Consider the following 70,046-nt stretch of genomic DNA (forward strand, 5'->3'; position numbering starts at 1 on the left):
TGACTGCCAGACCCTCCCATTCCTCCACAGAAATGGGGACCATGCTCCCACCCACCAATGAGGGCGAGGCAATCAAAGGGACATTCCCGTGGGCGTGCCTGGCCCAGGGCTGGGCCCTGTGGACCTTGAGCCAGATGGAATCTGATACGAAGGGGAGAAGGGTCCTGGGGGTCCATGGGGACGTCCTTGGCAGGTGTGGTGCGGGGATCGGGGAGCCCTGGAGCCTGGGTTTTGCTCTCCGTAGCTAGGAAGGGGTAGACGGGGGCAGGAGACGCCCCCCAGCAAAACCAAAGCTGAAGAGTGCACATCCTGGGCTGCCAGCCTCTGCTCGCCCGCCGGGCGGGCGCTGCAGGCACCCGAGGCTGCGGGGGCCTCGCCAGAGCCTCCTTAGTAGCCGCTTTCGGTGGAGAAGGGCGCGTGGGCCAGCAGGGTGCCGTCGGCCTCCCCGGGCGGCCCCGCCAGCTCCCCGTACTCGCTGTTATAGAACACCTGGCCTCCCTGTGCCGCCCGGTCAGGCCGCCGCCGCCGCCCCTGGGGGTCCGGGTGCGCCCTCGTCACGTCTGCGTCCCAGCCGGGTCCTTTACAGCTGCCGAGACAGGGAAGACGGTGTCAGCAGGAAATGAGGGGAGGAGGGACTGAACCAGGGCTGGTCAGACTGGGATCACCGAAGACTCACCTCAGGTTAAGTGAGTGAAAGCCCACGGAAAGACACATACGTGTCACTTAAATAGCCACCCAGACCGGTGTGACTGTTGGCAAACACCGGCCTTCTCTCCGTCCGGGCCAGGGGCGGGACAATGGGGACGGCCCCCTCAGCCCCCAACGCCTGCTTCTCACCTGTCCCGCCGTCTCCGTAAACAGCACCAGCACTGGCTCTGGGGCGCAGGCACCCCCGGCTGTCCTTGCCCCCCCGACCCCCACCCCCACCCCCACCCCCGCCATCTGCTCCAGCCGCACAGTGTGTCCCCGCCCCTCTCTCCACACCTGGCTGCTGCTCTGGAGCAGGCAGCTGTCACTGTGAGGTTGGTGCCACCCCCACCTGGCCCACCCTCTTCTCTCGCTCCTCCTGGCCTCCAGCCCACTCCTCGGGGGTCCTCGCAGCTAGATGTCCTTCTCCTCACCAGAGGCCCCCCGATAGCTCCCTGTCCCCTCCCCGCAGAGTGAAACCCAAGCTTCTCACACTGGCCTGGGGGCCCTGCCCGGGGCGGCCTCCCCGCCTTGCAGACGTTCCCTCCTGAGCTCTGGCTTTCTTCAAATTCTTGGAAAGTGTTGCTCTGCTGCTTTTGCTTTTGTTTTTGCTGTGCATGGTACTAGTGAAAGCTTGATGCCAACCTGACTCTTCTTCGTGAGTCGGTCGTTTTGCCCGAATTCCCAGAATGTTTAAAGTCCACTAGTTCGACTGGGATATGCCCAAGTTCGCTGTCTGGGCCCGCTTTCCAGACCCAGATTCAGGCCTTCCTTTATTTCGAAGAGTTATCTTGAATTACAGGTTTAAAATATTTAATTCTATTCTACTATTAGCATTTCCTTCTTCAGAAATTCCAATTTTGCACATACTGGATCTTTTTCTACTCAACTTTGATATCACTTTCTTTTGTGTTCTTTTTACCTCTTCATTCAGTATTTGCATTTTGTTTCCCTGACCCTCCACGGCCGTCCTGTGTCCTGCATGGGAAGCCGCACCGTCTGCAGCTCCCGGGGGCCTGGCTTCCGCGGGCGGCCTCTCCCCGTGGCGCTGCCCCTGCCATGGGCGCACTTCTGAGTTCCCAATTCCTGGCGCAGGCCTAGTTACAAGTTTAAGCCGCATTGGAGTATTTATCAGTTTTTCTCCACTTCGTTTTTTTTTGAGGGTTTACATCTACTGAAAAGTTTTTATTCTCTTTTCAGTATTTACACGAAGTCTGTATGATAATGCTTATTTTTCTGCTTGTGATTTTCTGCACTGGGGTTTCCTGCGCCCGAGTAGCTTGTGACCCCGTGGGAAGAGCTGGGCGCGTGGGCGGCTTCCTGGGTTCCTTCAGCCAGGAGGGCTGGGTCAGACCACAGCATCAGTGTCACCCTGAATTCCTTCAACTGTGTCCCCGTCTCCAAAGGCTCGATTCATGTCCTGCATTCTGTCACATTGCCCCCAGGGACGAGGTTGCTTAGCTGGGAGCGTGGGGCCCCTCCTGGCTGCTGCCGCCTACAGACTGGGATGAAATGCCACACTGTGGCCACGGTGGCTGCACGCTGAGGGGCCATCAACATCTGGGAGTGGGATGTGCTTTCTCCTGGGGGGAGCGCTGACCGGTGGAGGCAGAAAACGGGAAAGGACAGGAAGATGAAAGCCCTCCTCTCCCCCGCCCCGGGCCCCTCTGGGGCTCAGTCGACACCGGCCTGTTTGCACCTTCCATACGCCCAGTGCGTGTCCCTGGCAAGGGGCCTGCTGCCCCTCTGTGGCCCCTCACAATGTTTCCAAAGGCAGCCATGTGCAGTGTGTCACTGCGGCCGTGAGAAGAAGCTTCCGCCATGAATGGCTCCCTAGGGCGTGTGTCTGTTTTCTGGACTCTTGGTGTGCTTTTGCTGCCACAGGACTCTCATCATCTGTGATTTTCCTCTTCCTCTACCACCGGGCACCGGAGGCCACGCTCCTCAGGACGCCGCCACCCTGAAAGCAGTACCTGCCCCAGAGCCGCCCTTCCCGCGAGGCCCAGCCCCTCCCCGCCGCTGGCCCGGGGCTGGGCCGGCCTCTCCCTCGCGGCGGCCGGCGGGCTCTGCAGGCTCTGGGGCGGGCGCCCTCCTTGCTCGTGGACCAGAGCCTCCCCACTGGTGCAGCCACAGGCTCTGAGGGGCCTTATTCCACGTGTGAGCATTTGAATCGAAGGAGCTACCATCCCCTTACTCGCCCTTTCCCTGGATTACTCTTCTTGAGAGACAAAATACAGTTTGGCAAAGAACCATGAGCTGGAAACTATTTCTGTCAACGCAATTGGCGATAATTTCCCAAAACCAGGTTACTAATAGAGGTCACCCGATGGAACCAATAGAAACAAACACAGAGGCCGACGTGCCCCGCCCAGCTGCACTGTCCCTGGGCACAGGGCCCCACAAATGCCGATGTCTGCAGCCCTGCGAACTCTCTACAGGCTGCTGGGAAAACAACCAAGAGTTGGCCCTGACCCTCAAAATGAATGCACGTGTTGAAAAGGGCTCCTGGCAGCCAACGGGACTCAAATTTATGGCTGTTGCTACACAGGAGCCTCTCACATGAGCCGCGCCTCAGGGAGAAGCCTGCACTGAACTGCCCGCCTGCACGGTGTCCCTGTCCTGGGCATCAGCCCTTCTTATACAGGAGCTCCTGGGATTGTCATTCAACCAATGGGGCTGAGACTTTCCTTGTCCAATCAGAGCTGTGCAGAGCTAACCTCATTAGCATTTTCATGGACACTGATCAGAGAAGTTCCATTCCAACCAAACAGGATGCTGTTTTGGGGGCCAATTAAACGGTGAGGATTTAAAAACCTTCATCTGCAGGAGAACAAACCCACTGAGGACCAGGCAGGACTCCTCTCCGTACAAGTCCGCTCCCCTCTGGCTCAGGTGCACGGTGCCTGTCCCCAAAGACCGCGGACGGCCGCTCCCCTGCGGGAGCTCGATCGCCGAGGCTGGCTCTCGGGACCAGAGCCGTCCCGCCAGCCAGGGCCTTGTGCCCGGGCGCCCACAGCCCTGCTGCTCCACAGCCATGCTGCTTAGCGATCGAGCTGTTGGCACTGAGTAAAGGCTTCTTATTCACTGCGCCCCAAACTGGGGCCTCCTGTGGGCATTGAGTGGGTGCCAAGGGCCATCGGTGGACCTTGGTTAGGTTGTGGAGGTCATACACACACCTACCAGAAAGGCGAACAAGGACATCGACAACACCAATGACACAAATAAGTACTTGTGGTTTCGGGTGCAGCACAGGCAGAAGCCAAGAACGGCTCTGGGCAGCGGCGTTGGGCGCCAGAGCGGGGCTGCTGGCGGCGCAGGGCCGGAGGCGGGCGGGGGAGGGGGAGGCACGCCGGGCGGGCGGCGGGAACTGCGTCGCAGGCCGGCCTCTGGAGCAGCCGCGGGCACGCCCACCATCACAGCGAGCCAGCAGATGGCCTCGCTATTTTATCTATAGCCTTAAAAGTTTAAATATTCAGTATTTTGGGGGCTAGCTTGTTGGGCAAATGGTGATGGCTTTCTCTGCAGGTCTCCTTCTGTGCAGGATTTCTCCGTGACTGCATTCTTATCAAAATAGGACACCCGCACGTCCAGGTTCCACGACCTGTCCGGCTGCAGCGACCACTGGGCGAGGTCTGGGGCCCCGGGGCCGCGGTGGTCTGCCCTGGCTGTGGAGGGCCACGCACACGCACATGGGGCGGGGGGCACACTTGGCTTTACCAAGAGGTGGTGTCTGAGCACCTGCCAAACGGGAGGGAGGTGGCGGGGTGGGCCCGGGTGGGCTGGGCAGGACGGGGCGGGGGCTCCTGCGGGAGGGCTGGCGGTCAGAGGCCTGGAGTCCCGGAGTGCATTGTCTCAACCACACAAGAAGGCGATAGGGAGCCAGAAGTTTCAGGTAAGAGAGTGACAGGAACACGCTGGCCCGGCCGCCTCCCTGGACCCCTTGGGCGGAGGGGCTCAGGAAGTCCTACCTGAGCCTGGCTTCTGTGTGCCTGCTCTCCAGCCGCTCAAGCTCCTCGGAGGCCAGCACCATCCCGCTGTCTGTCTGGCTGTCCTGTGAGGAGAGAGCAAGCCAAGGCTCTGGGCCCGCCGAGGCCAGCGGCCGGCGCCCGCCCCTGCAGGACGGGACGGGTTCTCAGGCGCCCGCACTGCTGCCAACCTCACGTGTCCTGTGAGTAGGGAACTGGCATGTGTCCCCTGCCTGAAGCTCGCCAGGGAGGGTCGTCACCCGCCCTCACACAGGGAGAAACAGGTCTGAGGGCCCGCCGGGCCGCGCTCAGGAGGTAGCAAAAGCTGGGACGCCCCACGTGGGGGGACCTACAGGGCAGCTATACACGTGTCCGGTGTTAGACAGGACAGGTGTCTCCAGGTCCGAACAGTCCTTACTAAATGCCACTCTCGCTAAACGTTACAATGGAGCACAGTATTTGGAGGCCAGCTGTAAATGGGGTAAACTTGAGAGGAACTCACACCAGATAAATGCAGTCAACTGCCAAGAAGAAATCAAGGTATGATTGACCAAACAGTGTATCAAGGCAGGGCCTACGCCTCCCTTCAAGGAGACAGAGCTTTGGATTTGCCCACCATCGCCTTTACTTGGTGCAAGCAAGAAAAACCACCTGCGACCACCGCCCCTAGTTTCTTGAACAGAGCAGCCCAAGCAGCGAACCCTGCGAGATCGGGAGCAAACCTGGCGACTCAGATGGGGCCCCCGCAAGGTCGCCCTCCCGGCCCGCTGTGGGCGCTCGGGCGCGCAGCGGGCAGCGGGCAGCGGGCAGCAGCTGCGGGGGCGTCCGCCGCGTCTCCGTGGGACGAGGCCTGTTCTGGGGGCGGCTCCGGCTCAGTGCTGCCCCCGGAACGGCTGTCCGGCCACCTCGACGGCGACGCAGCGGGGCACCTGAAACCACTTCCCGCTTCGGAGGGGAGGTGGGTAGGACAGCAACTGGGCCCACTTTAATTAGACTGTCTACTCCTGTTTTGGGAACAGGGCTGTTGGTTCAGGCGCACGCTTGGTCCCCGGCTGGCCAGGCAGGAGCTGTGCCGGGGGCCGGCCCGCAGCAGCCGGGGCCGCCCTCGGCCTGAGCCCGGGAGGCGGAGGAACGCCCGCTGGGCAATGCACGGCGGCCCCGGCGGCCGTCTGGGGCGGCTGTCTGTCCTGCAGGAGTCGGACTGTGTTCTCGTGCCTGGTCTGCCTTACGTGGAAATGGGTCGGCTACGGGAAACTCATTCAATCCCCGAACACAGCCTCAGGTGCTTTCATTCTTCAGAATCGTGTTTAAAAAGCTCTGTTAATTTGACTTAAAGATATTAAGCACTTACATAAATTAAGAAATGTAATCAGCAGTCAATGGTGGGAAGGGCTCCAGGCGGAGCATCTGGGAGGCACCGCCCTCTAAGCGCGGCTTCTCGGCTTTCCCGGCAGCGGCCGCGGCAGCCCACACACCAGCCTCTGCCCTGCACCCCCGCCCCGCGTCCACCCCAGGAGGGCCCTGGCTGGAGCAGCCGTGCCAGGGCGACCCCGCGATGGGAAGTAGGGGTGGCGTCCCCGCAATTTCCTGCCCGCGGGAGGCTCCCGCCGGACCGGCCGCGCCGCTTTCATGGGGAGCCTTGTGGCTTCCGGGGAGGAGACCGGGGCCAGCGGGGCTGCGCGGCGAAGGGCTGGCCGTGGGGCTCAGGGGCCAGCCTGTGGCCGATGGGGTAAAGATACATGTTTGGGTTCCACGGGAAGAGTTACTGGTTTATCTATGAACTCTTCGAAAGAGACTCTCGCTGCTCCTCTTCCTCTGAAGGACAGGGAAGAAAATGACAAGCCGCGTCTCTCTGAAGAGTCCCCCTGGCATAAGGAGGTGTTCTGTGAGCAGGGCTGGTTCCAGAAATTCTACCACAGGTGCGGTGACTGAGGCCAAACATCCGAGCAGAAGGGAAAACGAAATGAAACAAAGATTGCCTGCCTGGATTGGTGCCCAAAAAAGAGAGAAAAGCCTGCTGCGGTTTGACAGTGCCGTCCGAGTCCGCTGTGCTGGACTTGCAGAGTGAGGCAGGTAGAGTCAACCACATGTATGTGTTTTCAGTAACAGAGGCCAAAAGGGTGGGCTTCCCAGCCACAAGGCGTGGGAGGGAGATGGAAAAACACAGCACATTAAATTGCGTTAGGTAGGACTTTAAAGTGGCCTTACCAAGGGACTTAGGGGCTCCCTGCCCACCCGCCTACGGCGTGGCTTCGGGGGCACTGACCCTGGGCGGGCACACAGCCACGCACTCCCTGGTGCCAGAGCCCAATCAAGCCCAGGCGACTGCGAGGCCTCTGCTTCTGCCCCAGCAGCAGCTCATTAGGCCCCCTCCTCCAAAGCTGGGGGGGCGGGGCAGGGGGCGGTGAGAGAGCTCGCTCTCTGCAGCCGCAGGCAGGACAAGGTGCTTCGAGGCGGTGCCCGTCCCCAGGGCGGCCCCCGCTCAGCCGGGGCACAGGCCCACTTTGGGGGGAGCCACCGACTGGTGGCAGAACGGCTGCCCGGGCACCGCCCTGCTGGGCAGCCCCGGGTTCGGTCCCGGCCGGGGGACAGCACGCTGCTCAGTGTGGGCTGGCACGGGGGTGGCGGGAGGGAGGCCACGCCGCCGAGCCTCCCTCTCAGCAGGTCGAGGCTGGCAGCCGGGCACTGGGCCTGTCCTCTGCCCCTCCCGGGCCCACCTGTCTGGGACGTGGGGGCCCAGCCTCGGCGAGGCCGTCTCAGCCCATCTTCTCTCGGAGCCCTGACGCCAGGGGCTGAGGGGCCGGACCGTCACTGCTGGGAGAGAGGGCTGCGGCCGTGCGGGGGCACCCAGGCCCCGGGCATCCCTGCCGCCTGCCTCCCTGCAGAGCAAGCCCTGAGTTGGGGTGCGCATCCCCCTCCACTTACTGCTGAGGCCTTGTAGGTTGTTGGGGTCATAGGAAATTCTTCGAACGTTTTCATCCTGGAGGGACCCTGGGTCTGAGTCCCTCTGGCCAGGCTCCCGGGAAAAGTCACACAATTGTAGTATCTGTGGGGAGCAAACAGAAATTGCTGAAGGGACACCCCAGCACCCCTCCCGGAAGCTCGGCGGCCTGTCCCACCCCAGGTCCCCCTGGGAGGCACCCAGGCCTGGGGCTGCAGCGCTGCCCTGGCTCCTCCTGGGCCCTCCCACTTCCCTGCAGGAGGACGAAACCGGAGGCCGCTGCCAGGCGGGCGGGGGGCAAGGCAGGCCGTGCCGGCGCTGCAAGCCACCGCCTGGTGTGTGTGTATGTGCGTGCATGGGCACGCGCGCGTGTAGACACTGGTGGAAGGAGCCTGGTAAGAACCAGCGGGCCTTTCCTGTGCCCAGGCCGGGCCCTGCTCCGCATGGGTACATGGGCGGGAGTCTCGGGACCCCCCTCAGCAAGGCCGGCGGGAACCGGAGTGCACACGGCCACCACGAGGGGCCTGTGGGACCGCAGGCTGCCTTCTCAGTCCTGGACTCCGGCCGGGGGGCCCGCCCTGCTCCCAGGGTCTCTGTCAGTGGCCCTGGGGCCTCAGCAGCCCCCTCTCTTCCCTTCCTGCGAAGTGGAGCTGGCCTGGCCACTGTGCCCCGGAAGGGCACTCGCTCTAAGCTGGAGAGTCGGGGAGAGGACAGGAGCCTGCGCAGGGAGGACAGAGGGCAGAGAGGAAGACCCAAGAGGCACAGCCAGGAGCGAAGCTGAGGCCACGTGGCCCTGCAGGGTCCCCGAGGCCAACCAGGGGCAGTGCCATCAGTCACTCTGCAGTTGGATGTGGCACATAGTGGCCTCTCACACCCTTGTAGTTTGCTTTTTCCTTGATGACCGATAAGGATAAAAGACACCACGGCCAAACCATTCTCGCTGCTGGGGGAGCCACTGGCCCCGGGGGCAGCTGACCTGGCGGCCACGCTGTGCCGGTACAGGCTCGGCCAGCTGCCCTCCTCAATGGCGTCGGCCTTCGCAACGTGCAGGGCCGTGGTGGACGCCTGCAGGAAGCCGCCTTCCTCAAGGCTCAGGCCGCCGGGCGCCACACCGTCCTCCGCTTCCTCCTCCTGGGGGCGGGAATGGGAGAGCGGCAGGGTCAGGGCCACCGCGGCCCCACAGCCGCTCAGGCGCTCGGGGCTGCGGGTGCCCCTGGCCTGAGAAGGGCTGGGCGCCGAGGGCTCCGAGGAGGCAGGGCAGGGTGCCCTGGGCACCCAGCTCTGCAGCCGCAGGGACCAGCGCCAGCGCCTCCCGCCCGCTTCCTGAGGCACGACTGGACGCCAAGGCCCACGGGGTGGCAGGCCGCCCTGCTCGCTGTCCTGGGTCCCAGAGCGCCATGGGGCCGAGCCAGCCCTGAGCGCCCCAGGGGAGGGACACACCAGGCAGGGCAGGCGCAGAGTGGCAGGAGGTGGAGGTGTTGGGGGGCGGAGGGGAAGGAGCACATCACTTCTGCTCAGAGCATGGAACTCCTCGAGGCCAGGCCGGGCTTGGACCATACTGCGTGGCGGCCGGAGACCGCTGCCGCAGCGAGGGGCCGAGCGGGCTCACCTGCGGGCCCCCGCCCAGCAGCAGGTCCCCCAGCATCTCCACCAGCTCCGAGAAGGCAGGCCTCTCTTTGGGGTCTCCAGACCAGCAGCTCAGCATGATGCGGCGTCTGTGGGAAGGCGCGGCCGGACTGGGTGTGAGGGACCGCGCCCTGCGCCGGCAGACCCAGCCCCCTCAGCCCTCCCACCCACTGCCCGACCCCTGGGCTCGGGCACCCGCTGTGCCCCTGCCTTGGGGGAGGACTGAGAGCCCGTGCCTGCAGGCCGCCCCGCCACGCCTGCCTGCACCTCCTCCCTACCCACACGCCCTCTTCCGCCCCCTCTCCGGGCGCCCAAAGCCTGCTTGGCCAGCAGAGACTCACATGGCCGGAGTGGCCAGTTCTGGGGCCCTCATCCGGGTGCCCTCTTTCAGCTGCTGGCAGAACTCCTCGTTGATCTGCACCCCAGGGTACGGGGAGGCTCCTGGCAGCAAGAGGGGGAGGGGGAGGTGGCTGGGGAGCAGGGGCTACTGCTCGGCCCGGCTTCCCAAGTGGCTCCGCCCTGGCCCCAGGGCGGCACTCGTCCTGCAGCTCCTGGCGGGGCCTGGGTGAGGCGCCCCCTCCTCCGGGCCAGTCCTCCTTGGGTTCCGGCAGGAGCGCGGCACTGCCCTGGCAGCGAGGCCTTGCACCGTATCCGCAAAGGCAGGGTTCCAGGAGCGTCAGGGCCCTGGGGCCTTGTGGCCCCCCGGCCGCCCCAGAGGGCCACCCAGCAGGACCACGCCCACCCTTGCACGAAGCCCCGCACGGCTTCCCTTGCACGGACACCCCAGGCCCTCACCGGCCCAGCATGGCCCCAAGGAGCTGCCAGGGCCGCCTCTCCTCCCTCTCGCTGCATCTGTTGATGCAGCGCTGCCCACCCTCCACTCACAGGGGCCCGGCCCTGGCTGCTGTCCTCCCAGGCCCGCCCGCCTCAGCGCACCCCTCACCAGCCTGGCCCCGGGCCCCGGCCCCCGGCCCCCGTCCTTCCTGGGCGCCCCACACTCTCACTTCAGTAACAGCACCCATCCTGCCTGCTCGCTGCCTCGCCCACCCCTCCTGCCCGCAGCACAGGGTCTCCCTCATCTCAGCCCCCGCAGGGCCTGGCCCCCACATGGGGCTCACAGCAGCAGGCGAGGCCCCAGGGCGGGCACCCAGACCCTTGCAGCCCCTCCCTAGCCCTGGAAGCAGAAGCAGCGCCCCACAGCCGGCGCAGAAGGGCTCCGCCGGGAGGGGGGCTGTGGCGGACCTGCTGTGCCTTGCCCGGCACCCTCCCGCGCGGCTGGGGTGGCCATGCTGGGGGGTCGCAGGCGGCTCCCAGAACGACCTGGGCTGTGTGCTCGGGCTGCCCAGCCCCCTGCCTGCACCACAGGCTGGTGGTGCCTGGAGCTGGAGGTCCCACCAGTCCCCACCCCTGCCCCCTGCCCTGCACGCACCCAAGGAGAAGATCTCCCAGAGCAGCACCCCGAAGGACCACACGTCGCTCTGCGTGGTGTACACCTTGTCGAAGATGCTCTCGGGCGCCATCCACTTCAGGGGCAGCCGGGCCTGCGGGGGGCGGAGGGGTTCCTGGTCCTCGGCGTCGTCCCCACTCCCTGCCTCAGACGCCCGGCAGGTCACTGGGGCCCCTGCCAGCCCTCAGGCTCTCCCTGTGGGCAGCAGGGAGTCCCCACACCGCTCCCAGTCAGGAGGCCAGCCGCCCGCACTCACGCTGCCCTTGCGCACGTAGTCAGGGTCCTTGTAGATGTCCCGGGCCAGGCCGAAGTCACAGATCTTTACCACATCGCTTTCTGACAGCAGGATGTTCCGAGCAGCCAGGTCTCTGTGGATGCACTAGGGGCGCAAGCCCGTGAAAAGGGCAGTCGGCGAAGGCCCCTGGGGCGGGGGCCCTGCTCCTCCCACCACAGATCTTTGGACACCCCAGGACGCGCCACGTGCAGGGCTCGTGGAGGTGTGGGGGCGGCAGAGGCGGCTGTGAGGCGGGACAGACTCTGATTGCACACCCAGTTCTGCCGCCGACCAGCTGGAAGTCCTGGGGAGCCATGTCCGCCAGGGCGGCTGTTTTCTCCGCCAAGCAGCCAAGCAGTAGAAACGCACCTTGACCTCAGGGTCACTGTGGGGTGAGCTGGGGCTGCTCACATCATGGTGCGCTGGTGGGTCCCCTTCTCCCCTCTGAAGGGCCTGCCAGGGCAGTCACCTTGCGGGAGGCCAGGAACTCCATGCCTCGGGCCACCTGGAAACTGTAGCAGACAAGGTCTTCCATGGTCAGCGGGCTCAGCCACAGGTCCTCGGCTGCACGAAGGAGCAAGGTGGGCTCAGGAGAGGTCCCCTCCAGGGTCCCCCAACTCCGCACCACCCCAAAGGCTGTCCGTTCACCCAACCCTCGCTGCCTCCCTCGCCGCCAGGGCTCTGAGGCCCCTGGCACCAGCCAAAAAGCACCCAGGCCTCTCCCCGCCCCTCAGTCTGCGCTCTCCGCTCTCTGCGACTCCACTGCTTGCAGGTCAGAGAGGGGGCCGCCCCGCGGGACCCCTGCACAGCTGCGGCCACTGTCTGCCCCACCGCCCTGTCTGCAGGGCAAACTCCCGCTCATCCAGGGATGCCCAAAACAAACATTAAAAGTGTCTATGAAAGCTGTCCCCGGGGTCCTTCCTAAGGTGAACCCACTACCCCCTCCCATGCAAGCCTCTCCAGGAGGGCCCCCGGCCAGCGCATGCCGCTGTCCCCTGCCCATGAGGTATCATGATGCCAGCCCCGTCGTGGGCAAGAGGAAGCCAGGCTCTTACCGTCGGGGGCCGGAGGGGGCCGCTCCGCCCTGCCCTTGCCCGGCAGCAGCCTCGCAAAGAGCGCCCTTTCACCGCTCCCGGGCAGCCTGCGGTCGGCCCGCGCGCCCTCCACCATGGCGCGGAAGCGCCTTCGCTGCTCGGAGGATTTCTCCTGCGGATACACAAAGCGGGTCGAAGCGGAGGCCCGCCACCACGGCAAAGGCAGCGCCCCAGCCCGCCTTGGCACTCCCCGGCTCACCGCAGGGCTCTGGCCCTGGTAGGCTGTCCACTTACCGCGTAGGGGCTAAAGGCCTCCCTCTTGGCCCGCAAAAAGTTGGAGAGGTTGCCGTATTTGCAGAACTCTACGATCACCATGAGGGGCCCTGGGGCGGGGCGGGGCGGGGGCGGGGTGTGTGGTGAGCAGGGCGCGCGGAGGGCTAGCACCGCAGCAACTTCCCTGCCCCAAGCCGGCCGACTCCTCACACCCGCAGACCCAGTGCTCCGCGGCCTCGCCTCCCACGCAGGGCGCGGGACCCCGTACCGTTAGGCTTGGTGCACGCCCCCAGGAGGTTGACCACGTTGAGGTGGTTACCGATGTGGATTAGGATCTTGAGCTCCGACATCAGGGCGCGGTGCTCGCTGGCTGTGGCGCCCTCTGGAGGGGACACAGGGGCTTCGCGTGGTGCCAGGTCCGCCCGCCTCGCCCCCGGGCCTGCGCTTAGCCCAGGCACCTTGGGCGCCCTTGCCCAGTGGGGCGCAGGGTCCCAGCACCGCCCGGCCGCCCCTCCGAGGCAGGAGGTTCAGGTGGGACTGGGAAAGATGACTCAGACCTGAGCCCCAGGCCCAGCTCTGCCGCCCACGGACTCCCCTGCAGAGCCCTGTGTGAGACCCTGGCTCCCAGCCCCAGTGCCTCTTCCTGCACCGCCTTGCTACCAGCCCACCCAGAGCTGCTGCTCCTCACCAGCTCGCCGACCCCTCCCTCTGCTGGCTGACCCCTCACCTTTCAGCATTTTCACGGCCACGGTGTCACAGCTGCTGCCCTTGTTGATTCCAAAAGCAGAGGCTTCCACCACCTTCCCGAAGGCCCCGTGGCCCAGGACCCTCCCTGTGGGGGCGGGGAGCAGGGTCCAGGTGAGCTGCATGGAGGGGAGGACGGAGAGGGATGGGCAGCAGGGGCAACCGTGTGGAGGGCCAGGAAGGAAGGCCCAGGACCAGGGAGGAAGGTCGGGGGCCCCTCTGCCAAACAGGAAGGGCCTGGGGAGCCGCGCAGGCAGAGGGAGAGGACAGGCCAGCAGGAAGCCCTGCATCCTCCCCGGCAGGTGTGGTGGGCCCACCCGGCGCGGAGCAGCAGGCCGTGACCCCGGGGCCTGGGAACTGGGAACCCTGGCTGTGGCTCTGGGGTGCGCACCCAGATGGATAGGTCAGGCCAGGCGGGGGCCAGGCGGGACTCTCTGGCGTGAGTTCTGAGAATGGACGGGCCGCAGGGCCCCAGCCTGCGGCCTCTGCCAGGTGGGACTGGGGGCGGGGGCACGCTGGGTGCTGGCCTCACCAAGGTGCAGCCGATCCCGGGGGAACTCCCACTGGCTGGCATCGTAGGGTAAGTATTCACACTGCTCCTCCAGGGGCACCTCCCCGGGGTCCATGATGATGGACAGGTAGCCGGTCTTGATATCTGCGTGGGCTGGCTGGGGGTCGGGGGTGGGGGCAGCTCACTGGTTAGGCTGTACCTCCGTGGCTCAGGGACAACTCAGTCCCGGGCAAGTGGGACTCTCCATCAGGGAGAGGACAGTGGTACAAACAACCTCTGTTCCCATAAGAGCCCAACACAGAGGGTCAGGGAGGTTTCCAGGGAGGTGAGGGTCCCAGGTTAGCCGGGACAGGGACCTTACTCCTTATCTCGTGGGCTGCGCAGGGGGAAGAAGCACTCACCCTCCTCATATTACAGAAAATGACAAGGAGGAGGACCCAGAAGAAGACGGCGATGACCCCGGTGCCCACAAGGATCACGATCTCCATGCTGCCTTTATCCTCGGAGCCTGAGTGAGCAGACATGGCCGCGTGTGCGTGTGTGTGTGTGTGTGTGTGTGTGTAGAGGGTGCAGCCCCCGCCTGAGTGCCCCTTCTGGTGGGAACGACTTTAGACTTTAGTGAGATGGCCACGAGAAGGCACCAAGTGCGGGTGGGATGTGGGTGAGGGGGCGCAAGAGCAGGCCGGACCTTCCACAGCCACGCTGGCAGAAGAGTTGACGCAACCCTTGGCGTTGCACACGCTGCACAGGTAGCGGCCCGCGTCCTCCTCGCGCACGCGCTGGATGCTCAGCCTCTGGTTCGAGTCCGCCAGGTCGATCCCTGCAGGAGGCCGGTGCACGTTCGAGCTGAGTTGGCCTGGGGCCCTGGCCTCCTGAGCCTCCGCACCCCGCTCTTCAGCCGGGTCCACCCCCTACCGGACTCTTCCTCCAGCAGCCTCTCGTCTTTGTACCACAAGATGCTGGGCACATGCGTCCCAGCCACCGGGCACCGCATCTCCAAGGAGTCGCTCACGTTCACCAGGAGGTCCGTCAAGTTCTGTGTAAGCCGCGGGGCTTCCAGGGCTGGAGGCGGGAGTCGAGAGGGAGCTAAGCCAGTGCGGAAAGCCGGAGGGCCTAGGGAGGGGCCCTCGGAAAGCGTAAGTTGAAAGGAGGGGCAGGGTTTGAGAGCGAGGGGGAGGCTGGGAGGCGATGCTGCCTGCCCCACAGAGGGCCACCTGGCGCCTGCCGGGCCGGGCCAGGAGGCTACGTGGGAAGCGATGCCCGCTCTCCCCCTCCGGCCCTGCCGCCTCACCCTGCACCGACAGGTACTTCTTGTGGCAGTGCTTGTCCTGGCTGTGGCGGTCCTGCACCTCGCACACGTAGTCGCCCTCGTGCTCAGGCGCCACGTGGGGGATGGTCAGACTGAGCGTGGCGTGGCGCGCCCCGGGCGCTGCCTGCTCCAGGCTGGCGGCCAGCGGCGTGGCGAACAGGTGCACGTTCTTGCAGTCGAGCATCAGTGGGTTCCCGTGTGCGTCATGCAGCGTGGACAGGTTGAGGCGGTACCAACGCAGGTGCTCATACGTGTAGTTGTCCGCCTGGCAGCTCAGGCGCACGGCCTGGCCCTCTATGGGCTCTTCCGACGGCTCCGATTCAATGCTGAAGCCGTCGGGGATGGCTGGGGGCGAAGGGGGAGCTGCTGGGGCACCGCACCGGCGATACTGTGACGCGTCTGCCAGGTGCTCGCTCATCCTTTCCCAGTGGCCTTGGGACTCACCCAGCTCTCCACCCAGGGGCAGCGCCCAGAGCCCGCTCCACTCCCTTCAGTGCCCCTCAGCGGCCACGGGGGCGACCTCCCCGCGCCCTCCTGCGCGTGCCCCGCCCGCCTGGCTGCTGTCCCACCCTCCCAGTGAGATCCTTGTCACCAGGCTCCGTGGGCCCCAGTCCCCATCCTGCCCCACCGTTGGCCGCGCCGCACCCCTGCCCCCTCCTGGAGACACGCCCTTGTCTGGCTGCCTGGGCAGCAGCCTTCGCACTCCAGTTTCCTCTGGCCGCTCCTCGTCAAGTCCCCGGGAGCTCCTCTCCCTCCTCCACCCAGAGTGTTCTCTCTGGCTCCACCTTTCCCCCGGGTCCCCTTGCACCCCTAGGCCTGGTGACTTCCCTTTCATCAAGTTCTTAGCTTCCCAGAGGTCACTAACATGTTAGAAAACCCGAGGAAACTATGGGCCTTCTCCCAGGGCAAAGCGCTCTGGTGAGCCGCCCCTTCCGATCCCAGGCCGGGGGAGGGGGGAGTGGGGCGGGCGGCGGGACAGCACCCCCGGGGGTGCAGAGGGCACAGCTCCGTCCTGTGGACCAGCCCCAGTGCATATGCCTTGCTCTCCAAGTCTATCCCTCCTGCCCAGACCTCTCTCCTGGGTGCTCCGCGGTCACCAGACCTAAGCGGCCCCACCTGGCCTCCTCCTCGCCCAGGCCTGTCTTCCTCCCACGCCCACCCGCTCTCTGACCCCCGCCAGGCCTGCCCAAGCCACTCACTGGTCACGTAGAAGTAGATGAGCCGCTCGTCCTGGCCCACCTTGTTGAAGACCACGCACTTGTACATGGCGGACACGTTGGCGTCCTGGATCACCAGCTTGCTCACCGTCTGCGCAAAGCACAGGCAGAGGGCCTGTTTCCTGCCCCAGTTCCCCCACCAACTCCCCTTTCCGCATGGAGGCTGCCGTCCCCACCGAGTCATGGGGAAACCGAGGCTCTGAACTGCAGTTGACAGAGCTCAGAGACAGGACAAGGGACGGAAGGTGTAGAAGAGGAAGCAAGGCTTTGGGCAGCCGAGGTGGGTGGGGGGTGCTCCTCGGAAAGGCCAGGGGACAGTGCTGTGGATGGCTGACATCAGCAGGGTAGGGTTAGGGGGTGGCGACAGGCGGGGCCAGAGGGACCCTGGCTGTGGATGGGCTTGGGCTGTGGCCTTCTCAGGAGGGCCAGGGGCCTGGGGGCTGGGGTGGTCCAAGCCAAGGTCAGGAGTCAGGAAGAGCAGCAGGTCACTGTGTGAGACCCGTGGGGTGTGCACACATTGGCTCCAGGGCTGCCCACGACACCTGTCCCCGTGCCACGGGAAGTCGGGGGTGGGGAGGCTGGGCCCTAGGCTTCCAGAAGGGCTCTGGCCTGGGGAGCAGGAAGCGTGAAAGCAGGGCAGGAGAGAGGGCCCTAAGCCCTGCCTACCATCCAAAGACGCCCCCCCCCAGCCCACTCTAAGCTGGGCACTTCCTGGCCAGGCCTGGAACAGGAAGAGGCTCTGGAGGTGTGTAGGAAAACAGGAAGTGACTGTAGGAAGTGGGTGCCTTTGTTCGGTCCCCTCCCCCGCCTGGCGTCTTCTAAGCATCGCCCCCAAGGCTGGCCAATGGCTCAGCAGCCTTTGGTAGGGACCAGGCCCACCCCCAGCCTGGAGCCTGTGGGAGGCTGGAGCCCTCGGCCTGGCAGGCAGCCTTGAACCTCACCTCCCTCGTCTAGGAAGCAGCCGGCCCTCCCCCACGCACAGGCCGGGAAGCTGTGGCCCAGAGATGCCCCAGAAGGGCCATACCCCAGCTGTCCCTGCAGAGCCCTGCAGGCGCGGTGGGAGCCACGAGGGCCAGGAGCGGCCCCCTCCCCAGCCCCCCGCCCCCGCCGGGCAGTGGCACAGCTGGCCCGCACCTTGTTCTTCCCCTCCACAAACTCGGTCCAGGTGTCTAGGCTCTCAATGGGGTTCACAGCGTCCTGCGTGGTCACCCCCGTCCAGTCCCGGCACTGTAGCATGTGGTCCCGCTGTCGCCGCCGGCTGCTGGGGACGAGGATGGACAGGGCCCGTCAGAGGTGTGGCGGGGAGGGGCCGTGTTGTCATGCTCAGGGTCCCCTCCTGCGCTGTGGTGGGGAAGGCGGCCTTTGGCTGGGTGAGCAAGGGTGCAGGGACACTGGCTTCCGGAACACTCTCGCTCGCTCTATGCACTCCGGGCCCGAGGCGGCTCTGTGGTCCCCTGCTCACCCCCACTTGTGTGTGCCCCTCCTGCAAGGTCTGCCCAGACCCCCGGGGCAGCAGTGGGCGCCCCTGCCCCAGGCAGCCCCCTGCCTCCCTCCCTCCCTCCCTCCCTCCTTTCCCAGAGCTGCAGCCCCTCGCTGGGCCAGGTGGGTCTGGGCCTCCCCCTAGGGGCTGGGCCTCTGAGGGCGGCTCTTCCCTGCCTGGGGCACTGCCGCTTGGTGCAGAGCATCAGACGGAAGCCAGTTTGGAGGTGCCGGCCATGACTCACAGTCGTGTGATCGAGGGGAATCGCTTGCGGGCCGGGGATGTTGCGGGCGGGCTCAGGCCTAAGGCCACCTCCCCCCCGCCCCCCCCCCCCCCCCCGCCCCGAGCCTCCCTCCCTGACCAAGTGGGGCCCTCGGCCCCTCCCTGGTGCTGCCGCCCCGCAGCCTCCCTTGGTTCTCAGCTAATGTCCCTCCCAGCCTGTGACCCTCCCACCTGCTCACAACGATCTCTTACTAAATGGCAAACAGGACTGGACACTCCTCCGCTCCGCACCTTCCCCGGCTCCCGAGCCCCTGCCCAGCCTCTGCGCACCCCTGGACCTTCCCCTCCGGCCCCCTGCTGCTCCCTGGCCTGTCTGTCCTGCTGGCGCCCAGCTCAGTGTAAGCGCATGTGGCCAAGCAGTTGGGCAGGCTCTGCTGCTTAAAGTGGGGGCTTGAGGGAGTCACACCCCTTCTCGGACCCCCAGTGTCCTCCTCTGCAAGGGGCGACGGTAACGCTACGCAGAGGAGCTCGTGAGCGTGGGTGCCTGCTGGGCTGCGGGGCTCGGTCCAGCCTCCGGACCGTGGCCGTCCTGCCTGCTTGGCGGGAGGTGTCCTCCCGACGCCAGAGGCCTCACCCCGGCTCTCTCCGATGACACCAGCCTGTCGGGGGCTTTGCTCTGCAGGCAGGTGAGTGGCCTGGCTGAGGCTGGGAGGGTCTGAGCCTTGCTCGGGTGGGGTGACGAGTGACGTCGGGGACTGGTTACCGTGCGGTGGACACGGGGACAGAGCTTAGCGCGCGGTCCGGGGAGAGGTGCGAGCGGCGCGTGGAAGACCTGGCTGGGCTGCGGACGGGGCAGGGAGGCAGGGAAGATGGGCTGGAGCCACACTCACAGGCTGCGCTGGGCGAAGGTCTTGCAGGGCGTCCACGGCCGCCAGTGCCACTGGACGCTGAGAGGAGGGGGCACCCCGTAGGCAGTACAGGTGAGGGCCTGGCGACTGTGGTGGGAGTAGATGCTCGGGGAGGAAGCCTCCTTCTCATGGATGTTGGGGGGCACTGGGGGCACAGGCAGGCAGCTAGTCAGCCGGCCACGCGGCCATGCCCACACGCCCACCGGCCCCTGTCCCGCCTGCCCCTACCGTTCACCACCAGCTCCAGGCTGATGTTGCGCCTCAGGCCAGCCACAGAGTTCCACAGGGCGAGGGTGTAGATGCCGGCGCTGGCCTCGGTCACCTCCTTGAGCACCAAGGCATGTGGGCTGTGGCGCCCCGACACAGCCTTCCTGTCCTTGTACCTGGCCGGGAAGGGAGTTCGGGGCGCCTGGTGGGCCGGCCCAGCCCCACCCCGGCACAGCCCCCTGCCACACCCCAGCCCCCACAACTGCAAGGTGCTGCCAGGAAACAGCGCCTGCCCCCACCCCCAGCCCCGGAGGCTGGCAAGGCAGGGCAGTCGACTCTGCCCTGGGCAGCGGAGGGCCTGAGGGCTAAGGAGGTGTCCCCAGGCACGACCACGGCCCCGCTGGGCTCAGGACGCCAAGGCCAGTGCCAGCACGCTGGCGCGACAGCCCACGGGGCTTGCGCAGGGAGTGAGCCACCACTCAGGGCAGCCGCCTTCTCCCGCCTGCCCGCCTTCCCTGGCTCTTTCTCACAGGTTTCAGGGCTGCACACGGTGAGGCAGGGAAGCACAGTCCCTGAGGAGCAGGGCCTGGACCCCTTGCCACATGGGGGCCCTGCTCCGCCCTCTCCTGACCCTGCCCTTCCTGGAGTTTTCATTCCCGGGGGCCCCCCACCCTCGCATGTGGTCAGGCACCCACCCAGCAGGCCGGTCTGCCCTGGAAACCGGCGGGCCCTCGGCCCTGCCTCTGCTGCCTGCTCGCTGCACTCTGGGTTTCACACCGACTGCCCGTCTCCCCCACGGAGCGGCCCCCAGCCGGGTGGCACCTTCCTGGCTGTACTAGGCCAGAGGGACACGGGAGAGGCACAGGCCTCGGGCAGAGGCCAGCCGTGAGGGGAGTGCAGGGCCCGGCCCTCAACCGGGGGCGTGGCTCACTGGGGTCGCGGGGCGGGGCGGGGCTGCGGGCTCTGGCACAGAGCCCCGTGTCTGCTGCCTGCCACGTCCCTGATCCTGGCAGAGCCCTTCACGGCCTCAAGCCCCACGCCCTCATCTGTAAACAGGGAGCTGAAATGCACCCTCCGGCGGGGGGTCGTGCGGCCGCACGGAGGCTGGCGCCCCCCGATAGCCCCTCGCACTCGGCGTCAGCGCACACAGAGGCGTCTTGGGAGCAGAGGACTGGCCTGTCCGTCTGCTGGGTTCCCGCCCATTTGCTTAGTCATAGTCATCACAACCGGGAAGAGGGGCCCCGGGGCTGCGGTGACCACCAATGCCCTGGGCAAGGTCTCTGTGGACAGCGGGGCCAGCTGAGCACTTTTTGGAGGAAGACGTTGACCAAGTGAGAAGAGAAAGGCCGGATGTGGTGGGGGTGGTGACATGCAGCCAGCTGTCTGAGGAGCAGGCCTGCGCCAGCCCCGGGGGCAGCAGAGCCAGCCACCTGGAGCGGGTCCGCCCTGGTGGCCTTGGAGGGCGGGGGAGAGGGCCCAGGGGTCTGCAGGAGGCCACACCTGTGCGGAGTCTCCGGCCCCGTCGGTGCGCTTCAGAACCTTCCCGAAGGGCCCTGGGCTTATACTGGGGCTCCCCAGTGGACCCTGAAGTCCGTGGCCTCAGAGATCAGGTCACACCTGGCCCCGGGCCCTCCCAGGAGAAGCCTGTGTCCAGCCTCTGGCCAGGGAACCGGGCCGCCGGCCGAGAATGCCTGCAGCCTCCGCTTGCCCAGATCCAGGCTTTCGGAAGACACCTTTCCGCCTGGAGGGGGCGCCGCGCCCGGGCCGGGAAGGGACTGGGCAGGGCCTCTCTGCAAGGTTCCGGGCTCAGGCAGCAACGCCCTCCCCTCTCCTGGCCCCGGGTTCCTCCTGTGTACGGTGGGGTTGGGCGAGATGTGACGTCCCAGGGTGGAACCACGCGGGCCCCTCGGGGGACCGGAAGGTGCCAGGGTGCTGTGCCTTCCCAAGGGCTGGGGAGCTCCCGAGAGGCCGCGCCGACCCTCGGCATCCGCTCACTCTCAGGCCGCAGCCCCCAGCCCGCGGGCCTCCTTGAAGCTCCCCCTCTCTGCCCCGCGGCTCAGTCCACGGGCCGGGCCCTCGCCCCACAACAGCCTGGGAAAGCCCTGCGGCGTCTCTGAATTTCTGGACGGGAGGGCCCAGGGCGGCAGCCTGTTCAGAGTGAGGCCCAGGAAGCCTGAGCCATTGCTGTGGGCGGCAGGGCCCTCGGTGGTGCTGAGCGGGTGCAGGAAGCAGTTAGATAGAGCCCCACGCTGCCCCCACTGCACCCCCACGTAACAGCAGGCCGGCACTCAGTGTTCACAGTTCAGCAACCTCCCGGGCCAACCTTCCCCCTGGCCGATTTATCATCGCATTATAGGCGTGTTCCTCCAAGTGTCTCCACAGGGGTCCCCACAGGCTCTCAGCGTGCGGGCCCTGCCTGGGAGGATGCCGCCCTTTTCACCCTAAGGTCACCTCTCGAGCTAGGCCTCCTGGGTCTGGCAGGTCGCGCAGGGTAGGAGCCAGGACTGTACCATTGGAACTCCGGCGGGGGGTACGCTGCCAGCTTCACGGGCAGTTTCACCAGCGTGTCTCCGGCCGTGGCTTCCACGGTGGGACCCTTGAGCCACTCAACGCTGATGAAGGGCTTTTCTGCCGGATGGGAGGCATCCGTGTAAACCAGGGCCCAGTGCTGCTCGCCCACCACTGCCCAGGCCGCCCCCGCACGGCCCAGCCTCCCCCCCAGGGCAGGCGCTCCTGGACTGGGGCCCATTCTGCCCACCAGGTGTGGGGACTGGGCAGGTTGTCCATGCACAGCCCTTGCTTCATGCACTGGCGGCTTGGTGCACTGACTTCCGACCTTGGGCCCCAGCTGCACGAGGACCCGGGCTCCCCTGGCTTGATGGCCGATTCCCGATCCACCCAGGCTCTGCCGAGGGCGTCGACGCCCACCCCCACCCCGCCCCGCCTCGCCCTGCCCCAGGACGCACCATGCACGATGACCTCAGTGCTGTCCTGGAACGGGTGGATGCCATTGTTGGCCTTGCAGGTGTAGGTGCCTAGGTCGTGCCGGCTGGCGTTGTGGATGGTCAGGATGCTGGAGAGCTCCGTGTGAGTCTGCTGGGAGCGTCGCTCTGGCACCCACTTCCCGCGCTCGGCCTGCGGGCGGCCCGGTGTCAGGACGGGCTGGCAGAGCAGGGCACCCACAGCACACACCCAGCCCAGCCAGCAGCGGCTCCGGGAGCCTGGGACCCATACCCAGAGTTGTCCTTGGGGGCAGAAAAATCTCCCCGTCAGACCTGGGCACCTGGGGCAGAGCTGCATTGGCACCTCCTCTCTACAAAGCCCGGTGTGTGCCCAGCCAGGGCGCCGTGGGCAGCAACGGGGACTCCCTGGGGCGGCCCCTGCGCGGCCCCCAGCGGAGCGGCCAGCCTCACCTGCTTCCCCGGGTAGTCCCAGTCGAAGGTGACGCCGGAGTTGAACTCGGCCCACACGGTGCAGTTCAAGACCAGCTTCTCCCCAATTAGCAGCTCCGTCGACTTTTTGGGGAACAGCTGGATGTCATAGAGCTCGTTGCCTGGCAACACACGAAGAGTGACCCCCAGGCCCCTCACACGCCAGTGCACAGAGCGCAGGGCACAGGGCACCCACAGCCCCATCACTGGGGGTCGGGTCCCCATCTTACCCTCTCAATCCTCCTCCCGGGACATGGGAGCAGCCGCCCGGCCACAGCTCCGAGGCCCTGGACGACCCCTACCTGTGATGTGCACGATGAAGGGGTTGGAGAGGAAGGCCTGGCCGCCCCAGGTGGTCTCGCACTGCAGGTACAGGGCGTCGCGCAGCAGCGCCGTGGGCACCCGCATGCCCCGGCGGTCGTCCCACACCACGTCCTGCCCGTCGGGCCGCAGCACCGAGCTTTGCTGCAGGGACACGGCTGTCAGCGCCCGGCTGCCGCTTCCTCCCGGCCAGGCCCGCCGGCGGCTGCCTTTCCGGGGAACGGGCTGGGGGCCGGATCCCGGGGTGGGGCTGTACCGAGCGCAGGGTGACGTTGAGGCCGGGGCTGGACACCAGGCAGGGCACCCACATGGAGTCCTTCTTTTTGACCAGGAGTGTGGCTGGCTTGTTGATGAACGGCTGCTTTGAGTCTGCAGAGAGGGAGCAGTCTGTGGGAAGCGCAGGTGGAGCGCAAGGGGTCTCTGCTCCGACGGGGCAGCAGGGCAGACCCACCAGGTCCAAGGGCTGGGGGTGGGGGCGGGGGTGCCAGCCACTGCCCGGGCCTCAGGGCCTCGCCTGCTGCCTCGTAGGCTGCGGAGCGCACGGGCTGGGCCCCTCACCTCTCACGAACACGTAGGTGCTGGCCACCGTGGCGCCCTCAACGCGGGCCTTGATGTACTTGTAGTGGCAGCTGTAGCTGCCCGTGTCGTTGGCATGGGCCTCGGGAAGCAGCAGCACCTTGCAGTAGGGCTTGGCATCCGTGCCCTCGCAGTCTTGAACAAAGCCCGTGTCTTCGCTGTCCTTTTCCCCCGTGGCGGGTGCTTCCTGAGCCCCTTTCCCAGTGGCCGGCCAGTCCCACTGGAGCGGGTGCTGCCCCCTGGCAGAGGGTGCGGAGGTGAAGGGGCCCAGGCTCGCCCACAACACATCTCGCCTAGAGGGCCGGGCAGCCCTGGGTCGGGGCACCTCGCCTGGACCCAGCCCCCAGCGGGTGGCTGGGCACCCTGGGCCGCTGCCTGGCGCCTCGGCCTCCATGTGGCAGGCTGGCTGGCAGAGCAGCCTGAGCCCCCCCGGGCAGAGCTGGGCTGCTGGGAGGACTGGGACATCAAGTACCTGGCTTGGGCTGAAAGGTGACTGCTGAAGTGGGTGCAGGGTGACCCAGCGGTGGGTAGGGAGTGGCCTGGGCTCAGAGTGGGGTGACCCAGGGGTGGGTGCAGGGTGGCTGGGTTTGGTCCATGTGAAATGACCAGGGGTGGCTGTGGGAGAGGGGGCGCAGGGTGCCTGGGTCTGCAGCTCGCACACCCAGACTCCCGGGAGACCCGCTAAGCCTCTGGGCCCGCCTGCCCTGGGGAGGAGCCCAGGCCCCTCTGCTCCTCTGGCAGGGAGGGGGCTGAGTACCTGCAGGAGATGGACAGGCTGTCACTGGAGTCGATGACGTGCGTCTCCTCTGTGATGTTCAGGGTCGGGGGGGCCATGGAGTAGCCACTCGCCAGGCCTGGGGTGGGGGACAGGTCAGCAGGCCGCGCGTCATGGGTTTGCACGGCAACGCCCGTCCGGCGCAGACCCCTCCCCAGAGCAGGGGCTCTGAGCAACATGCACAAGGCCGCTCCCCGCCCGGGCCCTGCCCGATGGGGCACCCACGCGAGCCCTGGCGGAGGCCGGACTGAGCCCAGACCTCCGGCCCCACGTAAGCTGAGCTGCCAGCATGATGTGGACGGCGGGGTGGGGGGGGGGTGGGCAGCGCCAACGTCAGTTACACTGGGGAGGCCCGCAGTGGGTGACCTTGGCCTTGTGACCACCGTATCGGCCCGAAGGCCCCTCCCTCCTGAACCTCAGAGCCATGGTTGCTGCTTGTGAGGGGCTCTTGCACAGAGCACTGTTCCCAAACATGCCCAGAACTGGAGGCCTTGCCGCCTCGCCCCAGCGCTGCCTACCTCATGCTCCGCCAGGCCCCGCGGAGCCTGTTGCCCTTTCCCTCGGTCCCCTACAGCTGCCGTCCGCCCTCCAGGCCCCTGATGGCCGCCCTGGCTGCCTCCGACCCCACCTGCCTCGGCCCCGTTCCTCCTGCAGGCTCATCCGCAGACACACAGACAGCCCCGCTCGCCTGGCTGAAAGCCCTCCTGCAGCCCTCCGGGACCCCGGCCACGGCCCCCCAGCTCCTCGCCCACCGCCGTCCTGCCGCGTGACGCCGTGTGTACGTGTGCGTGCACGCGTATCCCCATGCATGTCTGCCTCTATCTGTGGGCATGGACTTGCGTGTTTGTGGGGTTGGTGTGTGTGGGACATGTCTGACATGTCAGGGTGTGTGCGCGCGTGAGATCCTGGCAGGCCTGGGGAGGTCTGGACCTGGGACTCTGGCAGATGCATCCTGCCAGGACGGCCCTGAGACAACAGGAAGACAGGACTGAGAGGCTGGAGGCCCTGGGCTGTGTCCCGTCCCTCCCCGCAAGTCCCTGTCGTCCTGGGGGGCAGAGCCCACTCTCCTGCCCCAGCCCTCAGCCGCTTCCATCCCCGCAGGCCCAGCTCCTCTGCCCTCCTCTACGCCGCTGACCCCACACCCCGAACCACCCTGGGAGAGGCGCCTGGCGGCACCTGCCACACACCAGGTCTCGTTTTGGCACCTTGTGGACAATGGCCAGGGCTGGGAGGTCCTCGCCAAGCACCCGGCCCGGCACAGACAGAGACACCGAGGCCTGCAAGCTGGAGCGCACTGCACCCGCAGACGGCAGCCCCCCACTCGGCTGCACCGCAACTGCTACGAATTTTCTTGTTCGCCTGAACCCGGGGCCCCTCTTGGCCCCGGGCCAGCAGCCCAGCAGCACCCCGGGGCCCGGCAGCAGGAAGGTGGCTGTGGGCTCCGCTCCCAGGCATCTCGCCGCGTGGGCTCTGTCACCAGACCCACGCATCTCTGCACGCAGGGGCCTGGCCGTCCAGGCACACCGGCCCCTGCCAGACACCCCCTGGGCTGCTGGAGAGGAGGCACCCTGCAGTGGGGAGGCCTCCTGGGGTGCGAGGGGCTGGGAAGGAAGCTGGGAGGGCAGCTCCGAGCAGTGGAGAGGGAACAAAGCCACAGCAGGCAGACCGCTGGCCCCCAGGCTGCAGAAAAGGGGCCTAGCAGCAGGCTTGGGTTTGGAGCTGTGGGGGCTGGAAGGACTGGCTCTCCCAACGGCCGGCACGTGGTCACCTGGGGACAGCTTTGGCAGCCCACGCCCGCCTGCCCTGGGACCGTGCGTTCCCCTCCGTGACATCTGCAGTGTTGCCCTGAGGCCCCTGGAGACGGCGAGGGGTCCCCCTTTTGGGGTGCCTACCCAGGCACACACCTGGTATCCTGGCTCTTCATGAAGCTGTGGCCCTCCCTTCTGCCCACTCCCCTTCTCTCCAGCTCCCTGTCCTGAGGCATCTCGGAGAGGCATGGACCTCACCCCATCATCCCAAAGGGCCTGGCCTGTCATATCTGGAAGTCTTTCGCCCAGAACATTGGTGCTCCTTTCCCGAGATGCTACCTTGTTCTAGTCTAGCTCCTGCTTCTCTTCCTTACGGAGGGGGCACTGTTACTCAGATGGTGTGCGCCTCCTTGTGGCTCCTGCAGGGTGGATGGGTGGGGGGTGGGGGCGGGGATGGGTGGGGGGTGGGGGCGGGGATGGGTGGAGGAGCGGAGACAGGGAGATTCCTCCCTGGAGGCGGCGGTGGCACCGAGGGCAGCGGCTGCCCGATACTAACGCGTTACTGCAGGAGAACCGTCCACTGCGCTTGCCAGCCCTTTTCCCATCCCTGTGAATGTCTTCCGTGTTGCCATGTGCCCTGACCTGCCCAGTCTTCACATGTGCCCCTCCATCTTCACTCCGTTCCACGGGAACCTGCATGATCAGCAGACTGGGCTGTAGATGTCACTGGCCCTCTGTCCTCTTGGCCTCAGCTGAAACTGGGCTTCCCGAGGACACCACTGCCCTGCGGGTCATGGCTCTCCCTGCGCAGGCCTGACAGCGGAGGGCTCCTTGTGGCCCCTCCCCCTCTCCGACCACACCGTGGGCTCCCCGCTAGAGCTGTCATCGGCTGTTGTCTTGGTCACTTCCCCTCATTCTATGCTCCTGGCGCCCGCTCCCCCCCACCCCCACCTGGAGTCAGGCCCTTCCCCATGACTTCAGCATCCACACGGTCACTGGCTGGCACCCTGGCCTTCTCGGTCCTCATCTCCACTTCCCTCCTGCCCCCCGCCCCTGCGCCCGGGCCTCACCTCGCGGGCACCCCCTGACCCGGGCCCTCACCAGCAGGCCCTCGCCGGTGCCTGTGGTCCGGAGCGCCGCTCCTGCCTCCTCTGCTGCCCACGAGGTGCTCCTGTCCCCCCACCGCGAACTCCTTCAGCTGCACCCGAACTCCCAGGCCAGGGACCCCTCCCCATCGCCACCCCTTCCTGGCCTCGCCCTGTACTCAGCACAGCACGGCCCAAGGCCCATTACTGCCTCTGCCCCTGCACCACAATGCGGCGACACCACGGCACCTTTCGGCACTGAGGCTCAGCTCTGTGGCCCCAGCCGGCCGCACCGCAGCCCCCGCTTTCTCTCCCAGTTGGCAGACCTAACGGCAGGGGCTGCAGTTCCGGGCGGGCTCTCCCGCCCTCCCGCCCTGCCCTCCCAGCACTGACTGGGTGAAGCCATCACATGGAGGTGTCTCATCTTCCCACCTGGGACCTCCACCCCCGCTCCCCGCCTGGGCCCCAAACCCTCTGACACTCCCTCCCCCAAGGCCTGGCCTCCCATCAGCTCAAGGATCCCAGCGCTGGGACCTGACTCCCAGAGATAATTTCTCCCTCTTCTGATCACCCCTATTTCTCTATGGAACCATCTCCTGCCTCATAAAACTGCAATTCCTCGACCCTGTATTCCCTTCCAGCCACGGCCCTCTTTCCCATTCCCCTTCATAGCAAAAGGTCCGCTCTCGGTCCCCTCCCCTCCTGCTGGGGTGCAGCCGCACCTCCCCCCTCAAGGCCTCCAGGCTGCGGGGGTGGCGCTGTGGGTGGGGCGGGGTGGAGCGGCCCCCCTGCGGCGCCTGCTGTGAGCCCCCCTCCCCGGCCTGCGCCCTGTCCCCCATCCCACCGACACCAAATCCCCTGTCCTTCTCACTTTCCAGTCTCCACCGCTCTCTCCTGGGCATCCGGTACCTCCCAATTCTCTGTCTCCTGCCCAGACCCCTCCTCTCGGGGGCAGCTCAAAGGATCCGGCTGCCCCTGCGCTTGGCCACCCTGTAAACCCCGAGTCCTGCATTTCTGATGCTAAACTCCCGACTCACACCCTCTCCATCCCTGCCAAAGGCTCCTCTTTGAAAGCCCCCGTCTCCCCACAGGGGAGAGGATGCCCGCCTGTCCCACCACCAAAGCATCTCAGAGCCCGATCCGCTCGCCTCCTGGGCGCCAGGGCCTGCCCCGCACTTGTCCCCAACACGGCTCCTCACGTAATTGTCAGCTGGAGTTGAAAAGTGTGCTGTGCTTTCCTTCCAGTGGCTTCCCACTGAACCAGCAGGAAAATCCAAACTCCTGACCGTGGGCTGGGCCCACCTCTCCCCGTGCCTGTTCTCACTCCGTGTTCACACCCTCGGGCGCAGGCCACCTTGGCCTGCGGGGCTTCCTCGGCCCCTCCGCAGCCCCGCCCGCTGCCCGCGCCTCCTCTCCTGAGCGCTGCACAGCCTGCTTCTTCTTGCCTTCGGCTGAGACGGGCTCCTCGCCGCCTCCAAACCTAAGTGCCCCTTCAAGCGCCCATCGCAGCCTCCGGGTTGCTTGCTTTATCCTTCTTGTCACAGTGAGTAATTACGCCTCTTACTTGTTTCAGTTGTGTCTTTCTGCATCCTCCACCAGACAGTGAGTTGCAACAGGGTGAGGACAAAGACGGCCCCCTTTCCTCCAGGGCCCGGGCCTCGCACAGGGCCGGGCACAGTCACGGCTCCCCAAACGCCTGCTCAATGAGCAAACGGCGGGCGGGTGGGCGGAGGGTTGGCTGGATGAGAGGACAGGTGGAGAGAGGGACGGGTGGATGCCTGGACGGGCGACGGATGCCAAGACTGAAGGGCGGATGGCTGGATGGGAGGACACGCGGACAGGCAGACGGTCAGAAGGCCGGACGGGCAGGCGCACAGGGGGAATGCGTGGATGGGCGACGGGCGGATGGAGGGGCAGGTGGGTGGGTGGCCGACGGGCTCGATAAAACGCCCCTGAGGTCTTCCTCAGGGTTGGAACTGGGTCAGACCCTGCTGCTCCTTTGGGAAAGATGTTCCAGTTTTAAAGGTCAGGGCCCCGGCACCTGGCACCCAGGCTGCCTGGCGGCCACGGGGCAGCCGGGGCAGGTTCGGCCCGAGGGCTGCGTGCCCAGAGGCTGCCTGTCGCCCAGCCCCCACCCGCAGCCCTGAGAGGGCGCATCCTTCCTGCCTGGCTGTTGTCTGTCGCTGCCGTCCTTCCCTTCCCGCAGCAGGAAGCACTGTCATCCTGGCCTCTGCCGCGCTCCCCCTGCCTTCCTCTTCCTGGCCCAGGAACTGGCTTCTTCCTTCCCCCGGCCGCGGCCCTGGCCCCCTAGCCCGCAGCGGAGCGGCTGGGGCAGGCGCCGAGCCGAGGTCAGGGAGGCCAGAGTGCACACCTCTTCTCTGTACTGTCAGCAGCCTTGGGCAGCGGGGACCCTGGCGTCAGCCGCAGACGGCCGGCTGTGGGGGCAGCCACCGGGATCCTGGGTGAGGGGCGGGTGGGCGGGGGGCAGGAAGGCGTGTGGGTTAGCCACTGCCTCCTTTGATCCTCACTCAGCCTGGGGGGGAGCATGGGATCCCCGGTCCAGGCAACAGCAAGGAAACGCGCTCCAAGCCCCAGGGCAGTGATAGCCGGCAGCTGCGCGGGGCCTGGGCCTGGCGAGCCCAGGCCTCTCCCTGCCTGGGCCCAGCCCTCAACTCTCTCCGTCCCCTTCTCTCCCACAGCCACCCTGGGGGCCCGCCTGCCTCCCTGCCCCCAGGCAGCCTCCAATCTGTCCCTTGGCCCAGAGGGGCGACCCTCAGCATCCTTCTCGGGCTCTTCCTGGCCCCCTGGAGCTGTACCCGACCGTGGCCTGGCCTCCAGAGCATAGCCCGTCCTCAGAGCACCTGTCCTCCCGACGGCTTCGTCCCCCCACACAGCTGCCACGCCCGCTGTCCGCCTGCGGAGCGCGCCAGGCCCTGGCCCCCCTCCCGGCCGGGCTCAGGCCGTGTCCCCTGTCCTTCCCTGCCCTCCACGCCCTGAGAACTGCTGTTCCTGCCCCAGGGCCTGTGCAGGGGGCCTGAGACTGGAAGCTGTGAGCGTCACCCCGCCGGGGCCTTGACCGTCCCACAGGGCAGGACCGTGCATGTCGCTGGGCTGCTGCTGGGGGTCAGGATGTCAATAGCCTATGGCTCTGTCCCCAGGTCCAGCAGGGCTGACCAGGGATGACATCGGGATGGCCTGTGACCTCAGAGGTGTCCCTCCCTGCCTGGGCAGAGGGCAGCGGTAGCAGCGACTGCATCGCCGCACGCCTCGTCCTGGTCGCCGGGGGGTGGGGCTGTGTGGCCGTCCTGCCAGTCTGGGCAGAGGCGGCCAGGGTGAGGCAGGGACCGCAGGCCAGAGGGGAGCGGAGGGCCCAGCAGCGGGGGACAGCGGGCTGTGTGGGGCCGGCTTGGGGTCTCCATGCGCTGGCTTCAGGGCTGGGCAGAGCGGGGAGACAGGCTCCGAAGCCCCCACCTTTTCCCTCTGGGGTCAGGCCTGCATGTAGCCTGGGGGCAGTGCGGGGCGCTCTGTCCTGGAGACGCGCCCCCCCCACCCCCCGCCGGCTGGCAGCCTCTGCGCCTTCAGAGATGAAGGGTGAGGATCAAGAGGCCATCAGCCCTCACCGCGGCCCAGCAGGATGGAGGTGGCTGGGCTCCCAGGAGGGGCCCTGAACCTGGCGCCCTGGCCCACGATGCCACGCTCTGGCTGTGTGGACTTGGGCGAGTCACTTCCCCGGGGCCCTGATTTTCCCACCTGCGAAATGTGAATTGTCCGTCAAACTGTCGAATTCCTGGGAACCACAGACCACAAATACCGTAACACCACGTTAGGAACCATCATAAGAACAAACTCCCTGGTGCGTGCACGCTGAGCCCTTCTTTGCTGCTGCTGCTGAATGATTTCACGGCTGCTGCATCTCACTGTGACCCTGTGCTGTGGTCGGGAGGCGGGGGCACAGAGAGCCTTGCTAGAGGGAGGGGCTCTCGTCTGAGCTTCAGTGGGCGCCGTAGGTTGAGTAGGAGTTTGCTGGCCCAGGAGGAGGAAACAGGCCAGAGCGTGGGTGGCCTCGCGCTGTAAGGCAGGCGGGACAGGCGGAGCATTGTTGGGGGGCGAAGAGGCCCCCGAAGAGGGCCCAGGCCACAGGCCCGGCCTCCGGTTCTTGGCCAGTTCCTTGCTCTTTGGGGTTTGTTCTTATGAAGGGTGTTCTTATGAAGGGCCTCCTTGGGGCCCTGCTCTGCTCACCTGTGTGCTGCGTCCTCCTGGAAGAGGCCCAGCCCGCGGGGCTTCAAGGCCACCTCTGAGCTCCCCACTGTACTTGGAGGCTCTGCTGAGCTCTAGTCCTAGGAGGCCCTGCTCCCCAGATGTCTCCTGCTGGGTGTCCCCCAGGCCTCAGACCTCAGCCAGCCCATACCCACAAGTTGGGAAGACAACTAGAGCCACGGGGCACACACTGTCCACGTCCCCTGACCCCAGACGAGCACGCGTTAAAATGATGGAGAATTCCCAGCGTGGGCAAGGATGTGGGCAAAAAGGCCTCACAGTAATAAAAAAATGCTCATACACTCTGACCCCTAATTCTGCTTACCCCGATACATCCTGTTACAATAGCAGTGACGGTGCATTTAGCGCTTCTGCGGGCTGGCCCGCCAAGCTCGCGGCCCTTCTGGAATCCGTGACGCCCCCGCCCCTGTCCCTGAGGGCATTCTATTCTTGTCATTTTACAGATGAAAAAATTAAGGTACGGGGCTAACCTGCTAGTCAGACCGTTGGCGGCAGGATTGTGGAAAGCCACTACGCACCCCATAGGGGTCTGCACTGTTTGCACTTCTGCAGTTTACAGGATACAAAGGCCTTAAACCGATGGACTCATCCATCTTCCAAGAGCTGGAAACACTGCTTTCCCTCCTGTGACCCTGTGACGTCCGCCATCCTAATGGCAGACACCTGCCAGGAGCCCTAACTCCACTCACCCCTCATAGCCAGCTGGTCACCGAATCACATCCACTCTCAGGCCCAGCATCAAAGCATCAAAGACAGGGTGTCGGGGGCCCAGGCCTGCCCCCCACAGCCACTCTGCCCAAGTGCTTCGCTGCCCCGCGCTCAGGCGCCTTCCGGCCACACGGGGCACCGCTGCCTCTCGCTCAAGCCCTCTTCTCCTCCCCGCCATCGGGACGGCCCGGGTGCCCTTCTTCTGACTCAAACACCTGTGTCTCCCCACTGTTGAGACCTTATCCAGTGGTCGGAGGATCTTTCTAGAACTCAAGTCCTCCTGCCTGAAACCATTCCCTACTTCCCGCATGTTTGGGGGCAGATTCTGAGCTTTCCCCTGACCCTCCAGCCAGCTCTGCTACCTGCCGCCTGCTCGGTGCCCATTCCAGCCCTGGAGCCGCAGGCCGAGGCCGCTCCCGAGGGCCGGTCTGTGCATTGCCACCCCCACAGCTCCAGGCCGGGGCTGGCTCACTGCGCGCGACAGTGCGCTAGTGCACGAGCCTGGGGGGGCCTCCTCACGGTGCCACCCCACGCAGGACTCGCCCAGTGACTGCCCGACTGGCTTTGAGGATCCGGGGCACGAAGAGTCGGCACACAGCGTGCGGGCAGGCGTGGAGGTGCGGGATGGAGGTGTGGGTGTCCAGGGGCGGCCGGGGGGACCTTGGAGAAGGCGATACGCCTGTGGGGCATGACCTTGTGAAAGATCTCTGGGGTATCAAGGTGAAAACGTCCCCTAGGCTGTCAGAAGTTTAGGATCCCACGTGCCCACTCTCCAGAGCTTTCTCCAGGGAACGCGGACAACCGCTTGTGTGCCGGGCCCCTCTTACCCCCTTGGCTCCCTTGCCACCTGGGACCAGTCACGTGTCACGCCCCTCAAAGCTGCTCTAGCATCTAGTGAGCCACTTCACCCCTCTGGCCTTAACTGCCTAGTCTCCAAATGGGTGGAGGAACCCTGTGCTGCACGGTTAAAACCTTCACACACCACAGTGCAAAACAGCCTGGCGACCCACTGTGCAGAGGGGCGGCTTGACCCCCAACGGTTAAGTGTGCGTGTGTGCGTGCAGTTGTGTGAGTGTGCGTGCTTGGGCCTCTGTGCTGCTCAAGGCAAACAAACCTCCCTCTGGTGAAGTTTAGGGGAGCTCGGAGCGGAGTAATTTAGGTTGAGTGAAGATAAGAGCTTCCCTCAAGCCCACCGAACACCTGGATTCCGGGCTCGCAGGACACCCAGCAGTGGGAATGAAGCACCCCCCCCCCCCAGTCCCCGGTAGGCCCCTCCCACTCAGAGCCCCTGCCTGGGGTTCTCCGCAGCCTTGGAAAGGCAGGGTGATGGGCAGCGCAGATGGGGAGTGCGCTGTGGCTGGGGCGTGTGGCGGGCACAGGCTGGGTGGACGCGGGGCTGGGGATGTCCTGGGGACTCCAGCATGAGGACCTCTTGTGCCTGTCCGGGAAGCTCGTGCTGAGCACCGTGGGGCCACTGAAGGCTCAGGTCTCTGGTTTAGAGACGTCTTCCTGGAGCAGCTTTGGGAAGCAGGGAGTGGTGCTGAGGCTGCGTGGGAGTGGGGACTGCCTGAGTACCCCCGGAAGGGCGGGGAGGGAGGGAGGGAGGGAGGAGGCAGCCCTGGCAGATGCTCAGCTCCTGGTGCAACACAGCTGAGGGTGCAGCCAGCTGTGCCGGGCATTGCCCCGCCTGCCTGGGGTCAGGAGGCGGTGTTATCAGACAGCCCAGCTGGCTCAGAGGTGGCCCCCTAGCGCTGCTAAATCGGGGCCGTGGGCTCCTGCTGCAGGAAGAGGGAAATACAGGCAGGATGTCCTCTTCTGGGGCCGACAAGTCCTTTCCCATGAACCCCTGCTGACCTCGCTGGCCACGTGGCGGGGCTCCCCCACTCACCACCCTGGCCCGCGCCTGTTCGCCTGTTGGAGGGGCCACCCACACCCGGCCCGGCCCAGGGCAGGGAGTGCTGGCTGCCGGCCTGCCCCGCCTCAGCCCCCGTGCGATGCAGACCCGCACCTTCCTCTCCCAGACTCCTGCCTTCGGTGTTACCGGAAAACCAAGATCCCAGAGGAAGTCAGTGTCTGAAAAGGATCGAAACTCAGGAATCCCTGGCTGCAGCCGGACATGTCGGCAGGGCCTTGCTCAGAGGTGGATGCAGGAGTGTCAGTGGCTCTCCGGACCCCTCTCCCGCCTGCTGGCCTCTCCAAGGGGATCTCAGAGGGCTGCGGGGCCCACGCGAGGCCTGGGTGGGAAGCAGGCTGCCGCGGGGAGGATGGCACCCGGGCAGTAGTGGGAGGGGTGCAAGGCAGACCTAGAGAGCCTCCCTCACGGCTAAGACCCCCTTCGTTTCCCTGGGTTCCCCGACTCCCCTCAGCCCCATCCTACGCAAGCTCTCCCGCCTTTCCTCTTTCCTTGTCTGGCCGAACTGCAGCAGCCGGGGTCTCCTGGGACGTCCTGTGGACGCCTGGGCCCAGAGGACCTGCCTCCCCCGGGGTGCGCCTTCCCTTTCCCCACGTTCGACCCTGCTCCCGGGGCCCCCATCTGGTCAGCGACCGCATGGCCTGCACCACTGCTTAAGCCAGGGACGGGCCCTGTCCCACTCTCCGCACCGTCCCCAGTCGCTGCTGCCGGCTCCCCTGGTGCCTCCCCTGGCCCACGCGCAGCCTCCTTGCTGCGGGCTCCAGCCGGTCCGTGCCCCGGACCGTGTCTGCAGGGACCGGGCCTTCCCAGGTGTGCCGCGGGCTCCTGCCACTTCCACCGGCTTTGTCTCCCCCCACCCCAGACTCTAGCCTCATCCGACCACCCTCATACCCCCATGCACGGCTAGGGCTTCCTGCCTCTGGGTCTTTGAGGGTGCCTCTCCTCTGCCTGGTGTTCACTGCCCAGGAGTCTGCCGACCCCTCCAGGAAGCCCCGGCTGGAAGTGCTGCTGCCTTCCTGTGCAGCCACCAGCTGGGCCACTGGGGTCACTGAGCACTTTTGTCCCTATGCTAGATGTCTGATGCCACATCTGTGTCCCTGATCGTCTGACACTGAGGAAATCCCTGCAGGACAGATCCGGGTGCAAACCCCCCGGACCACCCCGAGCACCACAGCGTGTGCCGTGCACGGGACGGCAGCTGCCTTCTCGGGGTCAGGCGCCCCGGCCTGGGGGCTGGGGGGGGCGCAGCCAGGGGCTGTCTGGCCGGTGCCCTGTGTCACCTCGCGACCACCGTGCTCTGGGAGGGCAGAGCCCCTCCGCCACACTGACCCAGAGGCCTGGTGGGCGCGTGAGCAGCACCTATACTGGCGCCCCGGAGCTCTGAGCTGGGGCCGGTGGTCCACGGGCACCAAGTCATGTGGGCCCGGGCCCCACACTCTGCCTGTGCCAACTTGCCACCCTGACCCCCCACCCCGCCCCACACACCTGGGTCCGGCTCAGGGCTGAGGAGCTGGGACAGCGGTGAGCATGTGCGACTCAGCTCACGGCAGGGGCCATCGTCCTCAGGCCAGTGCGGCCAGCTGCCCAGCGGTCGCCTGCCTCCCTTGAATGGCCCTGAGCTGACTGCCCACTGTCCAGAGGCGCAAACAGCCTCTCTAGACTACGAGACAAAGCCCCTTGGGGCTGACCTCTGCCACCTGCCCCGTCTACAGGGACACGAGCAAGGCTTTTTGCAAGTGGACTAAGACACCAGGTCATGAAGTCCAGCCCAGACGTGGCCCCTTAGTACTTGCCAGCCTGTCTCACCGCCACTCCTGGGGAAACTGAGGTGCAGGGAGAGGAAGAGACGGGCCCAGGCCAGGCAGCGAAGGGGGACTTAGGGGGACAGCTGGGACAACGGCCTGCCTCTAGGACCAAGAGCAACCTTTGAGGGGTCGGCTTCAGGGACCCCAGGCTGCTCTCCTGCCAGCGCCGCACCCCCCAAGCCAGCTGCACTGCCGCTCACCGGCAGCAGCGGGGTGTCTGCGTCTGCCCCAGCGCCCCCCATGGGGCGAGCCCTCCTGCCAGGCAGCGGGCGGGCAAGCGGGGGCTCAGAGAGCCAGCAGCGGACTCCTCCACTCTGTGGGGGCGTCTGACCCCCAGCTGGGCCCTGGTCCAGCCTGGGCCACCCCCCCGGGGGGGCCCTTCTGCTAAAATCTTCCCCCACCTCCACCGCCCAACTCGGGCAAGAATCGCCTGTCTTCACAGCAGGGCTGGCCTCAGCGCCTTCCGCCCTTTGGCTCCTGGGCCCCAGGATGCCAGCCTCTGCTGGTCCTTACACCCTGCAGAGTCCCCATCTCCCTCTCCGCCCCTCAGGGAGAGGGCGCCTCACCCCGGACCCTCAGCGCCGCTCCCTCCCCAGCACCCAGCCCAGCCCCTCTCTCAAACACCGCACTCAGCGGCCTGATGTCTCCTCGGGGCAGGGCCCTCCACGGTCCAACCAGGGACCCATTCACTTCACCTCCCACACTCACTCAGTCAGTCAACAGACACAGTGAGCACCTGTGAGAGCCTGGCCCTGGGCTGGGTGCAGGGGACGGGAAGGACTCGGGGTGGCAGGGTCAGTACAGGCTGGTCCAGCCTGAGACCCAGGCAGATGCCTCCTCCCACCTCCCTGGACGTTCCTGCGCCTCCCCCAGCCCCTGACCGCTGTTCGCCCAAAGACCTGGGCTGACTACTTCATTTCTGGCCCCCTGGGGACCTTGGAGACATTATATTTGTCCTGGGTCTATGCGTCCCCATCTGAAATATGGGGCTAACACTTCTTTGTGAGGTTTAAAAGAGATGAAGCGTGTAAAGCCAGTATTTACTGCCCACGGTTTTCCAAAATGCTGAGCCCCCATCCCTCCCTTCAGACCTCCCAGGATCCCGCCCCCACAGCCCTGGGGACTCACGACCATCCCTCTTACCCTCTAATTTCCAGGGTCACCAGGCCTTGTGTGGAATTCCACCTCTTCCCTCCTCCACTACGGATGCTTTACCTCTGCCATCCCCATCCATCCATCCACGCCCGGCTGTCCCTTTCTCACCATCCGCCCCCCCGCTCCGCCACCCCCCCTCCCCCGCCCCCAGGCCAACGACGACCTCCGCTCATGCTCCCGGCACACACCGGACCCTGCGTCTCCTGCGCTTCAGGCCCTTCCGTGCTGGCCCCTGCCTTGTGGCCAGGATGCTTGGCTCAGCCTTGCAGATCCCTGCACCCCAGACACTAGGAGCGCCGGCCTCCTGCCTCTCCTGTCATGCTGACCGCTCACAAGTTGCCGACTCAAGATTCGCCTCAAATTCCGAGAGGCACCTGCGTGCAATCCTCCTGAGGACGCGCCTGCCTGCAGCGGTCCCCGAACCCCGGCCCCGCAGTCCCTGGCCTGGGGAAGGTAGGAGCCTGCCGGCAGCGCCCTCTTGGGGGGCCGACCGCCCCCGAGCGCAGACGGGAGGCGTCGGGAAGTGCGCACCCAAGTCTGCGGCTCGGCGGGATTGCCGCCTCGTTGCTTTGGGGCGATCGCGGGCGCTCGCGGGTCCGAGGGCCCCATCTCCGCGGGGGAGCGAGTGAGGGAGCAAAGGGCCCAGAATGAGAACGCAGCGCGACCGGGAGGGCGCCGAGGTCGCCGGTGCACCGACGGCGGGGCGAGGTCGGGAACCCGGGCGCTATTCCTGCGCCGCGGTGCGGCCGGAGCGCCGTCCCTGACCCGGCTGCAGTCCCCGCCCGCCCTTTCCTCATCTCGGCCGGCCCCGGCCCGGCCCGGCGTGCTCCGTCCGGTGTCCGCGCCCCTGGCTCCCGGTCCCGTCCACCCTGGCGCCCAGGCTTGCGGGCGCCCCGACGCGGCCCGTACCCGTCGGCGCGGTCCCGCCCGTCGCCCCGGGAGAGAGGACCCCTAGCGGCTAGCCGCGCACTCGGGCGGCGGAGAGCTCACCGCGCTCGCTGTCGAACAGTCCGAGGCAGAGCCACAGGCGCAGGCACAGCGCGGCGCCCCGCTGCATCTCCGCCGCTGCGGCGCGGTCCGACCTGCGCGGCCTCCCGCCGGTGCCCGAGTGTGAGCGCTGCCGGGCCGGGCGGGGCCGGGGCGGGGCGCGCGGGGCGGTGCCGGGCCTCGGCCCGCCCCTCGCACCTCTCGGCTCCGCCCCGGCCGAGGGGGCGCCCGGCCCGGGCGGAGGGTGCCCGCGCCGGCGGCGGGGGCTGGGGAGTGCCCACTCCCGGGTGGACCGCCGCTCTTGAGCGCCCAGCGCCGCTCCGGGCGGGACCACAGGTGACACGCAGTCGCTGGTTGCGCGCTTAAACCGGAACGGACGGAGCCCGGCAGTCCAGGCTGAACACAATGTGGCCCCGCGTATTTTTCTGTATTTTCTTAAATCAATGGATACTACATTTAAAGTACGAAAAAAGGCACAATAAATATAACAAAAATAGGTATATGTCACATCTTTGAGAACATTCCACAGATTTCATCTGACCCCTACGTGCTGTGGGTGGAGGTCCAGGTCCCGCTTCCCCCTCCCGCGTGCTCGCCACCCCCTCGCTAGATCTCCCTCAAATACTTTTGCTCTGAGCTCATTCATAAGTCCTTTTATCAGGTGACACTTTACTCTCTGACTTGGCAACCCTCCCGCAGACTTCCTTTCTCTTTTCAGTTCTGTCTCTAGAATTTTCCGATGTAAAATACACCCCATGACAATGACTACCTCCCTCCCTTCCCTTTATTCTACTTCGCTCACACTTTCCCCACATTCATCCTGGCCAGAAGCCAAGACCAGGTTGTTGGTAACAACCACTACCAACCCTCAAGTGTAAGCAGGAATTGAGTATCTCATTACGTTGAAATCAGAAATCAGGGAGGTCCGCTTTGATGATTTAATACATAAAGTGGTGGCTGCTCTGGCTGGCGTGACTCGGTGGACTGAGCGCCGGCCTGCGAACAGTAAGGTCTAGGGTTCGATTCCCGGTCAGGGCAGAGGCCTGAGCCGCAGGCCGGGTCCGGGGTACGGGCGCAGGAAGCAACCCACGGATGTTTCACGCATCATGTTTCTCTCCCTCTCCCCCCACCCCGCCCTTCTCTCTAAGAAGAAAATAAATAAATAAATGGGGGAAACTAGGAAATCAAAGAGTCAATGAAGTTAGATTTTTTCCCTCACCCATGTATTGATTTTCTTCCAATATTTTTTATTGGAAATTAAAAAAAAAAATCTTGTGCGATGTAACACATATGGAAAGCATATATGAATGTATTATAAAGGTACAATGTAAAGCAAACACCTGTATGTTCACCCCCAGATCAAGGGATATAGACGGGCACTAGGGTAACAGAAGTCCCCTTCTCATCACAAACCCCGCCCCAGTCCCCAAATCCTGGCTTTATCATTCCTCTGCTTTTCTTGGTCATTTTATTACCAAAATACGTATTTTGTTTGTTTTTTTAAACCTTATTTAAGTGGGCCCGTCCCCGGGCAGGCTTCTGCTCGGGCCCCTTGGCAGACCCCGCGGCCGCCCGGTCCTGCGCGCAGTCTGCGTTCTGCGCTGCTGACGGCGTTGGGGCTGTTCCCAGTGTCAGCTCTTACCGTTACGACCACTCTCGTACCGGTTTCCCGGTGCACCGAGCCCGGTCTCCAGGGCGCGTGTCTGGCAGTGACCCTGGCCGGTCACGGAAGGCGGGTCTTCAGCTTCGCGGGCAGGGACAACGCTTCTCCACGGTGCCGTTTCTGCGCCGCACAGCAGGGTACCTAGTGCCCGGTGCTCCACGTCCCCACCGGCACAGTGCTGTCAGTTTTGATTTTTAAAATTTAGCCCTTCTAGTTGGTTCGCAGTCGTGTCTATCTCATTATGTTTTCATGAGCTTTTCCTTCATTACTGTTGGGGTTGAGCACACTTTATAATTGGCCTCTTGCTCCCTGCTACTGTCTCTTTCTTACTGATTGGTCGGCGCTCTTTACATGTTCTGGATACGAGTCCTGCCCAGTTCTGGCTGTCACTGCTGTGTGACAAGTTACTCCAAAGCCGGGCGGTGGGGAACAGCAGTGTGTGTTTTTGCTCGTGCCTTTGAGAGCCGGGAATCTGAGAAGAGTTTGGCGGGGTAATTCTCTCCCAAGGGTCTCTGCCGTGGCTGTCGCCAGCCACCTGAGGGCCTGACTGGACGGACGGCGGGCGGCCGCCGCCGATCCCCCCGGAGCCTGTCTGGGGCTGTGCGCCGGCGACCCCATTCGCGGCTCTTCCAGCGCGGTAGTCTCCAGGCCGCTGAGCTGGCTTCCCCAGGGTGAGCGGCACGTAGGACACGATTTCAAGGTAGTCACAGCCTGCCCAGGGGACACGCCCTCCAGTTCTTGGAAGCGGAGAGGCAGAGGCAGGCCGCAGAGGGCGGCTGAAACGGGAGAGGCCGCCGAGGCTGCCTTTGGAAAACGCACGGGACCGCAGTGGGCTTCCAGCCCCCTCTCCCACTCACAGTCTTTCTCCTCACTCTCGCAGTGGCGTCCTTTCGGGGCAGGGGGAGGGGTCTGGAGAGCTTAATTTTAATATAGGACCCTTATGAGTTATTTTCCTTGCGATGGGACTATTTGCATCTTTAAAAGACATCTTTATCTTGATGTCATGAAGACTTCTTTTATCATTCACAAATTTTAGCTGTTTTGTCTCTGACATTCAGATCCTCAGGCACCTGCAATTGCTTTCTGTGTCCTGTGAAGAACCAAACCAAGTTCCTCTCTTTCCCTATAAGGGCACCTAATCATCCCAGGACTGTTTATGAAAAGACCTTTTCACACTGTTTTCTAGTTCCATGTTGGTCATAAATTATGGTCATAAATCGACATTGCTTGGGTCATTTTCTGGGTTCTGTGTAGTTGTCTATTTTTATGCTGATATTATGTCTTAATTGTTTTAGCTTTATACAAATCTTCATATCTTTTTAAAAAATCCTCATCCGAGGATGTGTTCATTGATTTTAGAGAGAGAGGACAAGGGGGAGAGAGAGAGAGAGAAACATTGATGGGTAGGTTTTCTTTTGCTAGTCTGTTAATAAGCCCTTCCAATGAAATCTTCATTTCTAATATAATTTTTAATTCCAGGATTCCATTTGATCTATTTCTGTATCTTCCATTTATATGCTCATTCCATTAATTTGTTTTCTTTTTGAATTCTTCAAAGTATTTATAACTATTTTAAAGTAATTGTTGCTAAATCCATCATTTCTCTTGTTCATGGCCTTATTTTGACTGATTTTTCTCTTAATTTTGAGAAACATGTTCCTGCTTCTTCACATATTTAGTAATTTGTATGGGATGTTGGACATTTTTAATATTTCACTGATGAATGTCTGGGTTTCTTATGTTCCTTCAAAGGGCACTAATACTTGTTCTGGCAGAGAGTTAACTTACTTGTAGATGAGCTTGTTCCTTTTGACGTTTATTTCAAAGTTTTTTTGTGGAAATGTGGGACTCACCTTCCAAGGCTTTATTCTTTTCGGTTGTTCTGAATGCCTCAGGCAAGCGACCGGGCCTCTCCGTTCCAACCATTGCCTCCGGACCTTTCAGAATCCTTGGGGTTGCTCAATCTGCAGACCTTGGCCCAGCCTCTTGGAATTTGGCCTCCTGCAGAGGAAAATACGGCTTAGCACCAAAAAAGATAAGGTGACTCATGTTCAGGTCCTGGAGGGCTTTTTCTGCAGAAGTCAAACTTGTCCTACACCCCGTACCAAAAATTCCAGCTGCTTTGGCCTCCCTAATTCTAAGGCCTGCCATCTCAGTGCAGCAGGTCTCCTGTGCTGCACTTGATCTAGAAAGTCGAAAAATGCATAGGACTTACCCAGCCAGAAAGCTCAAATATACAGAGGGATCACCTGGCCTGTTGGTCGACATCCGAAAACCATTGTTTCATATGATTTGTCCAATTTTCTAGCTGTTTATGGTAAGGAAGGAAAAGTTGTCATTTTGATTGAATTTGCGTTTATATGTATATTAGTTATTTGGCCTATTTTCTAATTGGTTGTCTCTATATGTTGTTAATCTGTAGAACTCTTTGCATATTCTGTGTACAAATACTTTGATGGGCACACATATTGCAAAAATCATCTGCTCAACGACTTGTCTTTGTATTATTTTAATGCTGTGTTTGATAAATGGAAATTATTATTTTTAATGTAGTCCATTTTATAATCTTTTCTGTTTGTGCATAACCTTTTTGTGTTCTATTCTAAAATGTTTCTACTTACTCTATTCTAAAAAATGTAGGTATTTTCCTACACTTTTTTTCTCTGTCTGTTTTCTCTTTGCACAGTTAAATTAACAGTTTATCTAGAACTGATTTCTGTGTATGATGTAAGATATGTATCAATACTTAGTTTTTCATCACGTTACTTAATTGACTTAGTGTAATTTATTGGAACAACCAGCCTCTCCCCACTGCACTGCCGAGGTACATTAGTCCTAACCCTGAAGGGTCTGCTTCTGGACTGCTGCGTTTCACTTGTCTACTTGCTTATTCTTGTCTCAGTACCACACAGGTGTAATTACCATAGTTTTATAATAACTTTTAATGTTTGGGAATGTTGGCCCTTGAGATTCATGCATCTGTTTCCAGCATATCTTACTTTTTATTGGTCCTTTGCATTTTATATTAATTGTAGAATAAGCTTGGTAATTTTCAGAAATGAAAAACCTACTTAGGACTTTGATTGAAATTACAGTGAATGCATTTGGAGGAATTACCATCTTAACAATTTTTAATCACGAACACACTATGTCATTCATTTATCTAGTTTACTTTTCATTTCTCTATATGTTGTTTTGTAGTTTTTTTACCCTCATCCAAAAGATAAGCTTATTGACTTTAGAGGAAGAGGAGTGGGGTGGGGGGGAGACAGACAGACAGACAGACAGACAGACATAGGAAGAGGGAGGGAAACATCGCCGTGAGAGAGGAACATGGGTCAGTTGGTGCTTCCCCATAGGTGCCCCAACCCAAGATCGGACCCACAGCCTTTCGGTATGTGGGATGATGCTCCAACCCAGCCAGGACACGATTTATGGTTTTGATTCGCTATAGTTTATTATCATTCAGATCATAGCATTTTCTAATTTTGAGCATAATTTCTTTTTTGAACTATAGGTTATTTAGAAATATGTCATTCAATTTACAAATATTTGGGGATTTTTGAATTATCTTTAATTTCTTTGATTTCTCTAATATCTTTGATTTCTCTTTAATTTGCCTGTGATTAGAAAATATATTCTCACTGAGTTCACTTCTATGAAATTCACTGAAATTTGATTTTAGGCTCAGCATGTAGTCTATCTTGATAAATATCTGATGTCACTTAGAAATAATATACTTGAAAAACTTACTGAGAGAAGCATAGCACAATTCATGGCCCCCAGCTCAAACAGGTTACTCATGTTGCCCACGTTTCCTATATCTTTAACTTTTTGTTCATTTTCTTGTCTTGTCAGTTACTGACAAGAGGTGTGTTAAAATTCTAACTATAATTTGGTTTTATCTATTTCCCTTTTTAGTTTTTTTAATTCTGCTTCATGTAATTTGAATATACATTATAATGTATTTATGTATTTGCTTTCAATGGGTTAATCAAGTGCTTCTTATTTTCAACAGATCAATCCAGTATTTTTTGTTGTTACATATTTTTTCTTCTATTGACGTGGTGATCCCAAAGATAACCACCATCTTTTACTTCTGTCTGTATCCACACCCTTCACAATGTGACTTGGAAGTTCCTGTCATCAATTTTATGTATTTTGATAAAATATTATTAGTGGCTTGCTAATAATTATCCATTTAAGATTGATGGTTCTTCCTATTGAATTGACCCTTTTAGTTGTATGTGATATTTCGAACTTTTACCTCTTGTAATACATTGTAACTTAAAGCCTGCTTGGTCTGACATGATTATAGGGACACCAGCTTTTGTAGGTTATTACACGTGTGGCCCGTCTTTTGCCATCCTTTTACTTCCAAACTAGAGTCAATTCTGCTCTGGTTCAATGTTTGCATTTCTAAAAATTACTCTATACTGAAAAGCTCACAACAGAAACCACAGAGCATATGCAGGAAATGAGGCCAGGGGTACAACACTCAAAACTTCATCAGCAACACATTAAAAAAGACATAGGAACTTCGTAAAAATGCCAGCGCAGATTCCATTTCAGGCACGACACAAGGAGCAATATGGACACGGGTGAAAAATTACTTTGAAACAACCATTTGAAGTTTCCAGAAATGGTCCTGAGGACACACAGAAAATGCAGAAACATTTATTGAGGAAAACCTACTAAAACTCAGTAAGAACAGCGAGAGCCTGCGGCAGCTGCCCCCCAGCCGGCTTCCTCCCGCCTCCCGGAGCCCGGGGACACTGGAGAAACTCGCCCCGGACGCGCGCGCCCCGCGCGCAGGCGCCCTCTCCGCCGCCCTCAGTCGCACGCCCGCGGGGCCTTCCCAGGAGACCAGGGCACCAGCGCCTCTCAACCTTCCCCGCGCTGCCACCCATCGCCGCGGCGGAGCTCTGCGGGAGCGTGGCCGGGACGTGGCTCCTGTCTTCTGTCCAGCCCCGCTCCCGGGGCGGAGGCTCTACCGGGGGTGGCGCACTGAGAACCCCGGGGCCCTTTGTAAAGCAGAGGTCACACGCCCCAAGATGCAAGCTCGGAAGAACGGGGTGGGGGGCGCGGAGGGGGCGGCGGGTCCTGCTCTCTGTACGGAGCGCCGAGACCCTGAAGCAGGAGTTTCTCGCGGAGAGAAGCGCGCAGGGCTCCTTCTCTCTGCTCCAGAGGCGAGGCTCAGAGACGTTTCCCCAGAGGGAGAGCGAGGTTACTTTGAAGATCTTCCAAAAAGAACTGAGTTTATTTTCAACGGAAAATAAGAATGTTCGAGCCTAAGGGTATGTTGAAAAACAATGGATGTCGTGATGAAAAATAGTAAAAGGAGATACTGGTAGATTTATTAGAAATATAAGCTAAACCATAGGGTCCCTAGTTTACCAGGGAGAACCAGGAAATGAAACAGCTAAGAGGCCTCCCAGGGCCAGCACAGATCTCAAACACTGACTTCAAAATCTATCCCTGTAAAGGAGCCCACATTTAATTTAATCAATCTGTGCAGCAATTTAAGCCCCAGGGCATTGTTAGAAACAATAGAGCAATCAGACAACAATTAATGGAGCTCAACATCTGGGTGTGGGCAGGGAAAGAGACCATCAAAGCAGCCAAAAGCCTTGTCACCCCAGGGTGACTGAACACACTCAAGGCTGTACGTCCAAGGAGCATCGGGGGTGCAGAAGAAGCTGGGCCCGACAAAATAACCCTCATTACACAGATAAACAGCAACGAACAACAGTCTCCAGATGGGTGGGGACCAGTGCCCAGAGTCGCTACAATATGTTACCTACAATGTCTAGTTTCCAACAAAAAAATCATAAGATATTAAAAAACAAACAAACAAACAGGAAAGTTTGACCCGTACATGGAGAAAGAAAAATATCAGGCAAGAGGAACTTCCTCTGAGCAAGACCAGGTGTCTGATTTAACAAAGACTTTAAAGTAGTCATGACTGTCTTCAAAGAACTGACCTAAATCACACTTAAAGTAGAGGAGGTATGACAATAATGTTTAATTAAATAGAGAATAGCAGGAAGAAGTGTAAAAGGTTAAAAAGAGTCGAATGGAACATATATAAAGGCCTCATGGACAGAGACAACGGAGGGGGGCTGGGTGGGGGAGGACTGCCTGTGGGAGGTGGGGGGGGCGGGGGTGCGCGCAGGCGGGGAGGGGCACGCGGGACAAACGGGGGCAACTGTAACTGAGTAATAATAAAGTAAAACAGCGTTACAAAAGAATCAAATGGAAGTTCTAGAGCAGAAAAGTATAGTAACTAAAATTGAAAATTTAGTATAGTAGACTTAACAGTATATTTGAACTAGCACCAAAAAGAATTAGTGAACTTGAAGATGGACCAATAAAGATTATATAACTGAAGAAGAGAGAAAAACTTTAATCTACACATTTGAGAAGCTGAATAAACTACAAGTAGGAAAAACACAAAGAGATTCACCAACAGACACGTCCTAGTAAAAATGCTGAATGACAGCCCTAACCAATGTGGCTCGTGGGTTGGCCCACGTCCCACAAAGCGAAAGGTCAGCAGTTGAATTCCTGTCTGGGCACAGGCCTGGGCTGTAGGTTCGGTCCCCTGTGGGGGTGCATTCAAGAGGCAACTGATCAATGTTTCTCTCACAGGTAAATATTTCTCTCCCTTTCTTCCTCCCTCCCTTCCCCTCTCTCTAAAAATAAATAAGTATAATCTTTTTTTAAATGCTGAAAGGCAAAGACAAAATCTTGAAAGCAGCTGGAGAAAAATGAATCATCACCTGCAAGGTAACCCCAGGGAATTAAAAGCTGCCTTCTCAGCAGAAACAATGGATGCATTTGAATGACATAGTCAATGTGTTCAAAGAAAAATATTGTCAACCAAGAATCTTATATCCAATAAAACTTTATTTTAAAAATAAAGGCATAGCAGACATTCCCCAAACCAGGGAATTTGTTGCTAGAAAACCACTTTGCAAAAAATGCTAAAGGAAGTTCTCCAAGCTGGAAGCAAGTGATCCCAGACACTAATTCAATTTCACATGAAAAAACAAAGAATGTCAGTAAAGGTAACTATAAAAGACAGTATAAATGCATATTTCTTCTCCTTTCTACTTCTAACAGATGTAAGAGACAGTTGTATAAAACAATATAAAAATAATTGTGTTATTGGGTCTTTACCATAGAAATGAAATATTTTTGAAACAATAGCACAAAAGACAGTGTGGGATCAAAGCGGTTTTGGGCTAAAGAAATGACTCCAGGTGGAATTTTGAAGCCACAGGAACAAAGGAAGAGAACCAGAAATGACAACTAAGAAGGCTAATCTGACAAAAACTGTAACTGTACACTTGTTCTTCTTTCTGTGCTAACCTTCTCTAAAAGACATAAAATTATGTAAAGTTATAACAGTATTGTTTTTGTAACAGAAATGAAAAATGCATAAAATATTAGCATGAAAAGAGGAAAATAGAATAGAGCTATACAGTAGTAACATTTCTATATTTACTGGAATTAAGTTAGTATAAATATGAGTAGATTCTGATTGGTTAAGATGTATGTGTAAGCCCAAGAGCAGTCAGTAAAGAAATAACAAGAAATAGTTCAAAAATAATTAAAGAAATTAAATAGTTACAAAAAATATTCAGTGACTGTAAAAGAAAATGAAGAAGCAATTGAAGACATATAGAAAATAAAAATACAAAGCAGCAAATGTAAATCCATCTATATCAATAATAACAGTAAATTTAAATGGATTAAATAATCCAATCAAAAGGCAGAGACTATTGGATTGCACAAAAACAGGATCTAGCTATATACTGTCCACAGAAGACACACTTTAGAGTCAAAAATACAAATAGACTGAAAGTAAAAAAGATAGAAAAAATGTAGCATCCAAACAACAACCAAAGGAAATTTGGAATTTCTATGCTAATATTAGACAAAATAAACTTTAAAGCAAATGATGTTAGCAGAGATATGATAAAAGGGTCAATCCATCAGGAAGGCATAACAGTTACAGACACATATGTCCCTAACAACAGAGCATTAAATATATAAATCAAAAACATACAGCAATAAAGGGAGAAATAGGCTATTAACTACAAAGGTGGAGAGACTTTAGTACCCCACTTTCAACAACAGATGATACAACCAGGCACAAAATCAACAAGGAAGTAGAAGACCTGAATAACATTATAAACCAACCAGACCCGTAGAACCTCTGGAACACTCCACCCAACAACAGCAAAAACCTACATTTTTATCAAGTGCACATGTACCATTCTCTAGAAGAGACCATATAATAGACCATAAAACAAATAAAACCTCTCTGAATTTGAAAGGATTGAAATTATAGAAAGTATTTTCTCGGATCACAATAGAAATAAATTAAAAATCAACCACAGAAAGAAATTTGGGGAACTCACAAACATGAAATTAAACACATTTGTAAACACCCAATGGGTCAAAGAAGAAATCAAAAGGGATGTTAGAAAATACTTTGAGATGAACGAAGTGAAGGCACAACATACCAAAACTTATTGGACACAGCTAAGGTAATGCATAGAGGGAAATTTATAGCCTGCATTAGAAAAGAAGAAAATATCTCATCAGGAACCTAACCTTTCCCCTAAGACACTAGAAAATAAAGAGCACACTAAGCCTACAGGAAGAAGATGAAAAAAATTAAATTTTGGATGGAAATTACTAAAATTGAGAGAAGAAAAACAATAGAAAAATTAATGAAACAAAAGCTGATCCTTTGAAAAGATCAATAATATTGCAAATCTTTAGCTAGATTCACCAAGAAAAAAAGAAACAATGCAACTTAGCAGCATTAGAAATAAAAAAAAAAAAACACTACTAACCTTACAAGAATAAAAAGAACTATAAAGGAACACTAGGAAAAATTGTATCCCATTAAATTAGATAACTGAGATGAAATGGATAAATTCCCAGAAAGACACAAAGTACAAAAATTGACTACAGTAGGAACAGATAATCTGAATAGATTTATGATAAGTAAAGAGATAGAGTTAGGCATAAAAAAAACTATCCATGAAGAAAACACCTAGGTCTGGATGGCTTCACTACTAAATTCTCTTAACCATTTAAAGAAGAATTAATACCAATTGTTTACAAACTGTTCTGAAATACAGGAGATGAGAAAATATTCCTCAACTCATCCTATGAGTTCATTATTACCCTGATATCAAAATCAGACAAAATTATCACAAGGAAAGAAAAACTACACCCAATGTCTTTTACTAATATAGATGCACAAATCCTCCACAGACTAGTGTACCATATTCACCAACATATAAAAATAGCTATCATTATGACCAAACTATAACACATGGTTTTATTTTGTTCATCATTTTATTTTGCTCATTAGATTCCACATATAAGTGAGATCATATGGTACTTATCTTTCTCTGATTGGTTTATTTGATTTACCATAATAATCTCCACTTCTATTCATGCTGTCACAAAAGCTAAGATTTCATACTTCTTGTGGCTGCATAGTATTCCATTTTGTAAATGTATCATAGCCTTTTTATCCACTCATCTTCTTATGGGTACTTGGGCTACTTCCAGATCTTGGCTATTGGAAATTGTGCTGCTATGAACACAGATGTGCATAGGTTCTTTTGAATTGGTGTTTTGGGATTCTTAGGGTATAGTCCCAACAGTGGGATTTCTGGGTCATACAGAAATTCCATTTTTCATTTTCTGAGGAAAATCCAAGCTGTTTTCCACAGTGACTGCACCAGTCTGCATTCTCACCAATGGTACACGAGGGTTCCCTTTTCTCCACATCCTTACTAGCACTTGTTTTTTGTTGATTTATTGATGACAGACATTCTGACACGTGTAAGGTGATACCTCATTGTAGTTTTGCTTTGCATCTCTCTGATGATTAGTGACATTGAGTATTTTTTTCATATGTCTATGAGTCGTCTGTATGCCTTCTTTGGAGAAGTATCTATTCATGTCTCTTACCCATTCTTAAAATTTGATTGTCTTCCTGGTGTTGAGTTAAATGTTTAAGTTCTTTATATATTTTGGAAATTAGTCTCTCATCAGATATATCATTGGCAAATATGTTCTCCCATACAGTGGATTCCTTTTTCATTTTGTTGATGGTTTTTTAAAAAAGATTTATTTATTTATTTATTTATTTATTTTTAGAGGGGGAAGGGAGGGAGAAAGAGAGGGAGGGAAACATCAACGTGTGGTTGCTTCTCACACATCCCCTACTGGGGACCTGGCCTGCAACCCAGGCATGTGCCCTGACTGGGAATTGAATTGGTGATCCCTTGGCTCACAGGCCAGCACTCAATCTACTGAGCCACACCAGCCAGGGCTGCTGATGATTTCTTTTGCTGCACTTTTTAGTTTGATGTAGTCCATTTGTTGATTTTTTTCCCCTTTATTTCCCTTGCCCTAGAAAATAAAGTGGCAAAAATATTGCTATGAGAGATATCTGAGATTTTATTGCGCATGTTTTCTTCTAGGATTGTATGGTTTTTCAACCTACATTTAAGTCTGTTATCGATTTTGAGCTTATTCTTGTGTATGGTGTAAGTTGTAGCCTAGTTTCATTTTTCTGCATTTGCCAGTCCAATTCTCCCAATACCATTTACTGAAGAGACTGTTTTTATTCCATGTGTGCTCTGCCTACTTTGTCAAATATTAATTGACCTAAAAGGCATGGGTTGATTTCTAGGCTCTCTGTTCTATTCCATTGATCTATATGCCTGTTCTTGTGCCAGGCTGTTTTGATTATAATGGCTTTGTAGTATAGTTTGATATCTGGTATTATAATTCCTCCAACTTTATTCTTCTTTCTTAAGACTGCTGAGGCTACTTGGGGTCACTTTGATTCCACTTAAATTTTTAGAACAGTTGTCTTATATCTTTGAAATATGTCATTGGTATTTTAATATGAATTGCATTGAATCTGTAAATTGCTCTGGGCAGTATGGGCATTTTAATGATGTTAAGTATTCCGATATGCTTCCACGGGGTGTTTTCCCCTATTTCTTTTTTCAATGTCCTATATATTGGTCTTTTTCCTCCTTGGTTAAATTTATTCCTGGGTACCCTATTCTTTTTTTGTTGTAATAATACATGAGATGGTTTTTCTGGTTTCTCTTTCTGATAGCTTAATATTGGTGTATAAACATGCCACCCATTTCTGGATATTAATTTTGTATTTTGCTACTTTGCTGAATTCATTTTTTAGATCTAGTTGTTTTTTTGTTGAAGTCTTTAGGATTTTCTATGTACAATACTATGTCATCTGTGAATAATGATAATCCCTCCTTTCCAATTTGGATGCCTTGTATTTCTTCTTCTTGTCTAACTGCTGTGGTTAGGACTTCCAGTATATGCTGAATAAGAGCAGTAAAAGTGGACATCTCTTTTTCCTGATCTTAAGGTAAACACTTTTTTTGCCTGGTGAGTGTGGTGTTGCTGTAGATTTTCATATATGAACTTTATTATGTTGAGGTGTGATACCTTTATTTTCACATTGATGAGGCTTTTTTTTATCATAAATGGCACCACTGGACTTTATCAAATGCTTTTTCTGCATCTATTGACATGACTGTGTGATTTTTATCTTTCAGTTTGCTTATGCAATGAGTCACATTCATTGACCTGCAGATATTGTACTAACCTTGCATCCTTGGAATAAATCCCACTTAGTCATGGTGTATGATCTTTTTAATATATTGCTGGATTCTGTTTGTTAATATTTTGTTGAGGATTTTAGCATCTAAGTTCATCAGGGATATTGGCATATAATTTTATTTCTTCGTAGTATCTTTATCCGGTTTTGGAATTAGGATAATACTGGCCTCATAAACAGAGCTTGCAAGTCTTCCAGCCTCTTGCATTTTTTAGAGTATTTTGAGAAGAATAGGTGTTATTTCTTCTATGACTGTTTGGTAAAATTCACCTGTGAAGCCATTTGGTCCAGGACTTTTGTTTGCTGGATTTAAAAAAAAAATCATGTTTTTTCTATTATAGTTGTCTCAGTTTTTCTCCTTTTGCGCTCCTCAACCCATCCCACCCCACCCCCGACTCCCACAGTCAATTCCCACACTGTTGTGTTTGCCAGGAGTTTTTTGATTACTGCTTCAATTTCATTAGTTGTTATTGGCCTATTCGGGTTTTCTGATTCTTCCTGATTCAGTTTTTGAAGATTGTATGTTTCTAAAAATTTGTCCATTTCACCCAAGTTATCCAATCTGTTGGCATATAGTTGTTCATAGTATTTTCTTACAATCCTTTGTATTTTTGTGGTATTAGTTGTTACTTCTTCTCTTTCATTCCTGATTACATTTATTTGAGTCCTCTCTTTTTCTTGGTGAATCTGGTTAAAGGTTCATCAACCTTGTTTATCATTTCAAAGTACCAGCTCTTGATCTTATTGATCTTTTGTAATTTTTTTTAGTCTTTATGTAATTTATTCCACTCTGATCTTTATTATGTCCTTCCTTCTACTATCTCTTGGTTTTGTTTGTTGTGTTTTTCTAGTTCTTTTAGGTGTAGAGTTAGACTGTTTATTTGAGATTTTTCTTGCTCTTGAGGTTGGGCTGTAATGCAATGGACTTCCCTCTCAGGACTGCTCTCACTGTGTCCCCTAGGCTTTGGGTTGTTGTGTGTTTTATTTGTATCCAGGTACTTTTTGATTTCTTCCTTGATCTCATTGTTAATCCATTTGTTGTTTAATAACATGTTATGTAGCTTCCCTGTGTTTGAATGCTTTTTCAGTTTTTTATTGCAGTTAATTTCTAGTTTTAAACAATTGTGGTCAGAGAAGATGCTTGATATGATTTCAATATTCTTGAATTTATTAAGACTTGTTTTGTGTCCTGACATGTGGTCTATCTTTGAGAATGTTCCATATGCACTTGAGAAGAATATATATTCTGCTGCTTTGAGATGAAATGTTCTGTAAATATCAATTAAATCCATATGATCTAGTGTATCATTTGCGGTGGCTGTTGCCTTGTTAAATTTTTGTCCATAATTATATCCAGTGATGACAGTAGGGTGCTAAAGTCCTCTATTGCTGTTGATCTTTCCCTTAAAGTCCACCAAGAGTTTTTTCGAAAGATTTTATTTACTTATTTTTAAACAGAGGGAGGGGAGGAAGAAAGACAGGAAGAGAAACATCAATGTGCGGTTGCCTCTCACACACCCCCTACTGGGGACCTGGCCCACAACCCAGGCATGTCTCTGACTGGAAATCAACCCGGCAACCCTTTGGTTCACAGGCTGGTGCTAAATCCACTGAGCCACACCAGCCAGGGTTCCACCAAGAGTTTTAAAAAATATATTTAGGTGCTTCTGTGTTGGATGCACAGATATTTAACAGGATTATATTCTCTTGTATTCTCCTTTTAGTATTATGTAGTAACCTTCCTTGTTTCATTATAGGCTTTCTGTGAAGTCTATTTTGTCCAATATAAGTATTGTTACCTCAGCTTTTTTTGTTTGTTTGTTTCCATTTGCATGGAATATTTTTCTTCCATCTCTTCACTTTCTGCTTGTGTGCTCTGAGATGGGTCTCTTGGAGGCAGCATATACATGGGTCATGTTGTTTTATCCATTCAGCTACCCTATGTCTATTGATTGGAGCATTTAACTTACTTACATTTAAGGTTATTATGGATAAATTCTTATTTATTGCCATTTTATTTATACTAATGTCCTCTCTCTTTCTCTCTCCTTCTTTTTAAAGCAGCCCCTTTAACATTTCTTGCAATGCTGGTTTGGTGGTAATGAACTCCTTTAACCTTTTTTCTTTCTTTCTTTTTTTTGGGGAAGCTTTTTATTTTGTCTTCAATTTTAAAAGATAGCCTTGTTGGATAGAGTAGTCTTGGTTTGAGGTCCTTGTTTTTCATCACTTTATATACTTCATACCCATCCCTTCTAGCCTAAGTGTTTCTGTTGAGAAATCAGCTGACACCCTTATGGGAACTCCCTTGTCCATAACTGTCTCTCCTGCTGCTCCCAAGGTTCTCCCTTTGGGTTCATCTTGACTGGGACTGTCTGTGCTTCCTGAACTTGTGTGATTTTTTCCTTCACCAGGTTAGGGAATTGGTTTTGTCATTATTTCTTCAAACAGGTTCTCTATTCCTTGCTCATTTTATTCCCTTTCTGGTACCTCTATGATGTGAATGTTGTTATGTTTCATGTCCCAAACTTCCCTTATACTGTCCTCATTCTTTAAATTCTTTTTTCTTCTTGTTGCTCTGATTGGACAAATTTTTCTACCCTATATCCCAAGTTGCTGATTTTATCCCCTGCTTCATCCAACCTACTTTTCATTCCATCCAGTGTGTGTTTCTTACTTATAGCTTTATGTCTTTTTTTTTTAATGCTGCGGTAGTACCCATTAACTTTCTTGTAGTTCTTACTAAGTTCTTCTAACATTCTTATAACCATTAGTTAGAATTCTACATCTGATAAATTGCTTGCCTCCATTTCATTTCTCTCTTTTTATGGAGATTCCTTTCATTCTTTCATTTGGGGCTTGTTTTTTTGTCCCCCCATTTTAGCTGCCTTTTTGTATGTATGTATTAGATAAAACTGCTATGACTCCCCGTCTGCGTGGGTTGGCCTGTGGGACCCAGTGGTGCAGCCACCTTGACTTCCTGAGCTGGATGCACCAGGAACACCCTTGTGTGGGTGAGGTGGACCCCCCTCTTGTAATTGGATCTTGATTGCTGTTGGCTCATTTGGGCATAGGATTGACCCTCAGGCTGGCTGACTCAGAGGCTTAACCCCAACTGTGTCATGCAAGCCATTGCGCAAGGGGCTGGTAAAAACAAACCAAACAAAAGAGAACAAATGAAAGAAACACATACAAACCACAATACCAACAACAACAACAAAGAATAAGAACATAAAAAAGAAGAAAAGAATAACAAAAGAAAAAGAAATATGAGGAAAAAAAGAAGAAAATAAAAGAATATGAAAGGAAAGAAGGAAAAACATAAAGAATAGGAAAATAATATCAGGACAAAAGAATAATAAAAGAAAAAAAGAAAGAGAAGAAATATAAAAGAAAGTAGAGAAAAATAGAAAAGGAGAAAAAAAGAAATAAGAAAAACAGTGGAGTTCGCCGCAGCAGAGTTTAATGCCTGCCGTGACCTCCCTTTGGACGTGCTGCTTGTGAAGCTTGTTGGCTCCTGCTCTGCTGCTGTCTGAAGCCAGCCACTGGGCGTGTTGGTTTTGGGCCTTTAGGGAAGTTCACTGGTAGAAACCAATGTCAGACGTTGTCTATGCCTGGACATCGGCAACCTGTTTTATGCTACACGTGATCCACATTTTGTGGCTGTCCATGGGAAGGACAGGGCTGCACTCCAGGGCCTAAGGGCAGGTCAGCAAAAGTCCCAAGGCACTCGAGGATCTGCCTCTTCCTGCCCCGGCCTGCTGGCGGGCTGTTAGGCTTAGTCACTGAAGAAGCTCAGTTTCTGGAAGCCTCTGGTGGAATCCAGGGCAGGGAGGGCGGTGGAATGGGGTTACTGGGTCTCCCGTGAGGCGGAAGTGACATTCAGGATTGAGGGGAGATGGTGGGTGTGTTTTCTTGCCCTAGATTTACGTGACTGACTCTGTCCTGGACTTTTCCCCTGACCTCAGCAGGGAGGACCCTCTGGTAGTCAGGCAGGTGGGGCCTCTGGAGCCCAGAGGCTGGGTGTGCCAGAAGCCCATCCAACAGGAGAGCGTTTCTGGTGGATGTCTTGTGAGGGTTCACGGGAAAGTGGTGGGGGTGGGGGATGGCCCCACCCCTAAGCCAAGTCTCTCGCTCTCCCCAAGACTGTCCAGGCTTCTATGCTTACGATGCACAGTGGGGTGAGTGGGATTCCAGAGGGCGGAGCAAGCGGGATGCCTGAGGGAGTAAATTGCTTTAGCCCAAAGCTAATGCCACCTGGAGAGGATTGCTTATACCAAGAAAAATGGCTTCTGCGGTATAGAGGGATGATTCACTACAGGGATCCTGGCAGCTGGTCCCCCTCGTCTCTCCCCAAAGTTGTTGATCTCTGACTCTCTTCAGGCGCCCCTGGTCCACACCACCCTCCTTCCGCCAGAGCCCAGGGTGAATGACTGTGAATGAAAATTTTGCACATTGGTCCTTTAAAAGGGTGGCTTTTTCTCCAGAGGGCCCCGCCTCTCCTCAGCACCCAGGAGCTCCCCCACCTACTACAGCTGAATGCGGTGTGGGCTCCTGTTCTCAGCTCTGGCACTGAAGGCCGGGGGGCTTGGTCTGGGGCTCATGCTGTGCACCTCTCGGGGGGACCTCCCATGGCTGAGATGTCGCTCTGTCGTCTCGGTCTGCCACCCGTGGGAGTGAGGCCAGCCCCTTTTGCGTCTCTGCCCTTTCTACTGGTCTCGAGATGGCATCCTCTGCCAGTCCTTGGTTGAAAGCCTCTTCAATAGTCTTCAGTTGGTAATTCAGGGTGATTGTTCCATGCTGTAGTTGTAATTTAATTTCCAGTTTGGTTCTGGGAGGAGCTGTGAGCAAGATCCGCCTACTCTGTTGCCATCTTGATCTCTTCCCTGGTCAGTTGATTTTCTTTTTCAAGGATGCTAGGCCCAGCCAGTGGGCAAAGAAATAGTTTCTTCAACAAACGGTACTCAGATAGCCACAGGCTGGAAAATGAGGTTGGACACTTTACACCATATACAAAAATTAACTCAAAATGTATCAAGATCTAAATGTAAGATTCAAAACTATGAAACTCTTAGAATAAAACACAAGAGTAGCCCTGGCTGGGTTGTTCAGTGGGTTGGAGTGTTGTCCTATGCACCAAAGGGTTCTAGGTTTGGTCCCAGTCAGGGCACTTTCAGGAGGCAACTGGTCAATGTTTCTCTTTCACATCGATGTTTCCCTCTCTCTCCCCCTTCTTTGCCCTTTAGAATAAAAGAACAGATCCTCGGGTGAGAATTTAAAAAGAATACAAGGGTAAATCTTTGTAACCTTGGATTTGGCAGTGGATTCTTAGATATGACATCAAAAACACAAGCAACAGAAGAAAAACATGGATAAGATGGACTTTATCAAAATTAAGAAATTTTGTGCATCAGAAGGTATTGTCAAGAGAGTGAAAAGAGCACACAGAATGTGAGAAAATATTTGCAAATCATATATGTGATAAGGCACCAATATCTGGAATGTATAAAGACTCAAAAATAAAAAGACAAATAATCCAATTAAACATGGCAAAGGATCTAAACAGACACTCCTCCAAAGAGCTACACATGGCTAATAAGAACATCAACACTGATGTTCTTAAGAACATAAGCCCTGGCTGGGTGGCTTAGTTATTTGGAGCATTGTTCTGTATACCAAAAGGTTGTGGGTTCAATCTCAGGCCAGGGCACATACCAAGGTTGCAGGTTCAATCCCTGGTTAGGGCACATAAGGAGGCAACCAACTGTTTTTCTCTTACATCAGTGTTTCCTTCTCTCTCTCCCTTTTTCTCTCTCTAAAATCAATAACCATATCATTGGGTTAGAATTTTTAAAAATCGGTATCATTAGCCATTATGATAATGCAAATCAAAATCACAATCATGCCTACTAGGATGTCCATTATGAAAACAAGAGGAAATAACAAGTTTTGGTGAGGAAATGGAAAAATTGGAATCATCATACACTGCTGGTGGGAATATTAGGTGGTGCAGCTACTTTGGAAACAGTCTGACAATTCCTCAAAAAGAAAAGCAATTTTACTGAGCCTGTGGTTAACTTTTTACTATTTTACCCATCCATTCATATATATATATCATATATATTTTCATATTTATCTCCAAGAGAAATGGAAAGATATGTCCAAAATATGTCCACAAAAATGTGTATACAAATGGTCATGGCAACATTATTCAGCATAGCTCAAAGGTGGAAACAGTTAAAATTGACACCAGCTTATGAATGTATGTAAGTAAAATGCAGTATATCCTTTCAATGGAATATTATTCTGCTTAGAAAGGAAATGAAGTACTGGTACATGCTACACATGGATGTACTTTGAAACATGCTAAGTGAAAGAAGCCAGTCACAAGAGAACATTCTTGTATGACCCCCTTTGTATGAAACAGTCAGCATAGACAGACAGCACCAGAAAGTGCACCAGTGGCGGCTTGGAGCTGGGGGCACGGGAGCAAGGGCGGGGACAGCTGCGGAGGGTGAGGCTTCTTTTCAAAGTGGTGAAACGTTTTAAAACTGATTGTGGTGTTGATTGAACAATTGAATACATAAGAACCATCGAATTATAGACTTTAAGTAGATGAATGGTGTGGCATATGAATTAGTAGCACAGCTTTACACATGTTAAATGGTTAAGAAATACAAACTACGGTAAATATGGCATAAAGGTTGGTTGTGGAAGTGATTGTTGGAAAACTGCACCTTCTGATTCACTGTAAAGTGGCAGAAGTGAGATGATATGAAATTGGATGGGACAGAAAATAGCAAAAAATGGGTGGGTAAGGCTCATAACAGGCATGGTCAAATGAGGGAGAGGGTGGGTGTGGGAGGGGCGTGCACTTGTGCGTGTTGTACATTTCTACGCACTGGCTCGTCTGGAACTGGGTACAATTTTCTGTGTTGACTGGTGTCTCTTGTAAATGAAATCACCATCAGCAAATGCAAAATTCATGTTATGCTGAAACTTTTCTCTAATATATTAATTGTGTTGGATAAAATTTAAATATTCAAAACAAGCATTAGTGCACAACTGACCATATAGCTCTTCCCTTCTACGTAAAATGTCTTCAGTAAACAGCATGTCGCTGACTTTTAAAAAACCAAACTGACAATCTTTGACTTAGTCTATTTACATTTAATGTAATTATGAAGATATTTGGGATTCCTTCTACCATATTGCTGTTTTCTCCTCTTTTTGTTGTTAATGTATTTCTTCTTTATTACTTTTCATGAGCCAATCTTCCTTTTCATAACAAGTTTTATTTTTGAGTAGTTTTAGGCTCACAGCAAAATTGCGCAGGAGATACAGAGATTCCCCGGTTCCCCTGCTACCACACATGCACAGCCTCCCCCAGTGTCCCTGTCCCTCTGCAGAGGGCACATTTGTTCATCAAAGACACACTGGCACGTCACAGTCACCCAGAGTCCACATTTCACACTAGGGCTCGCTCTTGGTGTTGCACATTCTTAGTTTAGACCAATGCGCAATGACAGGTGTCCACTGTTACAGTATCACCCAGAGTGTCCTCACTGCCCTAAAAATCATCTGTGCTCCACCACTTTATTCCTTTTTCCTCCTCCTCTACCCCTGGCAAATGCTGGTTTTTCTTTTTTTTTTACTGTGTCCATAGATTTGTCTTTTCCAGAACGTAATACAGTTGGAGTGCTACAATATTTAGTCTTTTCTTATTGGCTTCTTTCACTTAGTAATATGCATTCAATGTTCCTTTGTGTCTTTTCATAACTTGATAGCTCATTTCTTTTTAGTGATGAAGAATATTCCATTGTCTTATGGACTGCAATTTATTTATCCATTCCCCTACGGAAGGATATCTTGGTTACTTCTCTTTTTTGGCAACTATGAATAAAGTTATAATTATGAAAAGATGTTATAAGCATCTGTGTGTAGGTTTTTGTGAAGACATAAATTTTCAACTCTTTGTTGGGTTGTATGGTAAGTATATGCTTATTTTATAAGAAACCAGCGAACTGCCTTCCAAAATGGCTGTATGATTTTGCATTCCTACTGGCAGTGAATGAGAGTTCCTATTGCTCCATTATTGCAACATCTGCTCCATTTTTTGATGATGTCAGTATTACAGATTTTGGCCAATTAATTAGTATGTAGTGGTATCTACACACTAATCTATACAAAATTGTTTCAATTTGCATTCTCCTTATGAAATATAATTAAAAGTATCTTTTCATATGTTTATTTACTATGTGCATATCTTTTTTTTCTGTCAGTTGTCTGTTCAGGTCTTTTGCCCACTTAGAAATTGTTTTCTTATTGTTGAGTTTTAAGTGTTCTTTGTATATTTTAGTTAACAGTCATTTATTATATGGCTTTTGCAAATATTTTCTCTCAGTGTGACTTGTCCTATTGTTCTTTTGACATTATTTTTCACAGAGCACAAGTTTTTAATTTGAGTTAAGTCTGATTATTTCCTTTATGGATTGTGCCTTTGGTGCTGTATCTAAGAAGTCATTGCCATACTCAGGGTCATCTAAATTTTCTCTTACATTATCTTCTTTATAGTTTTGCATTTTACAATTAGGTCTGTAATCCATTTTGAGTTAACTTTTGTCAAGGGTGTAAGGTCTGTGTCTAGGTTAATTTTTATTTTTGCACATGGAGGTCCAGTTATTCCAGTACCATTTGATGGAAAAACCTTTTCCATTGTACTGCCTGTGCTCCTGTCAAAGATCAGGTGACTATATTTATGTGGGTCTGTTTCTGGGCTGTCTATACTGTTCCATTGATCATATTTGTTTATTATTTTGCCTATACCACCCTGTCCTGATTATTGTAGCTTTAAAGAAAGGATTTTTTAAAAAATCCTCTCCTGAGGATATGTTTTTGATTTTTTAAAGAGATAGGAAGGGAGGGAGGGAAGTGGGGAGGGGAGGGAGAAAGAGAGAGATGTGAGAGAGAAACATGGACCAGCTCCCTCCTTTATGCGCCCTGACCAGAGGTCAAACCCAAAACATAGCTATGTGTCTTGACTGGGATCAAACCTACAACCTATTGGTAAATGGGATGACACTTTAACCAACTGAGTGACCTGGCCAGGGCTAGAAAATTCTGAAGTCAGGTAATGTCAGATCGCTGACTCTATTTTTCTCCATCAATATTCAGTTGGGTGATTCTGGGTCTTTTGCTTCTCCATTTAAACTTTACTTATTTTTTAAAGATTTTATTTCTTTTTTTTAGAGAGTGGGGAAGGGAGAGAGAAAAAGAGGGGGAGAAACATTAATGTGTGGTTGCTTCTCAGGCACCCCACTGGGTACCTGGCCCACAACACAGGCATGAGCCCTGACTGGGAATCGAACCTGCGACCCTTTGCTTTGCAGTCACTCAATCCACTGAACCACACCAGGCAGGGCTCCACTTTAACTTTAGAATCAGTTTGTCCATATACACAAAATAACTTGCCAAAAATTTTATTTGGGTTGCATTGAATCTTTTGCTCAAGTTGGGTTCAGTGTTTTTTATTATTACCTTTTTCCTATTCTATTAAGGTGGTAGATTGTAAAATGGCCACTGTCTCTCACTTGTCCCCATGTTCACGTACATTTATAATGTGACTTTGCAGCTTATCCTATGGAGAATTGATGTTGATTTCTTCTTCCCTTGGTTATAAGATGGCCTCATGTCTTCCTTCAGCCAAGAGAATTTTGTAAAAGTGATAGTGTGAAGACCTTGTCATCTGTGCTCTTGGAACCTGCTATCACGGCATGTATAGGCCCACAGCAGTCGGCTGAAGGACAGGAAACAGAGGGATCACCAAGCATTTGACTTTCAGATGAAATGTTTTAAAGCACACAGCAGAGAAAATAGCCAAAAAACTAGAGGGCTTTTGATTTGGTTTGAACTCCAAAAAAGGCTAAGTGTGGAGGACTCAGACCACTAGGTTTAGGAAATTTATCTACAAATTAGGGAAGTAGCTATGGTATAAGACCCATTTCCCCCAGAAACAATATGTGCATCACAAATAGACAGGAAGAAGAATAGGAATCTGAGTAGAAGTGCAATGGTGCCAGGTGCTCAGGGAGATTTGGTACCTCCAGTGTTAGGCCTTGGTTGAAGAAGAAGTTCTTAGTGCCTTGTTTGCTTGGGAGTTGCCCAGGAATAACTTGGGCACTGCAGAGAAGCTCATGTCCAGCCCTGTGCTGAGCTCCCTGGCCCATGGAGAATAGACAAGTGAGGGCCAAGGGTAATGCCAGAGTGACAGGCTCCAGGCAGCCTGTGAAGGAGGGCCCTGTGCAGTGCACAGACCAGGAAGGATGAATAGAGGCCTCAGAACTGTTTCCAACAACATACATGCAGCAGGTGTGGCCTGGAGACAATGAGAATTTATAATAATTAAAGTCAGAACTAATCAAGAAATATAACAATTATAAACATATATGAAACTAATAATAGAACCCTAATGTAACAGAAGCAAAACTGACCACGTTGAAGGGAGATTGACAAAGCAACAATCACAGTTGGAACCTTCAATGCTCCACTCCCAATAATGGATAAAACAACTAGACAGAAAATGAGCAATAGTGTAGACAATTTGAACGACACTGCAATCTACACCTAGCTGACATCTATCAAACATTCTACCCAATAACACCAGCATGCACGTTCTTCTCAAGTGTACAAGGAACACTCTCCAGGATAGACAACATGTCATGCCATAAAACAATGATCATAAGTTAAACATAATTAATTAATTAAATGTATACAAGTCAACAAAAAGGAAATTTGTGTGAAAGTTAAATAACAATTTCAAATAACCAATGAGTAAGAGAAGAAAGCAGTAAAAGATAAGGAAGTAGAAGCATACTATATAGCCAGAATTCCTCCAGGAGGAGGGGACATTCCCCTGCCCAGGGAGTTAGCCCACTCCCACATTCTGCAGAGTGCACTGGCCTTAATAACACTTGTTTGCTTCACTTCTTCTGTTCGTGTGATCTGTTCAATTCTTTGTTCATGATCACCATGAAACTGGTTACCTGTGCACACCTGTGACACAACAAATAGGCCCCTTCAGAAACTGTTTCTATTGCCTAGGTTTTTCTCCCTGAATATGGGTCACAATTCCCTGTTATTCGCATTAAATGTTTTTTTGTGGTTGAAAACTAGATATTTTAGATAATAAATGTTACAGCCTTGGTTACTGACTCTCTCCATTCTGAATGTTGTTTTTGTTGCTGCTTTTTTTGTTTGTTTGTTTATGTGCTTTAGTGACATGCCTGGACAAATTCTGTGGAGTCTACCAACTCCATGGTGAACAGCCACTGATATCGATGCTTAGGGTTGTTGGTTTTTCTCTCATTTTGATTTTTAAGCCTAGCTTCCTAGGGGTTGCCTATGTGTTAGCATATCTTTGTGATTAGTCAACAATTGGCTAATCAAAAGCTGTGCTGAAACATCTTGAACTGGTAGGGTTTATACCCTTTGCTGATGGATCTGTGTGTGGATTTCGGAGCACAGAGTTTTACCAAATAAAGTTTAGTAAAACATATCCTCAGGTGAGGATTTTTTAAAAAATCCTTTCTATAAAGCTACAATAATCAAGACAGGGTGGTATAGGCAAAATAATAAACAAATATGATCAATGGAACAGTATAGACAGCCCAGAAACAGACCCACATAAATATAGTCACTTCACTTCTGAATGATGAGATGCACGTAGCTATGGCCTTCTCCAGTCTGTCCTGAGCCTGTGCACATAAAGTTTTAGTTTTATAAAAATAAAGCCTTCTGTGTATCCTCGGTGCATTAAGACTTCACTTCTGGGGACTTCCAGCCAAGATGGAGGCATCAGTAGATACACTTTGCCTTCTCGCACAATCAAAAGAAAAACAACAACAATTTTAAAAACAAAAAATAAGCAGAACTGACAGAAAGTTGAACTGTACGGAAGTCCAACAACCAAAGAGCTAAAGAAGAAACACTCATCCAGACCAGTAGGAGGGACAGAGACGGGCAGCTGGGGAGGAGAGGACAAGCAGCAAGGCAGTATCTGGAGGACCTGGTGGGTGAGGTGGCAGCTGGCAGACCAGGTGGACCCACATTTGTGTGTGGATAAATCATGAGAAATAGCTGGGGAGCAAGATGGATCTCACAATCCAGCATTCTAGTACAGGAAAAGAAAGCCTCAAAACACTGGCTGTAAAAACCTGTGGGGGTTGTAGCGGCAGGAGAAACACCCAGCCTCACAGGAGAGTCCACTGGAGAGGACTACAAGGTCCTAGAATGTACACAAACCCACCTACCCAGGGATCAGCACCAGAAGGGCCCAATTTGCTTGTGGGTAGCAGGGGAAGTGACTGAAAGCTGACCGAGAGCCAAGCAAGTTGCATTGTTCCCTTTCAGACCCCTCCCCCACATACAGTGTCACAACTCAGTGCCCTGAGTTGCCCTACCTTTGTGAATACCTAAGGTTCTGCCCCTCCCAACATAAAAGGCACACTGAGACAAAGAAATATGCCCCAAGTGAAAGAATAGATCAAAGCTCCAAAAATAGAACTAAGCGATGAACAGATAGCCAACACATCAGATGCAGAGTTCAAACCACTGGTAATATGGATGCTCACAGATATGGTTGAGTATGGTTGCAAAATGGAGAAAAAAGTGAAAGCTACGCAAAGTGAAATAAAGCAAAATATACAGGGAACCAACAGTGAAGGGAAGGAAACCGGGACTCAAATCAATGATTGGGAGAGATAAACATTCAACCAGAACAGAGAAGAAAGAAGAATTAAAAAAAAATGAAGAGAGGCTTAGGAACCTCTGGAACAACTTTAAATGTTCCAACATCTGACTCATAGGGGTGCCAGAAGAAGAAGAGAAATAACAATAAATTAAAAACCTATTTGAAAAAATAATGAAGGAGAACTTCCCCAATCTGGTGAAGGAAATGGACTGCCAGGAGATCCAGGAAGCTCAGAGAGTCCCAAGGAAGCACCCATCAAGGCACATCATAATTACATTACCCAAGACTGAAGATAAGGAGAGAATCTTAAAAGCAGCAGGAGAAAAGGAGACAGTTACCTACAAAGGATCTCCCATAAGAATATCAGCTGATTTCTCAAAAGAAACATTTCAGGTGTGAAGGGGCTGGAAAGAAGTATTTCAAGACATGAAAGACAAGGACCTACATCCAAGATTATTCTATCCAGCAAGGCTATCTTTTAGAATGGAAGGGCAGACAAAGTGCTTCCCAGATAAGGTCAAGCTAAAGGAGTTCATCATCACCAAACCCTTATTATATGAAATGTTAAAGGGACTTATCTAAGAAAAAGAAGATCAAAAATTATGAACAATAAAATGACAACAAACTCACAACTATTAACAACTGAACCTAGAAAAAAAAACCCCAAAAACAAACTAAGCAAACAAATAGAACAGGAAGAGAATCATAGAAATGGAGATCAGAGGGGAGGAGGAAGGGGAAGAATTAGAGGAAAAGGTACAGGGAATAAGCAGCATAAATAGTATGTACAAAATAGGCAGGGGGAGGTTAAGAATAGTATAGGAAGTGGAGAAGCCAAAGAACTTATATGTATGACCCATGGGCATGAACTAAGGGGAGGAGGGTGCTGGGGGTAGGAGCAGTGCAGGGTGGAGGGGAATAAAGGGAAGAAAGAAATGGGACAACTGTAATAGCATAATCAATAAGATGTATATTTTAAAAATAAAAAATAATAAAAGTTTAAAAATACTTCACTTCTGAATGATGAGATGTACGTAGCTAGAGCCTTTTCCAGTCTCTCCTGAGCCTGTAAACAGCCTTACCCATGTGCACAACCTTCCACACATCAAGGGGTATGTGGGAGTGTATCAAGATCCACTGTGCTGGAGAGAATCAAGATGGCAGAGGAGTGAATGGAAGTCACACTGACCTCCTCTCAGAGCCATCTGGAATTACAACTAAATTGTGGAGAAGTCACCTAGAATAAACAACTGAACAACAGCAAGAGAGGAGCCTTATAACCTTGGACAGACAGAAGAATCAGCTTTGACACAACATAACTCAAGGAGGCAGGCGGGGCACCCATGGATGGCAGCACCAGACAGATATTGAAACAGTCAGTTGGATCCCCATGAGAAGAGCGGAGTCTAAACCATAGGTGGCGATCTCCAGCCTACAGCACCAGAGCCCAAAAAGTACGCAGATAACAGCCAGCTGCGAAAAGCATCAGGGTTGCTCTCTGACGGAGACAGGCAGCTGGAGATGCAAAGAGCTGTTTAAAGGGCCAAAGCATAGCTTTTTATTTGCAGCCACTTACCCTGGTATCCAGCAAAAGTGGAGGCAGAGGGGGATGGAGATGCCTGGGGAGAGACTGGGAAAGGAGGCTTTGGGGAGAGAACTGAGAGTAGCCAGCGGGATCCCGGTGCTGACTCCTCCCTGTTACAGCAGCAGCCATCTGGCTCAGGCTGACCACTCCCCTGAGTGGCAGCAGCATGAGAGGACGGAAAAACCCCATCCTCAGGAGGGACTCTGCTCTGCCCTGTGGTGTCTCTAAGCCAGCCTGCTGAGTGCAGAGTGACTAGATTAATAACTATAGGAGACAGCCACAGACAGTAGATTCCTGGATGTCTCAAATCGACTGCCTAAGGTCAGACAGGGACAACAGTTGACAGCATCAGAGGCAGATCCAGAAAGAAAAAATAGCGGTCTCCTACCATAGAAGTTCACACCAAAAAGTCAGGAAATCAAGACAGATCAATTTAAGAAGCAGAAATAAAGAAGAAGAGTCTCACAAACAATGGGAAGACAAAGAAACATCCCCCAGTTGAAGGGAAAGGAGGAATTCCCAGAAAGAGAACCAAATGAAATAGAGGCAAGTAAACTATCAGATATTGAGTTCAAAATAATGGTTCTAAGGAAGCCCAATGAGCTCAGTGAGCTCAGCGAGAATTACAAAAAACTACAGGGAAACTACGAGGACCTTACTGAAAACTACATCAGCATGAAAAAGGACATAGAAACTATCAATAAGAAGCAAGAGGAAATGAAGAATACAATCTCTGAATTGAAGAACACAGTAGAAGAAATCAAAAGCAGGTTAGATGAAGCTGAGGATCGATTAGCAAGCTGGAGGACAAAGTAGAAAAAAGCTCCCAGAAAGAGCAAGAAAATGAAAAAAGACTCAAAAAGAATGAAGAGGCATGGAGGGAAATGCAGGACAACCTGAAACGTAATAATATCTGTATAATAGGGATATCAGAAGGAGAAGAGGAGCAAGGGATAGAGAACCTGTTTGCAAAAGTCATGATGGAAAACTTCCCTAATTGGAGGAGAGAAAAAGTCACACAAGTCCAGGAAGCACAGAGGGTCCTATTCAAGGAGAATCCAATGAGGCCCACTCCAAGACACATCATCATTAAGATGACAAATATCAAAGACAAACAGAGAAACCTAAAGGAAGCAAAGGAGAAACAGGAAGTAACATATAAGGGAGCCCCAGTAAGGCTAGCAGCTGATTCTCAACAGAAACACTACAGCCAGAGGGAATGGCAAGAAATATTCAAAGTAATGAAAAGCAAAGGCCTGCAACCAAGACTGCTCTACCCAGCAAGGCTCTCGATAAAAATGGGAGGCAAAATATGAAGTTTCCCAGACAAAAGAAGGCTAAAAGAATACACTTCCACCAAACCAGCACTGCAAAATATGCTAAAGAGACTGTTTTAAGAAGATGAAGAAAAGGAGTCTATGAATACCCAGTTCCTTTAAGAGTTGCCAATACCTGACATTACCAATATTTTTAATACTTATTAATCTGATTATGACAATGATGTGTTATTTTAATTGTTACTTTATTATTTGTTGAAACTAAACCTGTTTTTGTATATTTCTTGCCTATTTCTATTATTTTTTAAAAGCTTTAAATGACTTTTTGGCATTCTTTATCCTTTTTTTGATTAAATATTTGTAGAATTTTTTCCCTATTAAACCCCCCCAAAGCTATTGACCCTTTTTTAGATATGTTGCAAATACTTTCCTATTCTATTCCTTGTCCTTTAACTTTTTTTATATGTATATTACTGTATAGTCTTAAATGTTCAATGTAGTCATATTGTCAATATTTTACTTTATAGCTTCTGGGTTTGAATATTTTACTTCAGGTAAGGGAAATATTATTTTGTATTTTCTCCTAAAACTCCTTAGATTTTACATATTGATTTTTAACTCACCTAAATATTTTTTGCATAATGTGTGAAATAGGGCTCTATATTTGTTTTATTTCAAGTAATACTGGTCCATGCACCTTATTTGTTGAATAAGCCTTATTTTCCCCATTGATTTGAAATATTAGTTTAATCATACATTACGTTGTTAGATATATACGTTTGTTTCTAGAATGCTCATTTTATTTCATTGATCTACTTGATCATTTCTGTGCTGGTGTCATGTTGTTTTAATTGCTGAGAATTTATAATGGACTTAAACTTTTTAATATTTTATAATGGATCTTGACATTTAAAAAATAAATAAATAAAATAAATCCGTATAAAAAAAAGAGAAAGAAGGAACTCCTACCTTTTGCGACAACATGGATGGAACTGGAGAATATTATACTAAGTGAAATAAGCCGGTCAGTGAAAGACAAATACCATATGCTCTCACCTGTAAGTGGAATCTATTCAATAAAATAAACTAACAAACAAAACAAACCACAGGCATGGAAACATGGAGCAGACTGAAAGTGACCAGAAGGGATGGGGAAGGAGAACAATGGTAGAAAGGAGAAGGGACTAGACAAAGAACATGTATGACTGACCCATGGCCATGGACAACAGAGTGAGAATTGACTGTGGGAGAGGGGGGCGGGGTGGGATGGGTGGAGGAGGGCAAAGGGGGAAAAATCGAGACAACTGTAATAGGATAAACATGATTTTAAAATAAAGAAAGAAAAAAGACCCACTGTGCCTGTCTTATTCCCTAGATCTTTCTACTAAATTTTTGACTTTTCTTTCAGCACGTTGCTTGTTCTAACCAAGGAATCCAACCTCAGACTTGTTGTGATGTTGAATTTTCCACTTTGCTTTCCATGATTATCACTGTGTCCAACAACGCACTAAAATTGGGGAACTCTGTTCTCTGCTGCAAACCAAGTCAAACATCTCCAGTAGAAAATGTTCTGGCATTTACAGCTTGCCCTCCTTTGGTAGAAGTGGTGTCCTGATAGAGCTGAGTATGGGGAGATGGGAGTCCGGCAGGCTAAACGCATCAACTCCTGACGTTCAGTAGTTTTTGTTGATACCTCTTAATTTGTTTTATGACTTTGGTGGGTTGCTAGAGTCCTGAAACTGTTACTTATGTCAATTTTGTCCAATTTTATCATTGCTTTCATTTTTTAATTAATTATGTACCACATGTAGCATCATACCTCCAACTTATCAAGATTGCTTTGGCAATTCAGGGTCTTTTGTGATTCCATGTAAATTTTAGGATTATTTGCTCTAGTTCTGAGAAGAATGCCATTGGTATCTTGATATGGCTTGTATCGTATCTGTAAATTGCTTTAAGTAGCAAGGACATTTTAATTATATTAATCCCTCCAACCCATGAGCACAGTATAGCCTTCCATTTATTGGTGTCCTCTTCAGTTTCTTTCTTCAGTGTCTTATACAGATAGTTTTCAGAATACAGGTTTTTCAGCTCCTTGGTTAAACTTATTGCTACATATCCATTCTTTTTGGTGCAATTGTAAATGGGATTGTTTTCTTAATTTCTCCTTCTGATCATTTGTTATTAGGTCATAGAAACATGCCATATTTCTGTATATTAATTTTGTATTCTGCTACTTTACTGAATGTATTTATTAATTCAATTAATTTTGGTGGATTCTTTAGGGTTTTCTATATATGATGTCATGTTATCTGCAAATAGGGACAATTTTACTTCTTTCTTTCCAATGTCTTTTGTTTCTTTTTACTGTTTCATTGCTGTGGCTAAGAATTCCAATGCTATATTGAGTAACAGTGGTAAGAGTGGGCATCTTGTCTTGTTCCTGATCTTAGAGGAAAATCTTTTGGCTTTTCACCATGAGTCCAAAGTTAAAGGTGGGCTTGTCATATATGGCCTTTTACCATATTGAGGTAAGTTCCCTTTACACCCACTTGTTGATAGCTGTTGTTTTTTTTTAATCATTAATGGATATAGAATGGATGTTGAATTTTGTCAAATGCTTTTTCTGCATCTACTTAGATGATCATATGATTTTTATCCTTTTTTTTCATGTTGTGTATCACATTGTCTTGTGCATAATGAACCATCCTCTCATCACTGGTATAAATTGCAGATGAGCATGATATATAATCTTTTTATAATGTATTGCTGATTTTGGTTTGCTAATATTCTGTTAATAATTTTTGCATCAATCTTCTTTTTTTGTGTAGTGTCTTTGTTTGGTTTTGGTGTGAGGGTAATGCTGGCCTCATAGAATGAATATGGAAGCGTTCCTTCCTCTCCATTTCTTTGGAATAGATTGAGAAACATAAGAATTAATTCTTCTTTAAATGTTTGGTAGATTTCATCTGTGAAGCTGTCTGGTCCTGGACTTTTAATTGTTGGAAGCTTTTTTGATTATTACTTTAATTTCATTGCTAGTAATCAATCTGTTTAGACTTTTTGTTTCTTACAGGTTTGGTCTTGGAAGGTTGTATGTTTCTGGAAATTTATCCATTTTTTCTAGATTGTCTAAATTGTTGGCATATAATTGTCCATACTATTCTTCAATAATTCTTTGTGTTTATGTAGTGTCAGATTAATATTTCCTCCTTCATTTCTGATTTTATTTTTTAGGCTCTCTTTTTTCTTGGTGAGTCTAGTTTGAATAGAAGTTTGTTGGTTTTATTTATCCTTTCACAGAACCATCTTAGTTTCATTGATCTTTTCTATTGTTTTCTTTGTCTCTATTTTGTTTATTTCCACTCTCATCTTTATTATTTACTTCCTTATATTACTTGGGTTTTGTTTGTTCTTCTTTTTCTAGCTCCTTGGGTGTTCGATTGTTTATT

At 54.2% G+C, this 70,046-nt stretch overlaps 1 protein-coding gene across 1 annotated transcript; it reads right to left on the reverse strand.

The window, feature by feature from the left end:
* Positions 1-387: 387 nt before the first annotated feature.
* On the reverse strand, positions 388-37,696 carry FLT4 (fms related receptor tyrosine kinase 4). The gene is made up of 30 exons (XM_054566248.1): positions 37,630-37,696; positions 23,931-24,027; positions 23,156-23,412; positions 22,854-22,966; positions 22,579-22,741; positions 22,259-22,398; positions 21,812-21,980; positions 21,356-21,473; positions 18,867-19,021; positions 18,621-18,783; positions 17,163-17,289; positions 16,011-16,119; positions 14,794-15,156; positions 14,418-14,564; positions 14,191-14,322; positions 13,904-14,010; positions 13,524-13,659; positions 12,975-13,079; positions 12,516-12,629; positions 12,269-12,357; positions 11,996-12,146; positions 11,410-11,504; positions 10,923-11,045; positions 10,649-10,760; positions 9,561-9,660; positions 9,203-9,308; positions 8,570-8,724; positions 7,578-7,698; positions 4,656-4,738; positions 388-586 (listed from the first exon to the last, which is right to left on the reverse strand). The coding sequence occupies exons 1-30, from the start codon at positions 37,694-37,696 to the stop codon at positions 388-390; spliced, it is 4,116 nt and encodes a 1,371-aa protein (XP_054422223.1).
* Between the last annotated feature and the right edge of the window lie 32,350 nt (positions 37,697-70,046).

This window comes from Pteronotus mesoamericanus, unplaced genomic scaffold, assembly GCF_021234165.1.
Source record: "Pteronotus mesoamericanus isolate MK-2021 breed Mesoamerican mustached bat unplaced genomic scaffold, CSHL_Meso_final contig_171, whole genome shotgun sequence".
In the NCBI taxonomy this organism is placed as follows: domain Eukaryota; kingdom Metazoa; phylum Chordata; class Mammalia; order Chiroptera; family Mormoopidae; genus Pteronotus; species Pteronotus mesoamericanus.

What these genes read in the sequence shown, in the direction of transcription:
- FLT4 (XM_054566248.1), bottom strand. Translation starts at nt 37,696, where the DNA reads ATGCAGCGGGGCGCCGCGCTGTGCCTGCGCCTGTGGCTCTGCCTCGGA. An exon ending in CACTGAGGTCATCGTGCATG is followed by an intron (nt 21,474 to 21,811) that starts GTGCGTCCTGGG and finishes CCCATCCGGCAG; the next exon opens with AAAAGCCCTTCATCAGCGTT. An exon ending in TGCTGGGCGGGGGCCCGCAG is followed by an intron (nt 8,725 to 9,202) that starts GTGAGCCCGCTC and finishes TCCCGCCCCCAG; the next exon opens with GAGGAGGAAGCGGAGGACGG.